The 60,948-nt window shown below is 36.9% G+C and overlaps 1 protein-coding gene across 1 annotated transcript; it reads right to left on the reverse strand.

Moving 5' to 3' along the window:
- Positions 1-13,134: 13,134 nt before the first annotated feature.
- LOC127424124 (leukemia inhibitory factor receptor-like) lies at positions 13,135-59,713 on the reverse strand. The gene is made up of 18 exons (XM_051669041.1): positions 59,406-59,713; positions 41,816-41,961; positions 40,042-40,184; positions 35,298-35,451; positions 32,038-32,310; positions 30,925-31,054; positions 30,537-30,670; positions 28,469-28,614; positions 28,065-28,218; positions 27,276-27,340; positions 23,774-23,993; positions 20,852-21,034; positions 20,483-20,584; positions 19,633-19,782; positions 16,596-16,733; positions 15,973-16,066; positions 15,350-15,416; positions 13,135-15,269 (listed from the first exon to the last, which is right to left on the reverse strand). Exons 2-18 carry the CDS (start codon positions 41,880-41,882, stop codon positions 14,691-14,693), a joined length of 2,799 nt encoding a protein of 932 aa, XP_051525001.1. The 5' UTR covers positions 41,883-41,961; positions 59,406-59,713; the 3' UTR covers positions 13,135-14,690.
- Between the last annotated feature and the right edge of the window lie 1,235 nt (positions 59,714-60,948).

The raw sequence follows: 60,948 nt of genomic DNA on the forward strand, positions 1-60,948 counted from the left end.
ATGTTGGTGACAAGGTTTTACTCTTTAATGCACGAAAAAAATGACGGAAGGGGGGTAGACTCCAGCCAGACTTTTCTGGGACCTACTCCATTTCCACTATCACAGGGAAGGCGGTTGTACTGAAAAATCAGGAAGGACTTATTTTGGAAACCACATAAAACGTAAACCTTCTAAAACCATACAAGGAAGGACACAAAAAAGGGGACACAAAAGAAACAACAGCTGAACACCGGCAAGCAGTGCAAGGCCAGCTTGAGTTGCATGTTGACCAGGTGAGACTGGATGAGAAGTACAGTGAATTGGAAAGGTATCAGTCACATTCAGTGAAAGGGAAAGTCGTAGAGTCGGAAGTTGACCAGGTGACACTAGAAGATAAGTCCAAAACAGTGGAATGGGAGGGAGGTCAACCTTTTAAGAAAGACGAAAATCTACCTCAGAAATGGAAAGAGAGAGGAAAGAAAAAGACAACAGGAATTCAGAAAGCAGGAAAGGAGACAACAGGAATTCAGAAAGCAGGAAAGGAGACAACAGAAAGCAAGAACCACATCAGTCCTTTGGATGGGAAAAAAGGAAGAGGAAAGAGAAGCAGCATTAAGACAATCAAAAGTGAAGCTATAGCTAAGAACCTTGAGGAGAGAGGTGAAACAAATGTAGTGGTTGAAGCAATTCAAAAGATATGAAAGAACTTCATATTTTGACTAATTATTTTGAATGTGTTTTCATTTGAAATAGTTTAGCACATCTGGTCAAAGAAGGCTGTTGGTAGAGTAGAAGCTGTAGTGGGTCCATACAAATTGTACGATTCTTCCTTGCAAACTTTGCAAGGGAGTAACTGGCTATCAGATGAGGTGGGAACAAAGGTTTAAACAAAGATCGTTTTGCACATTATTTTTTTTTTTTTTTTTTTTTTTTTGTGACAGTAATTCTCTGCTTTTTAAAACAGGTAATCGATAGTTACCTATATACACTTTAAAAGAAAATGAAGGTAACTATAAGGATAAATGTGTTTTAATACTTAATTTCTGTAATATAGTGCTTGGGAAATGTTTATGTAAAGAAATTGTGTATGTTTTACACAGGCCAAAGTGTTTCTTCTGTCCTCGGTGGTTTCTACTGCACTATTTCATGGTCGATTTTGAGTTGTATGAAAGCTTATAAATCCTGACATTGAGTACCTTTAAAATGTATCGGCCGACCCATTGCTCATTTACACAGAAAATGCAGCAAGTGGTTTAAATGTCTTATCTTTCTTAGATGGCCATCCCAAATGATGATGTCTGGTTGTGTCCATTCAACACCATTTTAAGAGTGCACCAAATAATTTCATGGTTGTTTTACTGGCCAGTGCAGTGAAAAAATTACTTAGCACACCTTTTAAGAAAACAAATCACTGTCACTAATGTAGTAATCATGGCTGACAGCGAATAGAGAAGTACTACAGTGACACTGGTAACCAACCCTTAAAATTATCTGTCTGCCAATCATAATACTAGTTAGGACCCAGTTTTTATGTGCTTATTCTCCAAATTAATGACCGCCCCATACCCAATACCTCACACATAAAACTCTGAATCCTCAACCAAAATTCTTGGATCTTAACACATCCTCAAAAGACATGGGTTGTGTCTCCATCTTCTGACTGACATCGCCAGCAGGTGGGTGTGTCTTTAAGACCAAGCCTATGCAATCTAGAGGGGGTCCAATAGACTCTATGTAAAATCTTGAATTACATAAAGCGCACCCTTGCATCTCTAGATATAGACTTGATGTTTTTTAGAATCTTAGCGCACACTCCCTCCTCCAATACCAAGTTCAGGTCTTTCTCCCATAATCTCTTAAGAGAAGTTGAAGTTCCTTCTCCCAGACTCTGAATTAGCAGGGAGTAATACACTGATGCCTCATGACCTTTTCCAAAAGCAGTAATCACCTCTTCCAGAGTATCTGCCGCTTTGAGGGGGGTGTAAACTACTCCCAAAAACAGTACGGAGCAGGTGGCACAACTGTAAATACTTATAGAACTGAGATCTGGGAATCCTAAAAAGTTTAACCAAATTTTGAAAGGATCTCAACACTCCACTCGCATATAGGTCACCGAGTGTAGTAACCCCCCTCACAATCCACTCTGACCAGCAAAAAGGGGACTTGTTGATACTTGTCGATACATAATTTGGGGTATCCAACTCAGAAAATTTCGTTTCCATCGCAATAATCGATCGACATATTACAGCAAGATCCTCTAAGTCAGCAACAACTTTCAGCAGCATCATAGACATGCTCGCCAGTTGCCACTGGATTTCTCCCACCACATTGTCCAAACCAAGTCCCTGGTCTGCCAGCCCATCCGAGACACCAGCTTCAGCACATAATTGTTTTTTTAATATCTCCAGAGCCTGAGGATTTCGAATTCTTTGCCATGTTGACTTCAAAAAACAGATATGTAGCAGGGTGTTTTGAATCTCAATGGTTTATGACATAAAAGTAATTAAAAACTAGCAAAGTGTGCAGAGCTCGCTGTTTACACGTCCAGCTACCACTGTCTCTCAAGCTAACAAGACGTGCTACCCCTGTTTTTACATCATTTATTAAGGCGGTAGTTCATTCTGATGGGTGTCTCAAGCTGACGGTACGTGCTACCCCTGTTTTTACATCATTTATTAAGGCAGTAGCTCATTCTGTTGGGTGTCTCAAGCTAACAGGACGTGCTACCCCTGTTTTTACATCATTTATTAAGGCGGTAGCTCATTCTGTTGGGTGTCTCATGCTGACAGGACGTGCTACCCCTGTTTTTACATCATTTATTAAGGTGGTTTTAATATAAATAGTAGCTCATTCTGAGAAAGAAGCACATTTTGTTAGTCAATATGACAGCTTGAACTACCGGTAGCACATCCTGAGGGGGTAGGACAGATTGTCAGAACACCGGCGACCCACACACCTAATGCAGCTGTTGCATATTTTCTCATATGTAGGCACATGTGCTTTCACACAATCTTTACCTGAAGTTCAACAGCAATATACCATGTAAAGGTAATGTTTGAGTAGGACAAGTCAGCATACAAATAGCACCAATCTGTTACCTTAAGATGCGTTTTTAAAAGTTCTCAAGTTATACCTAGTTTGTATTGCTTACTCCTTGGCTAGCAATACTGTCCATACACTAACAGTGCCAGCTGTAGCTACAAGATCATACTCTGCAAAAGCACGTTATCAAAAGGGCAGCCACGTTTTGCATGAATAGCATAAATGCAACATTTAAACATGGAATAATTAATCAAGTGCATGTGTCAATGACAGTTAATAAATATGCAAACTTTGAATTATTTGCCATTCTTCATTCAGATCCAGGACTGGTGAAAATGCTTTTGTGCTTTGGCTATGGGCTTTGACAGAGAATATGCTATATCATTTCTCATTTTTACTTCAGGGAGTTTAATCTTATGCATCATCGCATAACAAATCATTCCTAAATGACAGCAAAAACCATATCTGTGATTTCTATTTACAGTTAGCCTGTTATTACTAACAATATCTCAACAGATTAGCCTACTTTTATTTTATTTTTAAAGCAAGACACATGTCAACATACAAAGCAAATTTAATTTAACAATTATAAACTCTGACAATAGTTTATTAAATTCCACTAACTACGTTTTTTTTTTACTCCGAGAATACCAAATACAGAAACTGACGGCGGGAAATGTGTGGCGTTAGATACACTGGTTTGCGAGTCGACTCCAAAAGAGTCGATTCTTTGACTCTAAATAGTGTTGGAGTCGACTCTAGTACATCAGTTCCGTTTCTGTGTGTGTCCGAAATCGCTCACTCATTCATTCATACTTATATAGTGCATGGATTTTGAGTGCATTATTACGGAGGCTCTGAACCGCACGGTGGAAAAAAAATAAAAAAATAAATAAGAGTGAAAGAAAATAAAAATAAAAGTGTCTCAGTTCCTTCCTGAGCCTAAGTCTTAATTTTTTTTCTCTCTTCCTAAATTTTTTTTTCTCTCTCTTGCAAATTTTTTTTTCTCTCTTCCAAATTTATTTATTTTATTCTCTCTTCAAAATATTTTTTTTTCTCTCTTCAAAAAAAAAAAAAAAAAAAAAAAACAATGCATGCGGTACCAACCTTGGCCACCAGGTGCCACTATCAGTAAACATGTAATCTTATGCTTTTAGTGCTTTCTCTGTTGCTATATAGCTGAATAATACATTTATTATTTATTTAAGGGTTTGCAAACCTTAAGACAAAATCAGGTTACATATGTTTGATATGGCATTCGTTTTGAAGTGTTAATATTGTTGTAAGTAATTTAATTTCTAAACGAAAAGATCATTTATAAATTAAATCCTCGCGACTGAACGGGGATGTCATGTGCAGACTTTCATGGTGGAATTTAATTATAATTATAACAAATTAGAATTACTTACAACAATATTAACATTACCAGATGTACCCCTAACACTTCAAAAGGACAGACATAATAATAATCTCCCCATGTTTCCCGTTTTCCTCAATACATTCCTTTGCTTCCACCATGAAACACTGAGCAAACGGCGAAGATGGTTTAGAAAGACCAACAATTTCAAACAAAAAAATAACTCCAGTTGTTACACGACAACGAATGCCATATCAAACATATGTAACCTGATTTTGTCTTAAGGTTTGCAAACCCTTAAATTAATAAATGTATTATTCAGCTATATAGCAACAGAGAAAGCATTAAAAGCAAAAGATTACATGTTTACTTATAGTGGCACCTGGTGGCCAAGGTTGGTACCGCATGCATTTCTTTGAAGAGAGAGAAACTTTTTTTTTTTTTTTTTTTTTTTGGAGAGAAAAAAAACATTTTTGAAGAGAGAAAAAAAAATTTTTGAAGAGAGAAAAAATTTTTTTTTTTTTGAAGAGAGCAAACTGACACTGAGACGCTTTTTTTTATTTAATTTTTTTTTTTCACCGTGCGGTTCAGAGCCTCCGTACATTATATCAGCAAGGAGTTAATGAAATAAAGTGCGAAATTCGGACGCTGACGTTCGCCGATGGTGAAACGTAGATTTGCGAAGAAACGAAGGTTTCCTCTCAACTGCATCGTAAGGGTTCATACATTACTCGAAGCTTTTCAACATTGTGTACGCTGCGGCCATCTGGTGGTCAAAGGGATGAATAACACCTAAGAAACTGCTGTGTCTATTTACAGATGCTGGTTTCACATCTGGTTCTGCAACTGATTCTTATTTTAAATAACTAAAAGTCATTTGTTTAAGTGATTAAGTCGTTTGGCTGTATTGGAACTAATATAAGTCAAATTAATAAAACAAATTCATAAAAAGAAAATCTGCGATCCGTCTATTTAACCATGCCTCAGTCCTTCTCCTTCATCTGTTATTTCATAGACTCATATAGGCTTCATATATGAATTATAATATTAAACAAAACATTATAATGGATTAGAGTAAGGAAGACCACCCTGGGGTTGCTTGAACCAGATACTGAAGCAGTCACGTGGTTTTCAGGCGTCGGATGTTGGAGATCATGCTTATGGTAAAGAAAAATGAATAAAGAAAAATGTTTTTTTCTTTTTTTCTTTTTTGTTTTTTTTTGTGATCAATATAACAATTTAAGAAAAGTGGAGGGCATATAATTAGTGGATATTAGGTTTTCTATTAGCCAATTTCTGCTTATGAATGTGATATTTCCCATAATCATAAAGATATTATGATTGTAGTATTATGGTCAGCGTTTGAACCGACAGGTGAACGTGAAGTGACGTCACACTGGCAGCTGCGCTTCCAGACAAACAATTTTTAATGAGAAAAAAATTGAGCTGCATTAACAAAACCATCGCACAATTGTTTCTGGCTGGATTTGGTCATTATAACATTATGTTGAGGTGGCCAAAAATATTGGCACCCTTGGTAAATATGAGCAAAGAAGGCTGTGAAAAAAAAAAACAACTGCATTGTTTATCCTATTGATCTTTCATTAAAAAAAATTCACAAAAATCTAACCTTTAATTGAAGTAAAACAATTGAAAGAGGAAATATCTCATTATTAAATAAATGTTTTTCTCCAAAACACGTTGGCCACAACGTTGGCACCCCTAGAAATTCTTATGAGTAAAATAAATCTGAAGTATATTCCCATACATATTTTACATTTTTAGTGCACCTGGGTGACTAGGAACATGAAATTGTTCAGCTATGACTTCCTGTTTCACAGGGGTATAAATATGAGGTAACACAAAAGCCAAATTCCCTTAGTCATCCATCACAATGGGTAAGACCAAAGAATAAAATTATGATGTGTGGCTATAAGAAAATAGCCAAAGCATTGAAAATGCCCCTATCCACCAGCAGGGCAATAATTAACAAGTTCCAATCAATTGGAGATCTTAAGAATCATCCTGGAAAAGGACACATGTCTATATTGTTTCCATGCACAGTGAGGAGGATGGTTCAAGTGGATCACAGCTGGAGAATTGCAGAAATAAGTTACATTTTACATTTGGCAGACACTTTTATCCAAAGCGACTTACAGTGCCCTTATTACAGGGACAATCCCCCTGGTGCAACCTGGAGTTAGGTGTCTTGCTCAAGGACACAATGGTGGTGGCTGTGGGGATTGAACCAACAACCTTTTGCTTACTAGGTCAGTGCTTTAGTCCACTACGTCACCACCACTCCACTAGTTGGGTCTTGGGGTCAGAAAGTCTAAACATTTTTTAGCAGACATCACCTACATCACCACAAGTTGTTTGGGAGGGTTTCAAGTAAAAAAGCCTCTGTTCTCATCCAACAACAAACTCAAGCGTCTACAGTTTGCAAGACACTACTGGAACTTCAAATGCGACCGAGTTCTCTGGTCAGATGAAACAAAAATAGAGCTTTTTGGCAGCAAACACTAGAGATGGGTTTGGCGCACACACAGACAAAGAAGTACCCAATGACCATGGTTATTTGTGGTGCTGGATCTTTAATGTTGTGGCAGAAACCTTACAATGGGCCCTGGTTGGATCTTCCAGCAGGACAATGATCCAAAACAAACATCAAAATCAACACAAAAATGGTTCACTGACCACAAAATCAAGGTACTGCCATGGCCATCCCTGTTCCCTGACCTGAACCCCATAGAAAACCTGTGGGGTGAACTGAAGAGGTGAGTCCACCAACATGGACCTCTGAATTTGAAGGATCTGTAGAGATTCTGTATGGAAGAATGGTCTCAGATCCCTTGCCATGTGTTCTCCAACCTCATTAGGCATTATAAGAGCAGACTCAGAGCTGTTATCTCGTGAAAGGGAGGTTGCACAAAGTGTTGAATAAAAGCGTGCCAATAATTTTGGCCAATGCGTTTGAGAAAAATATTTATTTAATAATGAGATATTTCCCGTTTCAATTGTTTTGCTTCAATTAAAGGTTAGATTTTTGTGATTTGTTTGAATGAAAGATCAAAATGATAAACAATGCAGATTTTTTTTTTCACAGCCTTCTTTGCTCATATTTACTAAGGGTGCCAATATTTTTGGCCACAACTGTATGATAGCTGTGGGTGAGAAACGGATCAAAATGTATGTCCTTTTTTACTATAAATTCTCCCTGCCCACTAGGTGGCGATATACGATAAGAATTTGAATCGCAAAAAACAAAAGAACTCTTAAGGCAGTCACCAGACGAGAAGTGCCACGCCCCGGCTAGGACACGACACAGGTATCAACCACAGGGCAGGTCGATGCAGTTCAGGTGGCAGACAGTACACACAAAAGTTAAGGCATAATATATGTCCATTGATAACAACTTGAGTTGCGAGTTGCACTCCGTGGCGAGCAGAAATTTGAGCAGTCTCCATAGTCATAGGTGGCTGCCGCCTACAGACGCCGAGCAGTGGTGTGCGTACATTCATAGAAAACAATTGTTTCCAATTTTAGAATGCGCAAAATCGTCCACCAGACGCGTCCGGTGTGTGACCCCCTTTACGAGAGAAGAGCGCTTAAGAGGACTGTTTGAAAGTAGAGATTTATAGTAAAAAAAATAAAATAAAAAAAAAAGGACATAAGTGATCTGTTTCTCACCCACACTAATCATATTACTTCTGAAGATATGTACTTAACAATTTAAGTCGCATGGATTACTTTTATGCTGCCTTAATGTGCTTTTTGAGCTTCAAAGTTTTGGACCTGTTGACTCGCACTGTATGCACCTAAAAATATATTCTTCTAAAAGTCTTTGTGTTCAGCAGAAGAAAGAAAGTCACACACATCTGAGATGGCATGAGGGTGAGTAAATGATGAGAGAATTTTCATTTTTGGGTGAACTATCCCTTTAAGCTCAATCAACAGAAACTTGTGACAATGTTGATCACCACCAAAAATTTCGATTTAAAGGCAGAAATGTGAAGCTTATAATTAATTCTTCTGTTAAAACTCATGTATTATTTGAGCTGTAAAGTTGTTTAAAACTTAGGGTTTTACAGTTGTTTTAGAGTTTACGGCATTGTCTTCATGGCAACGCAGTTGTAAAATTGGATATAACTTTACACAATAAAAGGTTATTAAATGATTTTACCACACTATGCTTTTGAAACAGTAGTTTAATAAAATTAACAGGTTGGTCCCATTCACTCCATTGGAAATACTTTACTGTATCCAAGATTTTGCTTTTCTTTTTTATAAAGAAAAAGAGGGATGAGTCAAAATAAATTTGAGTGGTAATCAACATTATGCCACGAATGCTGCCGACTGAGCCTAACTTGTATTAAACCCTTATACCTTTAATGTCCCCTTACAATTCCTAAATTTTCATTGTGACGATGTTTTGTTGTCAATATCCAGTTGCGTGGGTAATAAACTCTTCAAAAGACCTCAAAAAGAAGAGACATTTTACAGTCAGAACTGAAAACCCATGTCCCTAAAGCATAAGAATAGAGGCTGCAGTGAAACAATTGAAGATTGAAAGTTGTGGTGGGTTTATAGAGATGAAGTAGAGGACAACAGACCTACATTAGATGCTCCATTGAATGTCCGCCCACTTTTGAAGAGCACTGTTGCCTTCCTGTCTGGACAAAGCATAAGAAATCTCTCCGCAAATAATTAAAATCAGGCCCATTTTCAATATGTTTTTTTTTCAAAGGCTGATTCTCAAAATAAAACCTTAAATCGCCCCACTATATTGCATATTTGCTATTCTTTGAAATAAGTACAGGAAAACACATAACTTTATTTATTTGCTTTATTTTCTATAATACTACAGACGGTATAATTCTGTAAGTGTATTAGCATAGTATTAAGAGTCCAGATGCCTGGATACAACTTTATAATTTCCTACACATGTGTTTACACACACTCGTCAAGTGTTTCTACTGTGATTATGCCTTATTCTTTTACATAGCTCATTTCATTCCCCTCTAAACACTGAAAACAATGTGGAATCTGCCATGCATATAAAAGCGATAACATTAATGTAATATTAATCAATATCAACTTGGATGCAATATTCACATCTGATGATATTCATGCACAAGAGAAAAGCTTATTTACAATAGTGTTAACTCAATATTTACACTAACTCCTCATACTTTGTAGTGTATTATCCCATGTGATCTAGATCACATATGGAAGTCACTCAAATCTGAACAGTTCTCTTTTTGTGTTCACACTGCTCAGAAACATTTTAAACAATCAAATTACCACTCTGTAGTGAGAAAGTAGCCTTTTGAGATGATCGACACTTACACCCTTCAACCAGAGTGTAAATTATACAAAAATAAGCTATTTATCCATTTTCGTCACTACTAAAAGACTAATCTGGGCTATGAAATCTAGATAATGCTGAACTAAGTATACTGAACTTGACCGTAAAGCTTCGCTTTAAAAATCAAACACTTTAAAAACAAAAACATAACATAAATATATTCATGCATTTTACATTCGTACAAAAAATAAGAAAATAAACATTAGCAGGTGTCCTTAAAACAAAAAGTATGACTGCACAAGTAACAAATTAGTAACTATTATTCAAAATAAAGTGTTTCACAGTAGTGTTTAAAGCTTAAGCAACATATGCTTGTAGATGCCGACCTATCCCATAATATCACCAAAACTCTGTTCTAATAATGTTCATCTAATGCCCTTTCAATCAAATGCCAAACAGACACGTTATCAGTTTAATGACTGCTGTGTAACAGTCTTTAAAGTCTCGAAAGTCAAAACTGACCCCAAGTAAACTGGGCCCATTTTGATTTCATGTTGATGTCAACCACTCAGGATCAGTGTTGCTTGCACGAACACAGACACTATATTGTCCTGATGTGACGTATATATTATTCTTACCGTTCTCACTGTGACAGCAGAAAGTGACAGGAGATACACACAGTGTTCAGGTAAAGGCCTTCACAGTAGTCACACACATAACTCTCAAATACTTGGATGTTAGATTAAGTTCTGGGAAAAGCAGGTTGTTGCTAGATGATGTCGCTAAGGCTAGTTAAACAAATAGGGCACCCAAAAATGGAAATTCTGTCATTATTTACTCAAACTCAAGTCTTTCAAAACCCCTATGACTTTCTTCCGCAAAAGGATTTATTTATAACAATGTCTAAGCAGGTCATTTCCATACAATGAATGGTGACCACGGTTGTTAAACTAGCTTTTCAATGCACAATCTTACATTGATTATGCTTACCAAGCCTACAACAGGCGTTCTTACTGGCTTACGCAATGTGCACAAGTGTTATAACCCGAGAGAAAAAGCAGAAAATCACTCAATGATTTCAAATCTCATGAAATGTGTTTTTACTGCATAGTCTGATTTTTTGAGTAAGTTGATTTTTGGAAGCTATTTTGCATGTAAACGTGCTTATTATTACAGGATAATGTATTTTCAGCTTACATACAAAGCTATCGTATGGCTTCAGAAAACATGGAATATAGCGGAGATGAGCGCATATAGTGATATGAACTACATTTATGGTGCCCCATCTACTTTCATTGTATGGAAGAGAGCAACTTGAACATTCTGCCTAACATCTCCTTTGGTGTTCAAGAGAAAAAAGCCAGTCATTTTGGAATAACATGAGGGTGAGTAAATGATCACAGAATTTAACAATTTCTTTTGGTTGAACTATTCTTTTAAAGTAATTTACCCTGTGGTCCTCGTGGTTCCCACAATCCAAAGCACTAGCGGAGATACTGCTATGGTAAAAGGTGCTGTTCTTTGGATAATACATAAATTTAAGCTCCTGAGGCACTGTGGTCATTTTAAAGTCTTTGACAATTTCCTGAAACAAGCAGAGAAGCACACTCTGAAATCCTAGACTAATATTTCTACAATCAGCAAATATATACCCCACATAATGACCCATTGACATGTGGCTAAGTATACTGGTGCACATGGTTGCCAATGTCATATCCAGGTAAATGCTAGATTTATGCAAGTATGAAATGCAAAGATGACGAGACTGATGAGATGCTTTACAGGTTGTATGGATAACGCCACTTTCGTTAAATATTACTGACCTTTGAAAAAATAAAAAGAATGATTTTTCTTCTGAAATTTTTTTTATCATGAAGTAACACTGAGTGCATTTACATGCACAATCTTTCAACGGAATGAAATTTTTCAACTCTTCCCTCGATTATAAAAAAAAAAAAAAAAAAAAAAAAAAATCGGATGTTAGAAGTGAATGGCGCCAGTCTATAAATGTTAAAGTGTCCATGACATGCCTTCTTTTATTATTTACTGTACATATGTTCCTTCAGGTTTACTTATAATATTAGTAAAGTTTTTGCTGCACAAAAAAAAACAGACATATATTTGTAAAACATGATCATTTTGATCATTCAGAAATGCTCGGTTTGGTGCTGCTTCTCCTTTTAAGACTTGACAGAAACGGCCACTGTTATGATTGGCTCTCTGCTCTCTCTACTTGCCATCTCACTGCTCACCGCAACTAGCACGGTTACAGAAGTGTAAAGTAGGCGTTGATGTGTTGTGGAGGCAGTCAGATGCAAAAGTGTACCACAGTGTGACATCACAACGGAGGAAGTAGAGAACGAGTCGTTTTGGCAGCTTGGATTCAACAAATGCTCTTTTTGCAGTGAGGAAGTTTTGAATTCTGAAACTTACAGCATGATTTATAGTACAATGACCTCTTATGTCAAAAGATCAAGAAAAATGATATTCCTCATGTCATAACCCCTTTAAAAAAGTGCATTGTTTTAAAACTACAGCCACAAGATGTAAACATTTTATATCTCAACATGATTTTAGTTTAATGAAACGCTTACTAACTTTATCTGTGTAAAGTTATATCCAATATTACAACTTTGTTACAATGATGATGCAATGTGGTAAACCATGCAAGCAATTTTATCACTCTAAAATTGTGTAGAACAGAGATTTTATCAAACTAAAATCATGTTTATACATATAATGTTTGTCTTGTGGATATACTGTTGAAATAGAGCACCATTCACTTTCATTGCAAGTTTCTTACAGTAACCGCAGTTTTTGCTTTTTTGAAAACTTTCATTCCACAACCAACATTTTTTTATTTTTTTTATAAATGAGGGACAAGTCGAAATTACTTTTTTGTGGTAATCAAAATTATGCCACAAATGCTGTCGATTGAACTTAAAAGATTAGTTCACCCAAAAAATGTCATTGTTTACTCACTCCTGTGTTGTTATAACCCTATATGACTTTCTCTTTCTTACCACAAAGGGAGAAGTGGTTAAACATTTTGTGCTCAGTGATGTCATACAATGGCAATTTATGGTGACTATCTCTCCAAGCTTCAAAAGAATGCAAAAGTATAATTCAGAAGTCTTATAAATTATTCCATGATTGTTATGAAAGCATACGATAAGGTTTGTTGAGAAACAAACCGAAATTTCATGTATTATTTAGTGAAAATGTTCACTGACCGTTGATCTCCTGTGCACGTGTGTTCATGATAGGGCACGAGAGCAGCAGTTCACTCAGCCCTCTCGCAAATTGAGGCATTCAAGCGAAAACTCTTTGTTTATCTAAAAACAGGTCCGCAACAGTGACAACACAACACAACACAGCTGCACACAAAACCAGAGAACAGAACTTACTAAACATATCTGAAGAGTTTGTAGTTGAAGAATTGATGCATTCCTATGCCCAGCCTTTTTTTTTTTTTTTTTTTTTTTACGGAATACTTGGAAATCAAACAGAAATGTAGAGGAGGCTACAGGCAGCCATAGTCACACTGTGTCCTAACCTGATGGCAAATGACACACGATAAAAGTATCTTTTCTATGTTGATCAGAGTTTTTGTACTAACCAGTTGTGACGAGCTTGTTTTCAGTTTTCGGCATTACGCGGGTAACTCCATCCGCTGTGAACTAGCACCGATCCAAAAACTCTCATAACAGTGTATTTAAGCCAGCATCTCATGAGCAGCTTAAAAAAAAAATCACTACTTGATTTTGGCCCAGAATGTTACACCTACCAAATGTTTTTGTGGAGGTTTCACTCTCTTCAGGTCTGTCACAAATACTCACCGGTTCACAATGGAGAAGAGGTGACAGACATTCCCGCCTACTCCATCTCTCTCTTTGATTGAGAACTCCGGTTGAAAAAAATAAGGCTGGGCATAGAAATGCATCTATTCTTCGACTACAAACTCTTCAGACATTTTTAGTAAGTTCTGTTCTCTGGTTTTTGCACAGCAGTGTTGTGCTCTGTTGTCACTATTGCTGTGGTGGGCCTGTTTTTAGATAAACTGAGTTTTTGCTTGTGCGTCCCATGTCACGAGGGAAGTCATATAGGGTTATAACAACACAGGGGTGAGTAAACAATGACTGAATGTTAATTTTTGGGTGAACTATCCATTTAACTTGTTTTGAGCCAGGAACATTTCTTAAACAAGCAAGTTGACAACATAAAAGGTCACGTAAACACCTTAAGCAATGTTCTTATATCGGGGAAATGTCATAAACAATTGAAGCGAAACCCTTTTGACGGCTTATTTAATGTGCGCATGTCTGTTTACATTTTTATGTCTGATAATCTGAAAAATCTGATAATTTCATAATCTCATGTAAACGCTGTATGCCTGACTGTCCGGTTTTTATAATGAACTGATTTTTTTATAGTTATCAGCATTTCGTTACATGTAAAACACGGTGATTAACAGTGAGATTATAGCTTTAGGCTGCGTAAGGACTTTCAAATATGAATGCAAAAAGTAGTCGAGAACAAACCATCAATGCATTGGTTTTGATCAAACAAGACATTTTCACAAGACTTTGACCGCCAAATTTAGCGAATCCATCCATTTTGTCCACTTTTTGAGCTCTCATGTTTGAGTGCTACAACAAGAAAAGAACGCTGAAATGCCGCAAGAATGTAGATTTTCTGGGACCACACCAATAAAACTGGAAAAGTCTAAAGCTACTGTTGCTAAAAGACAGGAACCCTGTAGTATGAACGGATGCCCCCTAGAGGTAAACATCAAACTGTTCTGAGCAAGCATCAGAAGATACAACTACCTCCAGCTCTTCAGTAGTACTTCACCTCTCTGGTCAGTAACACAAGTCCCAAACAGTAGTGATGTTTGATTACATAAATTGTGAGTGATTTCCAGTAAGGGACCAAACTGAAAAACAACCTCAAAGGTGAAGAGCACGAATTGAAGTGGAAAAGAAATGCTGAAGTAGTGCGTTTTCAGGATTTTCCAGAGAGAAGATTGTGGAACCAGGTGTTGGAAGGCTGCGGTTTCTCCTCTGAAGATTCTGGAAGAAGGAACTGGGATGATGTGACAGATGTAGGGCTGCCAAGTGAACCGCTAATGTTTCCCACGTCAGGAGAGTCAAACTGCCTGGAACACTGGGGTTTATAACCCATATTCAAGCTCTCCTCTTGGAAGTCTGGAACAAATTCGAGTTGTGGCTCAGCTGGACCTGCAGCAGACTGCATCTGTGGTTTGTAACCTCCACCACCGTAAGCCCCCTGTGAGGAGGTCGGGCTCTGGAGGCCAGTGTAGGTGATTTCAGTCTGCGTGGAGCCCACAGAGGCGGCTGAAGAACCAGATGAGTCTGAAATATGGTTACTGTGCGAACTGTCACCAACCACCTGGTTGTAGTATCTCAGGAAGGTGGGTTCGTCGGTGTCTGCCTCAATATTTTCATTCTCAGACTCCTCTTCCTCTGGCACCGGAACCAGAACCTTCTTTCTGAATTCCCACTCTGGAGTCTCTTCGATGTGGACCAGACTGTGAGGAGAGGGCTTCACATCCAGGGGACCCTAAACGCAAACAACAATCACGTTAGAGGACATGTGAGGAAGAGGGAGAGGAGGAAGAAATGAAATAAAACAAATTATACCTGAGGGGAGGACCAGTCTCCAGATACTTTAGGTCCAGGAATTTTAGGATAAAATGCTTTGTTTACCCTATAATTAAATAAATACAAAAACCATCAGGTCAACAGGTTAATTGGGTGATTCTCGCAATAAACTGTTCGGGTTATAGTTCACCCCTAAATCAAATGAAAATATCAAAATGATATTTTACCATAAAGAGGCCTATTTTTAGGACCATTAAGACCTCCCTAAATTCTCATTACTGTAATGCGAAAAAAAAAAAACAAACATCCTAATAACTGTAATACAGTAATGAAAATAATCCTGTCAGGGTCTTAAGATTTTTTTAATAAAATCAGCATAAATTAATGGCAAAACAACAAATACTACAACGATGTATACTTAATTGTATTTTACAATTTAATGTATCTTTTATTCGCAAAACATACAATGCAGTGGAGATTTTTGGCATTGCAGTAATGAGAATTATATGACCCGTGCATTGCTCGAGTCTTTTTGAGTATGATAGGTTCGCTCAAATGGAAAGAATAAAGTTTGTTTTAGCAGAAATATTATAAGCCATCTGGATATTACAGAATATATATCTTGATGGAAATGTCAATAAACCACCATAATACAGTCGTACCACTCTCTCTTCTTGTAGCAGAAAATGCTGATGAGGATCAGACAGCAGAACATGGCGCCTAACGACACCACAATACCAACAACCAACATGTCAGCTGTAGGTAAGAACAGAAGTAAGAGAATATTATAACTATATTTTTAATAGTATATTCATTTGTTATCTATGATATTAAGGTAATCTGAAGAACTACTAAGTAGCTAGTTGTGCCATTTAAACAATTCTAAAAATGAAAACATGCTTTGACTTTAATCATAAATATGAAATACTCTAAAAATATATATACATTACAATATATATATATATATATATATATATATATATATATATACATACATATATATATTGCAAAGAACTCTCTTATTATAAAGAAACATTTTTCACTGTAGTTGCTATATGGTTCATAGGCAATTAAGAAAAGTTCCTAATGTTTCATAATAGGTTGTTCAGATCAGTTATTTTGTTTTCTGTGTTCCTTAAAGCAGCAGTACATAGATGGCTTTCTGAAGAACTGAACTAGAGAATAAAAATTATTTGTGGAACTTAAAAATGCCCTCTTTTTGGCAAATATATGAATTTCACATACTGTGCAGAATTTAATCTGAAAGAGTAATATAATGACTTACTGTCCATCTCCAGTTTAATGGCTACAGTAGATCCGGTGTCCTCTCCAGCTGATGTGTAAGCCTTTACAATAAACTTGTATGACCCCAGAGACAAACTCCTCACCCTGTATAACCTCACTTTAGGATCGGACATATTACCTTGGAACACAACAATTAGAGACATTTATTAACAGATATAATGAATAAAAATACTTAAGTATTAAATATGTATTTTTAAATGCTTATTTTTATACATATTTTATATTTACTGATATATTATACTTTTATTTCTTTATTTTTTATTTAAATATTTTATTTTTTATTTGAATTATTAATATTTATTTTCCTTTATAAACATACACTGATCAGCCACAACATTAAAACCACCTGCCTAATATTGTGTAGGTCCCCCTCGTGCCGCCAAAACAGCTCCAACCCGCATCTCAGAACAACATTCAGAGATGATATTCTTCTCACCACAATTGTACAGAGTGGTTATCTGAGTTACCGTAGACTTTGTAAGTTCAAATCAGTCTGGCCATTCTCTGATGACCTCTCTCATCAACAAGGCATTTCCATCCACAGAACTGCCCCTCACGGGATGTTTTTTGTTTTTGGCACCATTCGGAGTAAATTCTAGAGACTGTTGTGTGTGAAAATCCCAGGAGATCAGCAGTTACAGAAATACTCAAACCAGCCCCTCTGGCACCAACAATCATCCATGTGATTATCTAATCAGCCAATCATGTAGCAGCAGTGCATACAATCATGCAGATACAGGTCAGGAGCTACAGTTAATTTTCATACCAATAATCAGAATGGGGAAACATTTTTATCTCAGTGATTTGGACTGTGGCATGATTGCTGGTGCCAGATGGGCTGGTTTGAGTATTTCTGTTTTTGAGTATTTGGCGCTGTTTTGGCGGCACAAGGGGGACCTACACAATATTAGGCAGGTGGTTTTAATGTTGTGGCTGATCGGTGTATATATTTTTAAATTATTTTTATTAATAGGCATTTTTACTTATGTTTACATAAGTAAAAATATTACAATTCATGCTAAATTTCTATTTTAACTATAAAGACATAAATTTGTGGAAGTTATGACAATACATCTGCATATGACCTCTTCAGCAAGACATCAACACCTATTTTTCCGTCATTGCACCCTTGGCCCGCCCACTGGTGCTCAGTCAGTCACACAGGCGAAGAGGTGAGAGATGGGGCCTGTCATGGGAGATTCATCCAAAGTAAACTTACACAGGACACCTTCATGTGCCTATCTGGATTTAAATGTTTTTCTACATAAATGTGCACTAGACGAAGGCTTTGACCATTTTCATATATCTCGCACCACTTTTAAAAGATGCAATGTCAAGTTATAACTCCAACCAGGATCCCCCATTGTGTTTCATTCAGCTGTGATGTCTTGCTGTTTTGTTTTGAAGGCGTCCTGGACTGTTTTTGCACCCATCTGTGCTATTTTTAATTGTTGGTCTTTGGTATACATGCACTTGATGGACGTCTGTGATGAGGAGGAGGGCGTGGCCACATGCGTCTCTCGCTTTCTTGAACCGGCGTCTCCAGCCGCCCCTTATCTCTCTCTCCCGCCGATCAGCTGGTTCAGCGTCGGCCGTGCTCCATCATGGCCCGGCCACGCCCTTCTCCTCGTCACAACGTCTTTGATCGATTTGATGCATTTGAATAACATTTGCAGAATATATTCACAATATGATTCAAGGTTATTGAAAGATGGGGCAGTTTAAATTGGACTATTGGACAAAAAAACCGTAAGTAACAAATTTTATTCACGAATGTTTTTTAAATGTCATGACTGTTTTATCGTTTACGTTGTGCTTGAGTGAACCGTTTGGTACATTCAGATGAAATATGTTGGTTGTACATTATGTACTAGCCCTGAAATGTAGTTTTACAATGTTGTGTGGAGTTCGTTCAACCCACCCACTTTTTCAGCTGTCTGGGTTCCGGAAGTATTTTCCCCATTAATTTCTGCCATAGACTTTTAATAAAATCCTTCATAAAATAGTTGTGAGCCATGAACCAAACCAACCAGCTCACAAGGAAAATCACAAACTTTGTTTTGAGGCAAAACATTTTTGAAAATCAGACATAAAGACAAAGGTACAAGGATTTTTACTTACAGTCTTTCATGAGCGCACAGACTACAATCCCATAAACCATTGTGAACGATATCATTGAATAAAAAAACTATAGGAATATATAAAACTATTGATTTTAGGTTGTTGATTATAAGTATAGAAACAATATATTTTGCGTTTATTGCAAAATATTCCGATATGTACAAATATATAAGTAGTTTAAGGGTGAAGGGAGACCGACTCGATTACATCATTCACAGTGGATCACGGGAGTGGGCGGTCGTTCCAATGCACGTATTCGCCGGTTTTGTTGGGAGGGGTTCTCTCATTGGTGGATCTTTCTCTGCTGTACCATGGGTAATGTAGTTGTTTATAATGAATTCTGAACGGATGGCTTCAATGGAAGCATATACGATCAATGAACAACCTCGTAGCTCACAGTAGGACTGTCTTTTAAGATTTATAAGTTATTGTTGAAAATCAATTAGTCTATGGGATATATGAATGGGATTTTTACTTCCAGAACCAGACTGCTGCGCTCTATTGGAAGAGCTGCATGATGTTAGCCAATCACAACAGATACGTTGAATTTTTAAAGGGCCAAAGGACAGCGTTTAGACGCTTTAGACAGAGGGCCAGAGGCAGGGTGGAAAATTATTATATATGACTAAATTGTGACTGTTTGGTGCAAAAAAAAAAAAAAAAAAAAAAAACTTTACTAACATTATAAGTGGACCTCAGTGAAGATAATAAAATTATATATATATATATATATATATATATATATATATATATATATATAAATAAATAAATAAATAATAAAAAAAAAGAGTACGTCATGAACCCTTTAATAAGAAATGTATAAATAATGCAGTTCTATTTGTATAAGCAGATGTTTGTTTCTACTAACACGTGTCTGAATGTGCTGCGAAACCTACCAATGAGTTCCAGACGTGTTGCGTTTGCCAGGTAGATGGTGTATCCACGTATAAAGCCTCGTTGCTGTTCCATCGCAATGGCTTTCCATGACAAAAGCACATCAGGGCCAACCTGATTGGCTGACAGTTCACCCACTGACTGTGAAGGAACTAGAGAAGAAAAAGCAAAAGAAACCGATTCAGATACAAACAGTGACCAATAATCATAAAACATAAACATATATGGATTATAGGCCATGCTCTAGAAAAATCTAGAGAGCTGACAACGAAAACTAAAACTGCATAGCTAAACTATAAGACTTTAGGCGGTTGCACACCGGACGACAAGCGCCACGCCGCAGCGCATTGCGGCCAGGACACGGCACAGGTATCAAACACAGAGCACGTTGATGCGGTTCAGGTGGTAGACAGTACACACAAAAGTTATCAAGGTTTTTCTCTTCTTCAATAATGAACAAGGCTAGAGTAAATAATCTATGTCCTTTGATAATGATTTGGGTGCGAGTTGCGTACATTCATAGAAAACAACTGTTTCGAATTTTAGAACGTGCCATGTTGTCTGCCAGACGCGTCCAGTGTGCTAACCCCTTAAATATATAACTATATACATTTTCACACAATTTGATACATTTTTCCAATAAAGGTATCTCATCTTTTATTCATAAAAGCAACAGATTTTGTGTTACATAATACTACCATTCACACACAACCACAAAACAGTTATGCTGGTTTGCCAGCATTTCATCAACAGGTTCTTTTTAAAAATTCTTTGAATTTTTTCCCAAATGTGCAGCCAAAGTAATATGTGTGAAAGCGTCTTATTACTGGTGATCAGCAATGGTCCTCTTACTCATTTCCTGTGTGTATCCATGCCATCGTTGCAGCAGTACAGGAGCTCCAGCAGAGAGAACATACACAGATATTGTGTACCGTACTCCCGCCTCCAGGGAAACTATAAATCAACAGGGAGGAATAAATCAACGAGGTGCACAAATGAAAACGTGCAGTCATGAAGTAAACAAGACATGAAAAACATTGAAATTCCATCAAGTTTTCCAATGACAAAAATAAATAAATCTAGTGCATAGTGGCTGCTAAAAGTATTTGAATACTTAAGCCACGCTTAAAATGTCTGAATGTCATTGCATTAGATAACAAAATATCAAACCAAGTGGCATTTATTAGAAAGAAAATTAGCAAAAGACTCTTCAATGCTCACCTGACTGCACCTTGATGCTGCTGTTTGATTCGGGAACTTTCTCCCAGTGAACAGGGCAAAGATCACTGCAGCCAGAGGGGACCCACTCCACCACGTACCCTCTGCTTGCATTGGCATAAGGCTGCCAGGACAGGTTGAATCCTCCATCTGTGCCCAACAGCTCAGAAACAGACACCTGAGAATCTACAGGAAGATCAAACATGTAGTTCTTGAATTAGTTGCCTTTTTGCTTCATTTTTTAAGGCCTGTCTACTGATTATCATAATTAATGAATAATATAATATAATATAATATAACCCTGGATGGGCCCATGAGAATTTTATTTTTATTTTTATAAAAATATGAATAACTACAGTCTTGACCAACACAAAATAGGTAGATTACGTTATTGGAAATGCTGTAGCATCATGGAATGCTAAGCCAATTGGTTTGGGTTCAGATTGCTCCAACCAGTGGTGATAGTCCTCCATATTTGGGCAGAGAGTCATGTGATCAATCACACTAATTACATATGGCCACCAGGAGATGCGCCAAGCACATGACAGACTCAATGATGCCTCAAATGACACAGAATGAAACTCATTCTGTAGAATCTCATTACATAAATCATGTCTGCATGCTATAAAAACCTTTAGTCATTATTGTGTTTGCATGTGTAATTAGTTCTTATGTACAATTATTATGCTTTATTTGTATGGAGATGCTTTTAGACACACTGATAAATAATATTTGTAATGCTATAACTTTTAATTGCTTTGTTGCATCAACACATAATTTTACTCAATTACTGAAGACATGATTGGGAACAAAGCAAAAGTAGTTTTTCAGAGCCACCTTATTTACACCCAGAGGTACAGTTGTGCTCAAAAGTTTGCACACCCTTGGAAAATTAGTAATATATGTACCATTTTTAAAGAAAACATGAGTGAGCAGGCAAAACACATTTCTTTTATTTCTTATGGGATTCATATTCAACTGTAGGTTATAACAGAATGGCACTATCATAAAACAAAACATGGCAACAAAGAAAAAATGAAATGACCCCTGTTCAAAAGTCTGCATACCCTTAGTTCTTAATACTGTGTATTACCCACTTTAGCATCAATGACAGCGTGCAGTCGTATAGCTGCCCATTTGTCTTGGCAAAATGCCTCCAGGTCATGCAAAGTCTTTGGTCATCTTGCATGAACCGCACTTTTGAGATCTCCCCAGAGTGGCTCAATGATATTAAGGTCAGGAGACTGTGATGGCCACTCCAGAACCTTCACCTTTTTCTGCTGTAACCATTGGAGGGTCAACTTGGCCTTGTGCTTAGGGTCATTGTCGTGCTGAAAAGTCCAAGAGCGTCCCATGCGCAGCTTTTGTGCAGAAGAATGCAAATTGTATGCCAGTATTTTCTGATAACATGCTGCATTCATCTTGCCATCAATTTTCACAAGATTCCCTGTGCCTTTAGAGCTCACACACCCCCAACACATCAGTGAGCCACCACCATGCTTCACAGTGGGGATGGTATTCTTTTCACTATAGGCCTTGTTGACCCCTCTCCAAACATAGTGCTTATGGTTGTGACCATAAAGCTCTATTTTGGTCTCGTCACTCCAAATTACAGTGTGCCAGAAGCTGTGAGGCATATCAAGGTGTTGTCATTTGTGGCATTGGTGCAGTAAAGGCTTCTTTCTGGCAACTCGATCATGCAGCTCATTTTTGTTCAAGTATCGTCGTATTGTGCTCCTTGAAACAACCACACTGTCTTTTTCCAGAGCAGCCTGTATTTCTCCTGAGGTTACTTGTGGGTTTTTCTTTGTATCCCGAACAACTGCCATTTAAACCTGTGTGTGTCACCTTGTGTGTCTGTAACAAGCGAGCCAAACAACTATGTGATGATAAATGGCTTCATATGATCACTATCCTTAAATAAAAGACAGTTTTTTTTGCATGATCAGTCATATTTTCAAAATCAATGGCAAAATTTCACAATTTCTGCCAGGGTATGCAAACTTTTGAGCACAACTGTATCTAATGTCAAATCAGAAAAATAAGAAAAGCAGTTTCAGCAGTTTCTTAGGCCTAGTCTCTCAAAATTGATTATAATCAATATCAGTAAAACATTTGAAAAGTTTTCTTTTTTTTTTTTTTTTTTTTTGGTCGAGTTATAAGACTTTAATTTTGGGTATGCCACTGAAACAGGAAATCTTTAAAAACACCCTCAGAACTTAAATGGATAATATAATACAATATTATAAAAGAACACAAAGACATACTCAAAGAGCTATCAAAAAAAAAGACTACTTTCAGGATTTTCTGACGATAACATAATTAATCACAAATTATGCCTCTAGATTTATATATATTTCCTTTCAACATATAGTGCATAATGTTTTAATGTGTTCAGTTGATCTTTTCATGAAAGAAAAAACCATAACATGAAACTAATATTTTTACCACTAGTTCACAGCAGTCCAGTCTTCTCATTGTGTCTCACATGGAGTGTAGGTAGTATTTGTTATTTTTAATATGTTATGTAATATTTTACAAAATACAAAAGAGTGCAAATAATTGCTAAAAAGTCCCATCTGGATTTCAATTATAAATAAATCAGCCGTTAAAAAGGGCTTTCGCAAAGGAAATTTCTCAATCATTTATTGATTAAAGATAGTTCGGCTATGACATTGTTTCATGAGTTGGATCTACATTGAAATTGCTAAAATTGTGACTATTCCAGAATAGAATGAAGCAGTTTCATGTCAAATTAGATGAATGCGTTTCATATGGAATTAAACTTTTTCCTCTTCTTTACATCTTTAATCTCCAAAGTAATGTGTTAACTTTGGCAACCCTAGTTTTTTATATGAATAGGTTCTTTACTTAAATTAATATGCCATTTAAAAAGCAAATATGGCCCACAAAAACACTGTGTACCTGCTCTGTACACGGGTGCCGTCATAGTGGAAAGCTGGGAAAGACCAGCTGGGTTCCGTGCTGCCACGGCAATGGTGATGTTACTGCTGTTGTTAAGGGTGATGGGATAGCTAAAGTCATCTCGAGGGAGAGACACTGTTGTCCACCTGTCTTCCTCTGCTGTGCTGTGAGAAACCTCATACCCATCTAACGCACCGTGACTTTCCATCACAGACAGAGGCTAGAAGAAAAGACATAGACATGCTTTTCATGCAGACACCATGATTACTTGTGTTATACATATTTATTATGATAACACTGCAAAATTAATTTTCTTACTCAGTATTTTTGTCTTTTTGTCTATTTTCCAGTAAGAATATCTAGACGTCCTTAAAAATAGGACAAAACTTGAGAAACAAAATGACATATTAAGTCTTGTTTTCAGATAAATTTAACAAAGTTTATGCTTATTTGCCAATGTGGATAGGAAACGATCAAAATTGAAGTCCTTTTTTAAGTCACTTTACTATAAATCTCCACTTTCACTTTCACATTCTTCTTCTTTTGGCGATTCGCATTCTTTTTGCATATTGCCACCTACTGGACAGGGAGGAGAATTTACAGTGCATTCAGAAAGTATTCAGACCCCTTCATTTTTTTCACATTTTGTTATGTTGCAGCCTTATGCTATTATTTTTTTCACATCAATTTACACTAAATATACCATAATGACAAAGCAAAAAACTGATTTTTGATAAAGTTGTAAATTTATTAAAAAGAAAAAACTGAAATATCACATTGACATAAGTATTCAGACCAGAGTATGTGAGCGGAGCGGAGTGGAAGCGGAGCGAGGAGTGGAGTGTCATGATTTTGCCTGGAGCGAGGAGCAGGTTTTTAAAAAAATCGGAGCATCATTGTTTTCTCTTGCTTCAAGAGCACTCCACTAATGCTCGATCACGGGCACAACACCTGTTAACGGCCCTTAATGCAATAATTCACCATGTGTTAAGCAGTGTTAAACACTATTGGCATGAACGAAAGATGGAATTTCTGATATTATTATATATATATATATATATATATATATATATATATATATATATATAATATATATATAAAGTGTAGAACATTCTGAAAATGTAATTTTTTTCATTCACAAAATTATAGGGCAAGGTTAATTAAAAGAAGTGCAACAATAGAAAATAACAGACAATAATTAGGCAATAATAAATAAAGTTTATGCCTAATAATGTTTTTTTCATCTAGTAATTTATTTAATTTATTAAATCCAGAGAATGTTGCAGACATGTTTCAAAAGTAAGCTATAAAAATAATTTCATGTTAGTGTTCCAATAAAGCACATTGTAGCTTTTCTCCTAGTATTGTGTATTTATTTTCATTTAATACATCTTCTGCATGGAGGTTTGTGATATTTAAAAGCATACTGAAATAACTTTATGGTGGAGAGGTAGTTAGGCGCTAATTTTGCCATGGAGCGAATACGGAGCGGGGTGTCTCAATCTAGGATCGTGGAGCGAGCGAGGAGCAGGAAGTGGACAACCTGGAGTGGAGCAGGAGTGATTAAAGAATACTTTGAGCGCGGAGGGGAAATTGTTGCTGCTCCACTCCACTCAGATACTCTGATTCAGACCTTTAACTCAGTACTTAGTTGAAGCACCTCTGGCAGCGATTACAGCCTCAAGTCTTTTTGGGTATGATGCGACAAGCTTTGCACACCTGGATTTGGGGATTTTCTGCCATTCTTCTCTGCATATCCTCTCAAGTTCTGTCAGGTTGGATGGGGAACATCGGTGGACAGCCATTTTCAGGTCTCTTCAGAGATGTTCAATTGGGTTCAAGTGCAGAATCTGGCTGGACCACTCAAGGACATTCACAGAGTTGTCCCTAAGCCACACTTGCTTTGTCTTGGCTGTGTGCGTAGTGTCACTGTCCTGTTGGAAGGTGAACCTTTGGCCCAGTCTGAGTTCCTGAGCACTCTGGACAAGGTTTTCATTAAGGATATCTCTGTATTTTGCTGTGTTCAGCTTTCCTTCAACCCTGACCAGTCCCCAAGTCCCTGCTGCTGAAAAACACCCCCACAGCATGATGCTACCACCACCGTGCTTCACCGTTGGGATTGTATTGTGCAGGTGATGAGCGGTGCCTGGTTTCCTCCAGACATGATGCTTGGAATTGAGGCCAAACAGTTCAATCTTCGTTTCATCAGACCAGAGAATCTTGTTTCTCACAGTCTGAGAGTCCTTTAGGTGCTTTTTGTATGTGTCTTGCACTCAGGAGAGGCTTCCGTTTGGTCACTCTGCCATAAAGCCCAGATCGGTGAAGTTTTGCAGTGATGGTTGTCCTTCTGCAAGTTTCTCCCATCTCTACACATGATCTCTGGAGCTCAACAAGAGTGACCATCAGGTTCTTGGTCCACCCCTCTTACCAAGGCCCTTCTCCCCCGATTGCTCAGTTTGGCCGGGTGGCCAGCTCTAGGAAGAGTCCTGGTTGTTCCAAACTTCTTCCATTTAAGAATTATGGAGGCCACTGTGCTCTTGGGAACCTTCAATGCAGCCGAAATGTTTCTGTAGCATTCCCCAGATCTATGCCTTATCTGGGCTTAGTTTTTGCTCTGATATGCATTTTCAGCTGTGAGACCTTATATAGACAGGTGTGTGCCTTTCCAAATCATGTCCAATCAGTTGAATTTGTCACAGGTGGACTCCAATCAGTGTAGAAACATCTCAAAGATGATCCAGAGAAATGGGATGCACCTGAGCTAAATTTCAAGTGTCATAGCAAAGGGTCTGAACACATATGTCAGTGTCATATTTCATTTTTTTCTTTTTAATAAATTTGCAAAGTTATCAAAAATCTGTTTTTTGCTTTGTCATTACGGGGTATGTAGTGTAGATTGATGTGGGGGGAAAAAATAATAATTTTAAAGCATTTTAGCATAAGGCTGCAACATAACACAATGTGAAAAAATGAAGGGATATGAATACTTTCTGAATGCCCTGTATAGTAAAATAGGACTTAAATATTTATCTGTTTCTCACCCACACCTATCATATAACTTCTGAAGACATGGAATTAACCACTGGAGCCGTATGGATTACTTCTATGCTGCCTTTGTGCTTTTTTGAGCTTCAAAGATTTTGTACCCTTTCACTTGCATTGCTCTGATATGCATTTTCAGCGGTCCATTTTAGTGTGGATTGACCTACAGAGCTGAGATATTCTTCTAAAAATCTTTGTTTTCAGCAGAACAAAGAAAGTCATATACATCTGGGATGGCATGAGGGTGAGTAAATGATGAGAGAATTTAATTTTTTTGGTGAACTATCCCTTTAATATCAAATGTAATTTTGCTTCTCAAGTAAATATCTCTTGTTTTAAAGATGTTCAGATTCGGGGGGTTTTCCTCTTGAAAACAAGACAAAATCACGGAATAAAGAAATTATTTTTTTTCAGTCTATCCCTCAGGATGGTCAATGTAAAATTGTTTATGTGTTCATACTTTCCACAAAACATGTCCTGTGTTTTCACCGTCCATCCAGATCCATATATCGGGAGAGTCGGGACCTTAAAATACATAAACTGTGTTATATATTTATACATTACCAAACAAAATGAAAACTATGAAATAACACAAATTATATGGTGACAAAAAAAAAATAAAAAAAATAGATAAATAAATAAAAATCTAATATTTTAGCTTCTCCAAAGTTGCCACCCTTCGTCTAGATTACAGCTCTGGGCTTTCTCTCAACTTTTTAAACTGGGATGCTTTTAAAAAGGATTGAAGGAGTTCACATTTCCTTCACTAATCCAAATTCTGGTTAAACCCATTAATTTAAAGAAAAGGTAAATTAAAAATTTTACTGTAAAGAAATTAATAAATAGGCATAATTTTTCTACAAAAATAGCATTTAAGCTTAAGTCTTTAGATCGAAAGGTTTTAAACATCATAAGAAACAAATTTAGTCCAATGTATCCAAACTTTTAACAGGCATTATATAAACTTCATATTTCTGGCCTTTTCTTACTTTGCATTAAAAGACATATTAGGAATAATGGAAATGAAGTGGAAAAGACAGGAAAATGATACAAGCCGCCCTCGAACTTATATAGCCAATCACACCACATCTCACTGTGCACTAACCACTGGACCACTGCTTTAAATAACCTTCATATAATATTGCTAATACTGGTGGTGACTACATAAAAGACAAAGCTTAGATCTATGTTTTTTTACTTCTCTTCTGCAGTCACAGACTTATTTTGTTTAAGAATAAGATCCACTCACGGTCCATTTTAGTGTGGATCCTGTAGGGGCCGTTCTCATCTCCCCATTTCCAGAAACTGTGCAGAGAACCACAGCACACAGACACTGTGTAGTCGACATCTGGCCACAAACCCTCTAGCACCACAGACGATAAACCCATGCTGCTGTAGTTGTGCTAAAGAAAGAGAGACATAAACATTATATATAAAGATATCGGATCATCTTAGAAATTAGTAGCAATATTAAAACAATTCATAATAATTTCAAAATAGATTAACTGACTTAAAATGACAGTTAAAGGGACAGTTCACCCAACAAAGAAAATGAAAACAAAATTTATCTGACTTTTTGTCAACTCCAAAAATCACATTAAAAAGCACACTGTGCCAAGTTTCTGAAAGGTGAAAGTGGAGCACTAAACTTACTGTGATGAACTGTTCATGGCCGGTGAGCCGCAGCTGGCAAATCATGTCCAGTTTTTTATACGCCGCTACAGACCAGCTCCACTGCAGTGTGGCGTTCCATGCCTTCACATCTACTGCAGTCACATTCACCGGAGCCAACAGATGTACTGCAAAAAAAACACAACCTTTAAAACCTTTTCTAGTATACACACCTTCAATCTGACTCGTACGAATATTATGACAAACTCTATCTGGTTGCATTTATGTAGATACAGTAGCATCAAAAATAATTTGGACTCTTAAGTCACATATAAAATGTTTAAATGTAATTGCATTAGATATAAAATGTCAATCCAAGGGGCATCGATCTGCAAACAAATGATGTTAGATCTTTTCTCAGAATTAACTTCATTTTTCCTGAGCCATTTTCAAACCGACTGGTACTGAGGAAGGGTTGTCCTACATCATTTGCCCAATGAATTTCCCTGACTGTTCCAGTAGTTAATGATTACTGAATAAGAATTTAAAACCACATCATTTTATAGAGATTGCATTCACAAATCACAACTTTTAGCTGATGAATTAGGTTAGTATATATAACTACAAAAATATTTACTATAGAAACGTCCATGACTTTTTAGAATTGTATTCATTTCCATTACTTTTCCATAATTTTTATTTAGAATCTTATTACATTTCCATGATTTTTCCATGACTTTAGAACTATATAATTTCCATGCCTTTTTATAATTGTAATTTCCATGACTTTTTAGAATTGTACTAATTTCCATTACTTTGCTGTAACTTTTTAGAATTGTATTAATTTCCATATCTTTTTAGAATGTTTTTAATTTCCATGTCTTTTTATAATTCTAATTTCTGACTTTTTTGGAATGTACTAATTTCCATTACATTTTAGAATTTTATTAATTTCCATTACTTTTCTATAATCTTTTAGAATTGTATTCATTTCCATGATTTCTACATGACTTATTAGAATTTTATTCAGTTCCATGACTTTTTAAAATGTTATTAATTTCCATGAATATTTAAAAAAAAAAATTAAATTTCCATTACTTCTCTCTCTCTCATATATATATTCATTTCCATGACTTTTTAAGAATTGTATTAATTTCCATGTCATTTTAAAATTTCCATTAATTTTCCATAACCTTTTTTATTTTATTTTAATTTCCATGACTTTTTAGAACTGTGCTAATTTCTATTATTTCCAATACCTTTTTATAATTTTAATTTCCATGACTTTTTTGGTATGTACTAATTTCCATTACATTTTAGGATTGTATTAATTTTCATAATTTTTCCATGATTTTTCCATGACTTTTTAAAATGTTATTAATTTCCATGACTTTTTTTTCCATAAGTTTTTTTAAATTTCCATGATTTTTCCATTGCTTTAGAATTTGATAATTTCCATGCCTTTTTATAATTGTTATTTCCATGAATATTTAGAATTGCACTAATTTCCATTACTTTTCATAACTTTTTTATAATTTCCATGACTTATATATACATATTATTATTAATTTCCATGATTTATCCACGACTTGTTTTTAATTTCCATGTCTTTTTATAATTTTAATTTCCATGACTTTTTCTGAAATGTTCTAATTTCCATTACATTTTAGAATTGTATTTGATTAATTTCCATGATTTTTCCATGACTTTTAAAAATTGTACAAATTTCCATTACTTTTCCATTACTTTTCAGGCCTGGAAATCACAATAAATAAAAAAAAATCCCTGATATTTTCAGGTTTTCCATGACCGTGGGAACCCTGCATGGTCATTTGTGAATGTATAGAGTCATTAATGACATTAACTGCAGACAAAAAATTATCCAAATAGATTTCACCTTCATTTTAAACAGTATATTTTTTGTTTGAAAAGTTTGCTTGTGCTATCTTTCTTTAAAATAAATGCTACTTGGTTTGATATTTTGTTATCTAATGCAATGACATTCATACATTTTAAAGCGTGGCTTCAGTGTTCAAATACTTTTAAGGGCCACTTAATATTTTTGGGAATAAAATAAATATTTTGAAAATGTAGCTGCTGGTGCTGGTACCGCGATCAGTAAGACGGGCGGAGTCAGTGAGCTGAACGGTTCCAAGAGGATTTCGAGCCACTAGAGTCCAGTTCCCATCCCAGACGGTCCAGTTACACCGGAAGATCTTCCCTTCATTAGCCTCCAAACAATCCCTGCAGACCAAAATATGGCTTATACAGTCCAGATTTTCATTTACTTTCAGGCAAGAAATGGCCTTCTAATAACATTAGAACATTAATGGAATTCTTGGATGAGCAACAAAATATAAATTACATAAGTACCCTTTCCATCTCATTTAATGTGGTTTGCTGTTTAGTGATCTCTTATGTACAAATGACATTACAGTTCAGAATGCCAATCGGGATGGTGTGTGTGGTTAATGGTTCTTGTGTTGTCTATTTCTTGCCTTCCATTAAGGGTGTAGTTAGTGCGGCTGAGCTTTTTTCTCAAGTGAGTGTCCCGTCCTTTTTTCCAAGAGCATTCTGCGGATGTCAGGTCCCGAGTCTCACAAACCAAACTCTCATCGCCCGGTGGATCTACAGCAATTACAAACAACAAGCCGCATCTACGGTTTTTCTTTCTAACAGAGCATAAAAATCATCTAGTGGTGGTTATTACACTTAAATATTCCTGTTTTTGGAAATTTAACTTTGCAACTTTCAAAAAAGACACGCAATATAATCAAGTTATACTTGTTAGGTTAGGCAGAGTGCTAGTCACCATTCACTTTCATTGTACAGAAAAAAGATGCAGTAAATGTGAATGGTGACTGAGGCTAACATGCCTTTTGTTCCATGGAAGAAAGAAAGTCATGTGTTTCTTCAACTTCTTATATAAAAGAGTGAAATAAACAAACCATTTCAATATTTATATACTGAAAATTATTTCTAGCAATGTTTCAAAAATTACGTCTGTCCCACAGTTTGCGTCATTTCCACCTCACCCAAAAATTTTGCCCCTAATAAAGTTTTTTCAAAAGTTAGTGTACTTGTTAACCAAGTCGACAAAAGTGTTAGTGAAGAGCATACTTGAGATGAAATATGAGACAAATGATGTTTGAAGAAAACAAAAGGAAATCAAGATAAATATCACTTGATAGGAGAGTATTTGTATTAGGTGTCATTTTTTATCAAACTGTAATTTTGCCAAATTATTCAAAAAGTGTATAAATATATCTAAATGTGTGTATTTAGGATACGTAATTTAGGATACATAAAATGTAAGCAATGAAATTAGCCTTAAAAATTTCCATCAGCGCCATTTTCACCACTGAATTCTATTAAAACACAATACAGAATTTGAGATGTGCTGGAAATGACAGTGTTGGGAATAAAAAATAAAAATTACGAAAAATGACATCATTCTTCTGCGATGCTAAAAGTGCCTGTTGAAGTTGAAGAAACACCCTCATTTTGGTTTGGAACAACATGAGTGTGAGTAAATCACAGAATTTAAATTTTGGGGTAAACTATCCCTTTAAATGATAAAGCACAATGCAGAAGATTTGAATTCTACTTACAGCCAACAAACACCACAGCTCCAGTAAGGATTCCTCTTTGGGAGCTGCAGACCACATTGGTGCTTGTGTTGCCAGACGGTGGTTGATTGGTTACTGAGATAGCATAAGTTCTTCTGCTCAAGCGCGTGGCGCTCATCTCCTGTCCCTTGTACAAAATTCTGTCAAAGTCTTTATTCTCACCAACAATACAGCAGAAGGTCATGTTGCTGCCCACAGCTACCATCTTATCCTGAGGAAACATCTGAGATCCAGCCTTCTCAGGAATATCAGACCCTAAAGACAAACAGATGTACAGAATGGGCTTCAGTAAATTGTTTAAATATAAATACAGTGGCAAGAAAAAGTATGTGAACCCTTTGGAATTAACTGCTTTTCTGCATTAATTGGTCATAAAATGTGATCTCATCTTCATCAAAGTCACACGTATAGACAAACACAGTGTGCTTAAGCCAACAACACAAAAACAATAATAATCTTTCATGTCTTTATTGAACACATCCCATTAAACATTCACAGTACTGTGGAAAAAGTAAGTGAACCCTTGGATTTAATAACTGGTCGATCCTCCTTTGGCAGCAATAACCTTAACCAAGCACTTCCAGTAGCTGCAGATTAGACCTGCGCAACATTCAGAAGGAATTTTAGACCATTCTTCCTTACAGAACTACTACAGCTCAGCCATATTCTTAGGATGTCTGGTGTGAACGGCTCTCTTGAGGTCATTCCACAGCATCTCTATTGGGTTAAGGTCTGGGCTCTGACTGGGCCACTCCAAAAGGTGGATTTTCTTTTTTTGAAGCCATTCTGTAGTGGATTTACTTCGATGTTTAGGGTCATTGTCCTGCTGCATCACTCAACTTCTAGTGAGCTTCAGCTGGCGCACTGCCACCCATTACATTATCCTGTAGGATATCTTGTTAAACTTGGGAATTCATTATGGCATTCAGTCCAGGTCCCGAAGCAGCAAAGCAGCCCCAAATCATGATGCTCCCTCCAACGTACTCACCATTGGGATGATGTTTTCATGTTGGTATGCAGTGCCCTTTTAATGCCATACGCAGTGACTTGTGTTCTTCCAAAACAATTCAACATTAGTTTCATCAGTCCACAAAACATTTTCCCAGTAGCCTTATGGAGTGTCAAGATGGTCTTTGGCATACTTCAGGTGCACAGAAATGTTTTTGTTGGACATCAGTGGCTTCCTTCATGGTGTCCTGCATGGATACCATGCCTGCTTAATGTTTTCTGTATAGTAGACATATGAACAGAGGTGTTAACCAGTTCCAATGATTCCTTCAATCATTAGCTGTCACTCAAGGGTTCTTTTTTACCTCATTGAGCATTCTGTGGTGTGCCCTTTGAGTCATCTTGGCTGGACGGCCTCTTCTAGGGAGAGAAGCCACAGTACTAAATCATCTCTATTTATAGACAATTTGTTTAACTGTGGATAGATGAATATCTAAGCTCTTCAAGATAACTTTGTAACCCTTTCCAGCTTTATACAACACAACAATTCTTGATCGAAGGTCTTCTGAAATCTCTTTATTTGTAAGGCATGGTCCACATCAGTACATGCTTCTTGTGAATAGCAAACTCAAAATATTTGAGTGTTTTTTATAAGTCAAAGTAGTTATAACCCACACCTCCAATCTCGTTTCATTAACTGAATGCCAGGTTTGCCAACTCCTTCTGTTGATGTTACTCTTCCAGGGGTTCACATACTTTTTCAAATTTACACCATGAAGGTTTGAATGATGTATTCAGTATGTACAAGAACAATACAATAATTTGTGTAGTTAAAACAGATTGTGTTTGTTCATTATTGTAACCTTGATGAAGATCAAACCAGATTTTAAGACAATTTTACACATAAATGCAGGTAATTCCAAAGGGTTCACATACTTTTTCTTGCCATTGTAACAGATAAAAAAAAAAAATAAAAAAAAAACTTTAATTGTGTAACTGTTTTACCAGAATTCTGGGCTCTCTCTCCACATCTGTGGTTGAAACACAAAATTGCAAGTTCCTTGCAGAGGAACATTATTTTGTTGTATACGTCAGTTGTGCTTCAGCACTGCTCTTGTGCGCGGATGAATCCGATAGTTTGAGGTTTACTCGTGGTTGTCTTTGATCACCATCAGAATGGATCTGACTAGTTACACCAAGAGTCACTGAGAGTAAGAAGACAGTCCTACAAGAGGTATAGCCAAAAAATATGTCATCTGAGCAAGTAAGTAGCATTTCTGCCACCAGACCTTATTTTATTTGTTTAAGGGCATGGCGTAAACACGCAAGGACAAATGCTGGAATAGAAGCCTGAAATCTCCTGCCAAATCGAACCCGACAGATGTTGTTCCAGCGAGCCCAGCAGTTCATCATCACTGTTCCGTTCAACTAGACTCATCAACACCATCCAGGACTGCCAGAAATCTTGGGGATGTGTTTGACGTCAGTTGGACACAAACCAAATCGCAAGAAAAACCCAATCATGCAGATTTGCTCTAAATAACAATAGGAAGATCAGACCCTTCCTTTCCAAGCATGCACCACAACTCCTTGTCCAGGCTCTTGTTATATCTATACTGGACTACTGCAATACTCTTCTGGCAGGATCTTTAGGTTCAGTGTTAAAAATGCCAGTGTGAACGCTAAGCGAACCAGAACTAAATGTATCATTTCTTTTTTGGTCCGGACCAAGAGAACAAGAGATCCAAACTACAAGTGTGACCACACCCTATGAAACATTTAAAAACGCATCTCTTTCGCAAGCACTTAACCCAATCATACTAATACAATAACGGTCTAATTTCTTCTTCTTAAAAAATAAATACAAATTCTCAATCCATTCTTTTACCCGGTCTCTCACTTTCCTCTGTAATTGTGCTTCTCTGAGCAATTTGCAACTTCACATTACAGAACTTCTTCTATTACTGCCTCCTTAGGCTGAATCGCTTCTGTTGTACTCCTCATTTGTAAGTCACTTTGGATGAAAGTGTCTGCTAAATTAAGATGTGTAAATTAATGTAAAATTATTATTGTAGGATTACAGTATCTAATTCTGGGTGAGGCAAGGACACGGTTTTGAACAGATTTTTTTTATACTGGCTCCATAATAGTATTTTGTTCATTTATAGCAAAAAATTAAGTAAAAGTGATATGACAAATAATCTGAAACTATAACAAATCTGGGCCCCGTTTCCCAAAAGCATCGTAAGCCTAAATAGATCGTAGAATCCACCTTTCGATTCATCTTACAGTACCTGGAATGGTCTGAAAGGGGCTCCACTGGCTGACTGTTTGTTGATTTCGTGCTCTAATGTGCACAGAGTGAGAGGTGCACTCCAATGGTAATGGGGAGTGCCAACTCCAACCATGTTGTCCTGTTGAAGGATTTGCTTGAACTGCCACTGTCTCCTACAAATAAAAAGTGAGCACATAAATCCATCTTGAATAAACAGATTTTTAAAACAAAAGACTGAAAATGCAATTTTGACTCTTTCCATTTTGAAGTCAACATGAAACGGCATTCACGACCCATTTTACATCTGTAATGTGAAGCATTTCTGTGTGAAAATGAATGCTCAGCAAGAACAAAAAAATTTTTTCTTCAATGGAACACAAAAAGTCCATACAATGAAAGTGAATGGTGACTGTAGCATTCTGTGTAACATCTCCTTTTGTGTTCCACAGAAGAAAGCAAGTCATTCAGGTTTGGAACGACATTGTTGAGTAAATGGCAGAATTTTCATTTTTGAGTGAACTATCCCTTTAAGATCTATCGACAGAGTCTGTGGCATGCTATCGATTACCACAGGAAGTCATGTAGACTCATCTCTCAGTTGAAAAGCAACAAAAAACATGTTTACAGTAATGCAATTACAATGAAAGCCTAACAGATATAATTTTCTGTTGTATTTGACAGTATGCCACAGATTCTGTTGATAGAGCTTAAGCAGCATTTAACCCAGAATATTCCTATATATAAGCTGTATGAATTACTTTTATGGTGCTTTTTGTTACTGTTGGAGGTTGACAAAACCTGGGGCCAGATTCATTAAGAAAACTCTTCTAAACTTCCATGTTCTTCTTAATTTCTAACTTAAGAAAAAAAGAAGAATTCAAATTTAGGAGAAAAAACTCTTAGAAATTGTAATACATAACATCTTTAAGTTAGGATAACCTTACAGTTGTCTTAAATCCCAAAAGGTAAGATGTTTAATGAAGTTGTTGATTTATATATGATGCGTTCTAACATGTTGAGGCGGAAGACGCAATGGGCTGTTTAAGTAGTAATGTGATTTTAGACCAAAAAGCATTTTTGACTGTTTTGTGTTTTATGTTATTTTTATTCTTAGCTTTCTAACCATGTAAATGCTATCATGAAATACAAACAATACATGTTTTTTTTTTAAGCTTCCTAATGTGGTGACCAATTATGCTAATCAAATCAAACGGATGCACTGCATAGCGCTCTCTCACCCCAATCTTTAGAGTCCATAGAAACATAAATTACGTAGATCATTAGAAGGCTTAGACTTTTTTTCCACCTCCCCCACATCCCTAACGGAGCTGGCCACAGCGGAGACAGCCTCCGCCACCCTTTCCCATACCCGCCTCTTACTTTCCGATATGATATAATTATCAAGCTTCCCAAGAACTTTTTTCCTTGCAGTAATTTCCTCAGTGAAAAGCCCCAGCTCTTATCTACTGAAGTTTCCTTTCTTTTCCTTCATGTCATATTAAACGCTGTCAAATTGCAAGTAAATTCTCCTAATGTTGTAAACTAACACATCTTATGCACTTTCCATAAAAATACAAATAAAAATATTGCGAGGTGCTTGCTACTTAAAGGTATAGTATAAAAAAATTTTTTTTACTCAACCTCATGCCATCCCAGATGTATATGACTTTTTTATTTCAGCAGAACACAAACCTAGCTCAGTAGGTTCTTAAAATGCAAGTGGATGGTGATCCGACCTTTGAAGCTCTAAAAAGAACAGACAGTCAGCATAAACGTCATTCATACAACTCCACTGGTTAAATTAATGTCTTCTAAAGAGAAACGATTGCTGTTGGTGTGAAAAAAAAGAACAATATTTAAGTACTTTTTAACTATAAATCATCGCTTCCGGTCAGCAGCAGTATACGCATTCACAAGAGGGTGAGGTTCACAAGGTGTCTTGTGTGACGTTTTCGCGTTGGCATGTTTCGAACGTAATTTCACGTTTTTCTCTCGGTTAAGACATCCCAGGATGAGCACAGAAACGCACCATTGTGAGTAAACACACAGATACAAATACAGATCTAAACAAAAACCAACAAAGCTTCTGTACAGCATTCCTCCTACTGTTGTAAACAGGGCACAGTCACCATGGTTAAGTTTTCCCAAACAACAACAGTAGCTACCGTCTGCAGCAAAGAGTACTTCTTCGCTCTATAACAACAATAAAAAACCCACAAAATTATCAGACACAACAAAACGAGTGCTCTACTTGCAATATGGTATTTACGGAGATCTGAGATAAACTAGAGAGAGATCGCAAAGGATAAAATATTCAAAGAGAGCGAAGATACAGCACGAAATGATGCACGCCGCCTTCAATCGGACAATTGACCAAATTATAAACAAATTAAAAAACATTTAAGGGAGTGTAGGGACCGTAAGAAGGACCTAAACAAAAGCGACAATGGACGGAGCAACGATGATTTGGACTCAGACACCGACCAGCCTGCAAACTAACCGGGGCATTGAATTCAGCCAGTAATGATCATGATAAACAGTGAATCGCCGGTGTCCTCTGCAGCTGATCTCAGCAAGTTGTTATATTTTCCAGCTTTTCTTACACTGTTGTCATCTTAATTTGTGCATTGTTCTGTTCTGTAAGGGGATTTTTGACCAGCTACAAACTAAGTTTGGAAGTTCGCGGCTATCTGTTAAGTAAAACGGTAGGATTCTCAATCAATAATATTATATGGCAAAAATCCAAACACAACCATCTGCTACACTAATGTTAATAATGATTCCACTGTAACAGTTTACGTTTGCAAGCCATAGTTCATACAAAATAATGTCATTATCGGTCGTCTTTAGCATAGATGTTGTCTCTTGCAATCTTGTTGAGCAATGTAATAACGGTGGATTTCATTAATCCGTATGTTTAAACGTCCTCAAAAACAAGAGTAAAAGCTATACAAACTCACTATGACGTGCCATGTTTGTTTATGTCTGAGGTAGTCACGTTAAACTAGCACGTAGACAGTAACTCGTTACGTCACCGTTCGGCTCTCAGGTCAGTGGAAATGCACGGCGGGTTTACGATAGGCTCCAGTTTGCCCCAGCAGTGAACCAGCGGAGCACAGGCTCGGCACTAGCACCAATCGCAATTTCGGTGGAAAAGGGCTATGGAAGTATATCGGAACCTTTGCAGTCTGTTCAAAAGGTTGGATCACCATCCACTTGCATTTTAAGGACCTACTGAGCTGAGATATTCTTCTATTTTTCTTCAAATGTGTTCTGTTAAAGAAAGAAAGGCATACACATTTGGGATGGCATGAGGATGAGTAAACGATGAGAGAATTTTCATTTTTGGGTGAACTAACCCTTTAAAAAAAGGTTAATAGATAGATAAAATTGTCTTTCTGATTGACCAGTGTTGACATATCGAATTTGTTGTATTAGACAAGGCAACCTCATGAGTAGGCTAGTATAATCAGACAATATCATTTTATTCTGAAGAAAATACTTCAGAACGTACATTTTTTTTAACGAATTGCATTTAGGAACATTCTTACGGACATCTTTTTTTTTCTTAAAGGTGCTATATGTAATATTTTTACTGTACTAACTCATATTGTGTCATTAGAGAATTAGGAAACATGCCAAGTTGAACTACTGGCTTCTCTGATAACAATGCTACAGCCAGTTTATTCTACATTGAAGTTTCCATTCCGGGCCAGGACTTTTGTTTATGTTTTGGCCTGTGTGATCCCACCCACTGCCCACTGACCAATAGTATTTAGACACCGCCGAGTTGCCAGATTTGAACAAGTTTGCAAGCAAACCACACTGCGTGCTGCAGCCATGGAAGCCAGCAAACAAACTGGATCAGAGATAATAGATTCCACCTGACCTAAAAAGCGTCGCCATCCATCAAAATACCACCATGACCTGAGGCGTAGTAAAACAAGGATAAATATTGGAGGTGCCTTTGGAAAATGGAGACAGCTTAAAGCCAAGAAATCCTTTAAAACAGATGCTGAGTTGGCTAATTCTGGCAACCCGCATGAGCTTCGAGTCTGGAACGGGGCAGACAACTCTCCAATATTTTGAAATTGGACTGCAGTACCCATTTCAAACACTTGTCAATCTTACATATAGCACCTTTAAGAACATTTTTGTGAATCTGGCCAATGGTCACTATTCATTTTCATTGTATGGAAAACAGCAGCATGAACATTCTGCCAAGCAGCTCCTTTTGTGTTCTATGGAAAATAAAATCTTACGGGTTTGGAATGGCATGAGGGTGAATAAATTATCACAGCATTTCATTTTTTTATGTGAACCATCCCTTTAAGGGTTTAACCATTATAATCTCTGCTGATAAGAAAAGAAACTTCACAATATGGAAAAACTAACCACTGACATACAAATTCAAAAACAAGTTTGACACTTGAATGTAATCATTGATATCAAAACATATACTCTAAGCTCTTTAAGTCACAATCAGTGACTCATATGAGACTAAAAAAACAGTGTGCTGATAAACCAGTCTGAGAGTATTTGCATTTAATTCCGTTACTATACCGTGGGTGGAACCGTATTGTCCTGAACAGACCTGGAGTTGGCTCATAAAACATGATGTTTTCATGTTGCAAGAATGAGCCTCATTGTTTATCTGGTCTTTTATGGAACGTATCCAAAGCCACATTTCAACCCCAACCAACAGGCAATAAGAGATTAATGGTCAAACTGTCAGCCAAAAGCAGAGATTTAAGAGCTCTTACATTTAGCACCACATTCATGAGTTCAGTGTGGAAAATCTCAACGTCGAAATGCGATGAGTCACTCGCCCATGTCAGAAAAAGAGTCTGTTCAGGTAGATTCGACTGTAGCGTTAAACCACGGGGCACAGGAAGTTCACCAAGATCTGTGACATTACAGACAAAGAGAGAAAGAATTCAATGCATTAAGCCAAATGTACACTGGATGATTTCTGCTGTGCTTTACAATTGTAACATGTAATATGATAAGATATTTCCATAAATATCTAATAAATAAGTGGCAATACCATCTCAGACTATGTGATACATAAAATGCAAAACCTGTGTCCAAACCTCAACTTCGCAACGTCAGGCAATAAAATAAAGCATCAAGCACTAAGAGCAATCACTATTGTCCCAACCAGCCATGACAAGTGACAAGCAACAGGAAATTTTTCCTGTTGCTTGGTTTCTATTTCTGTAGTGGTTAAATCCATGTCTTCAGAAGCGACAGGATAAGTGAGAAACAGATGAATATCTGTGAGAAACAGATGAATATTTAAGTCTTTTCTACTATAAATCTGCACTGTCACTTTCAAATCCTTTCACATTTTGAAAGAAAAAGTAAAAGTGGAGATTTATGGTAAAAAAAAAAAAAAAAAAAAGGACTTGATCCGTTTCTCACCCACACCTATCATATCACTTCTGAAGACATGGATTTAACCACTGGAGTCATATTGATTACTTTTATGCTGCCTTTATGTTCTTTTAAGACCTTCAAAGTTCTGGCCACCATCCACTTGCATTGTATGGACCAACAGAGCTGAGATATTCTTCTAAAAACCTTTGTTTGTGTTCTACAGAAGAAAGAAAGTCATACACATCTGGGATGGCATGAGGGTGAGTAAATGAGGGGTGAACTATCCCTTAAAGTGTGGACCGACAAATTATTTGCTGCTTCATGCCTGGTTAAGAAACGCTGTAAGGAGCTGTTCATACGGAACGCATTTTTCAGTTAAGGTCACATCCACACGTATACGTTTTTGTTTGAAAATGCATTCATTTGGGGGTCTGGGTAGCTCAGCGAGTAAAGACGCTGACTACCACCCCTAGAGTCACGAGGTCGAATTCAGGGCATGCTGAGTGACTCCAGCCAGGTCTCCTAAGCAACCAGATTGGCCCGGTTGCTAGGGAGGGTTGAGTCACATGGGGTAACCTCCTCGTGGTCGCTATAATGTGGTTCTCGCTCTCGGTGGGGTGCGTAGTGAGATGTGCGTGGATGCCGCGGAGAATAGCATGATGCCTCCACATGTGCTGTGACTCCGTGGTAATGTGCTCAACAAGCCACATGATAAGATGTGTGGATTGACGGTCTCAGACGCGGAGGCAACTGAGATTCGTCCTCCACCACCCAGATTGAGGCGAGTCACTACGCCACCATGAGGACTTAGAGCACATTGGGAATTGGGCATTCCAAATTGGGGAGAAAATGATTTTTTTTTAAAAACAAAATAAAAATAATCATTAATTTAGTTAATACATCCAGATAAAACGGAGCATTTCGAAAACACTCCATTACCGCATAATTTGGAAAATGATGACAAAGCAGCAAGATGCATCAGAACGGTCAAAGATGTCTGTCTAGTGCATGTTAACATTCGTGTGAACAGCGCAAATGGAAGCAAAAATGCATCCTGTGTGAACGGGACTTAAGACTTCGGTCTTGATTGACTGCTGTTAGAGCAGTGTCCCAAAAATTCCCCAAAAATATTAAAGTTTTCAATAAAAACAGACTCACCGTTCTGTCCGAGAGAGTGTGTGACCCCCAAGCTCAGCAATAGAGCCAGAGGCAACCAGACTTGCATACTGACAAAACCAGCACTCCGCTGTAGTGCTTACTGAGAGATCAAAACACAACCAAGACCTGGTGATCAGCAATAACACCTACAATAAAACACAGAGACATAAGATTAAAGGAGAGTTTTACAGGATCTAAAACAGATCTTTATAAATTCTCATTTGTGAAAATTCTATTTGAAAGAGAGGTGGAACATTAACGTCTCGCAATCATGATACTGAATCAATACACTTATGCAAGACATCTACTTTTCCTTCTTTTTCTCATTGTCATCACACTTTTGGTACTGCACAAACTTTAGGGTGAAACTCAGAAAATGAAATTCTGTTTGAGGACCAATAAGATTTTTTTGCATTGTGGCATTATTTTCATTACAATTAAGCACTGCCGGTTTTACAATAAAAATATTACAATTATTTTGATTTATTTGTATATATATATATATATATATATATATATATATATATATATATATATATATATATATATATATATTAGAGGTAATTAAAGACAGTTGAACAAATTATACTATGATATTCAAATACTTAACTATTTAAATATATATTTTTAAATGACATCAATAAGAATTTTGGGGGGGGGGGGGATATGCTTAAAGGAATATTCTGAGTCAGAACATCTATACACCTCCAATATTTTGTGGCATAATGTTGATTACCACAAAACATAATCTCCTATTCTTTAAAGAGGTTACAGTGAGGCACTTACAATGGAAGTCAATAGGGCCAATTTTTGAAGGGTTTAAGGGCAGAAATGTGAAGCTTATCATTTTCTAAAAGTACTTACAATAATTCTTCTGTTAAAACTTGTGGATATACTTTTGAAAAAGTGAGTATTTTAATGTTTACAGATTGGCCACATTCACTTTCATTGTAAGTGCCTCACTGGAACTCAGATTTTTGCTTTATTTAAAGAAAAGGAGGGGCAAGTCAAAATCAATTTTTGTGGCAATCAATATTATGCCACAAAATATTGGAGGTGTATAGATGTTCTGACTCAGAATATTCCTTTAAGCATATCCCTCCCCCCCCCCCCCCAAAATTCTTATTGATGTCATTTAAAAATATATATTTAAATAGTTAAGTATTTGAATATCATAGTATAATTTGTTCAACTGTCTTTAATTACCTCTAATATATATATATTATAGAGCTTAACTTGTATTGAACCCAGAATATTCCTTTAATTGTTACTGTATAAATAATGTCAAAAGGCTTCATTCTTTTCTTTTAAACAGAATATAGCCTAATTTTATTTATTAATTTATAATTTTTAAATGTATTTGTATTGCAGAATCCCTATTGATTACTTCCCATTAGCTGGTTTATTTGAGAAAATCCTCAATTTCCAATCCTGATCTGCTTTTATCATCCAACCATAACCATTAAAAATCTGAATTAAAACACTTATATTAGAATGTTTATGACCTGATAATACAAGCCCTCTTGTGTGGATACAATACTTTCAGTTGTTTTTAATGGTATTGGTATGACCTTCATACTTGATCTGATAACAGTCTGAATGACACTAAAGAAAACTGAAGCAAAAACAATGTGCCAAAACAATATTTGGTTTCTTATCAGTTCTGGACATACCAAACATGGAAGTGAATTCATGAAGGCGCAAATATGGAAAACTAACACTGCATTCCTAAGAAAGCTTAAATTAGCACACTGCTACAGCTCCTACAGGCTGAAGAATTCATTTACATCACTTGATAAATAAAGCAACTTCTGTATAAAGGCTGTAAAAAAGAAAACACATAGTAACAATAACTGAGTGGCACTGGCCCATGCAAAACTTAATTCCACGATGCTTGGGTGGTTGCCAGAACGTTGCTATCCAGTTGGTAAGGTCTTCTAAGCGATACTGCAATGTTTCTGCAAGGTGGCTTCTTTGCATACTGGCCCAAGTCAAAAGAGTCTCTAGATATTCAGGTTTGAGTCTATAGGATTGTAAGTGCAATTGATTAGAAAAGTACAAGCACACCAACCCCAAAACAAGCTGCATTATTTGAGGTTTAATCTAATCTTAAATTGTACAGTATTTAACTCTGAATATTCTTTCAAAGTCTACTTGAAATCAAAATGGACCCCACAAAAGACAGCAAGCCACAGAGTGGGGTTAGCTGCATATACAATGCCAAAAGCAAGTTTAAACAGGCCTCGAAATGCAGTCCCTCCTGTAAGTAAATCTCCAGACACCACCTCATATTGAAACTGAAGCTATTTCACTCTTCCTGTAAACCAGTCTGAGACGCACTACACTTGGGGGAAAAAAAAATGTATGTAGAAAAGAAACTGTTTTGAGGCCAAGCAGAAAGAAAAACTGAAAGCAAATATTTTGATGAAAAACAAAATTGGCAATGTCAAAAAAAAAAAAAAAAAAAAAACACTGTTGTTGCTAATAGAATAAATGATAATCATGACTAGCAAGTACAACCCCCCCACCCCTGCTTCACAATACAACCCCTTCAATGTTCAAATCAAATCTACACCCTTAGTTGACAAGACATTTATGAATCTGAATTTTCAGCTTGCGATAAAATGGGTGAAAGAAATCCCTTAGACTTACGTACAAAAACGTTCCGGGTTCAATACAAGTTAAGCTCATTTGACAGCATTTGTGGCATAATTACCACAAAGAAATTCATTTAGACTTGTCTGTTCTTCTAAAAAAAGAAAGAAGCAAAAAACAACTTTGTTACAGTGAAGCACTTACAATGGAAGTTAATGGGGTTTAAAAGTATCGTTACAAGACCTAAACAATATGTGTTACCGTGACTTTAGTGTTATAAAATCGCTTACTAACCTTTTCTGTGTAAAGTTATACCAATTTTACAACTAATATCCTATATAAAACCAATTTTGACCACAAAAACAATTTAAACAACTTTACAGCTCAAATAATACATGAATTTTTCTGCTGAAACTTGTGTTAGTGCTTTTATAAAATTGTAAGCTTAGCATTTCTGCCATTAAACACTCCAACAAATTCAACAAATTCCCATTCACTTCCATTGTAAGTGCCTCGCTGTAACCTCGATTTTTGCTCTCGCTTTGAGGAAGGGACGAGTTGTATTTTATTTTTTTTATTTTTTTGTGGTAATCAACATTATGCCACAAATACAATCGATTGAGCTCAACTTGTATTGACCTGTTTCAGTGACGTCACATTTTCCCCGCAGCTGCCATATTTGTGACCAGCAGCGGGAGGAAACAATGTCGGTGAATGGAAAAACACCCATAAAACAATATCAAGAAAAACCTCAAAAAATACTTTTGATCCATGCCAAGTCCCAGGAAAGGTGTATACAGGTCTGAGGTCAGTGCAAATATAGAGCACTACCGAGTAATGATTTCATGTGCGAGCTGCGAGGCGATCGTCTCAGTTCGGCAACTGCTATCGGGTCCTTGAAAAACGTATAGTCGTGATGGAGTTTTTGGTGCCCCACTAAGGAGTTGGAGCCCTACACAGACTGTGTAATACGTGTAAAGGAAGCATCGGTCCTGACCTTTGTAACAACAAAGCAGCACTCCGAACCATTCAGAACACCTTAGGAACCATTAAGAAATGCCCTGGCAAACAAGAAATACAGTTTAACATAATGATGTGAGTTTTGCATTGGCAAAAGACTAGTTTTAATATACTACAGGAGAAAAGCACATGTAGCTAGTTTTTATCACCAAATAGCAAATAACCTTGGCGAACAGGATCAGATTGACATCAGATCAGGTCACAAGACAAAGTGCTGCAGGGTAAAAAGAAAATGAAATGTCCAATCATGTACTGTGTTACATGTGTTTGCAGACCTTGTTTGCTGTTTTGGTTGAAAGCATAACGTTGTCACACAAACAGATCGTATTAATATTGCAAAGGGCTGTGAACTGCCAGGGGGCAAAGAGCTGTAAAGCATAGAAAAGACAGAAAAACATCCTTTCTTTCCTGAAACAAGGTCTTGTAAAAAACAATACCTTTTAACCAACAAAACATCGGCTCACTGCCTACAAGAGTTTCCTTGCATCACCTACATGAAGTTACCTTATTCAAGGCTGCATGAAATAACAGGTGGTTTTTATGGTTGCTGAGAGGTTACCACATTGTTCATAAATTCCTCATATGACTCCGATCACCAAAACATAACAGCCCACGCATGCCCAAATATTAGCAGTTTACTGGAATCAAGTGTTTGTGATGGTAGCCTGTATGGTGGGTAATATGTAAAACTCCTGGAAACAATATATCCAGTGTTTGAGGAGCTACTTTGAAACTTAGTAGTTTGCAAAGCTACAAGTTAAACTACAGCTAAAAGCTACCCATTTGAACAAGTTATCTACACATTGCATGTTACTAACAAAATGTAGCTAAACGAAATCAAAGGAATGTTTTGGGTTACCTAAAACTTAAGCTCAATTAACAGCATTTGTGACATCATTTTGATTACCACAAAAAATATTTCGACTTTCGACTATTTCGATTCCTTGTTTATTATAAAAGAAGGCAAAAATCTTTGGATATCATATTGGTATTGGATATAACTTTACACAGACAAAGTTAGGAAGCGATTTTATCACTCTAAAATCATGTTAACATTTTAGAAAGTGTATATTTATTATATATTGTTTATGGACTAGCCTCATTCACTTCCATTGTAAGTGTAAATTCGATATTTGCTTTTTTTTCCGCTTTGCGGAAAACACGGACAGAAATGCGGAATCCAGTCATAAAAATGGAATTAACTATAAAATCCAGAAAGTCATGGAAATTGGCATAGGCTATTTGGGATAATATGTATGTATAAATGAACAATTAATCTAATCAAAATCATGATATGCCCTAGTGTGATGAATCTTTAAGCACAAAAGGCTGAGATTTAATTAAATAGATATACAGTCTGCATGTGCACAATGTGTAGGGTTGTCACGATTATGACATTTGGCTGCCGATTAATTGTCAAACAAATAATTGCGATTATTTTAGGGCTATGACGATTAATTTTCTCAAATCATAAAATAGGGATATATTATTTCCCTATAGGGATTTAAAAACTTATTTCTAAATACTTAAAATATGTCTCTTTTTGGTCAATTACTCATTTACACTGTTGTTTTTGGAACTCAAAAACATTTAATTTTTTTTATAAAAAAATATATAAAATATATATTTTTATCATATCCTACAATTTTATATTATAATACACTATATTATATTATACAATACAAAATATTTGTCCTAATTTCTTTCACGTCATTTTAATGCTCTTTGATTAAACCCACGAGCCATTAGTTCTCATTAAGCAAAACCTTTGAGATTTTGTTTCATCATTTTATCACTCCACAGAAATAGAGTAAGCGTGCATCTCATCTTTGTCACTGCGTGTCATTAACACTGCGTATGAACCCGCTTTGACCAGGAACATTTGCCATTACACGATTGTTAAATTAAAGTGAAGCCTGAGCGCTTTACACTTACCATCAAAGTTTATATTTTATAGTTTGGTGCAAGCCTCTGTTTTCGGAGCGCACATTAGAGCGCTTAAGAAGCACTTCACGAGACTCTTCCGGACAGGAACTGCTCTGGCTGACGTACAAGGTGTGGCACAGTGACGCTCTGAGTTCAACTGAATTACAAACAAATGGTATGGTGTTGATGGCATTTATATTTTCCCTTAAAATTCCCTTATTTGGGCATTAAGATGTGATTGGAATTTGTAGTGCACAATAATCGGTTAGATCAAATAACCGCAATCAGATGATTATTTATTAACAGGGTTGGGAGGGTTACTTTTTAAATGTATTCCACTACAAATATAATTTGTAATGTATTCTGTTAGATTACTCAAGGTCAGTAACGTATTCTAAATACTTTGGATTACGTCTTCAGCACTGGTCGATTTTTTCACTTGTTTTGACTATAAAAACTCTGCCTGTACAGTAAGACAAAATACACGTTAAAAATACATTCTCTGAAAAACCGAAATATCTTATGCAGTGTTGTTTCTAAAACAAGATAAATCAAACTGATCTTGTTTTAAAGATTTTTACAGGAAAACAATACAAAAATTATTATCAAGAATACGATTTTTGCCCTAATATCAAAGATCTTACTAGAAAAAATAAATTATGATCCAACATGAATTTTCTTGATAAAAAAATATGATCGTGCCTGGTAACATGTGCATGTAAAATGGCTAGAGATAGCATTTTAGCTTAACGTAAAGCTGACAGTTTACACAAGGTTTATTTCTATTTCTTCTGCTCCAAACTTACTTCAAACGTACTTCTCTGTCTGCTCGTATGAATGTAACACATCATAAGAAAGTGTTTCACCGCTGTTCAAATGCACTTTGGATCACATCATTTGTATGTATAAATGTTTTCCATCTGAAAGGACTAAATATTAAATGAAACAAATGACAATAAAATGCAAAGTAATCTCTTCAGTAATCAAAATACTTTTTGAATGTAACTGTATTCTAATTACCAATGATTTAAATTGTAACTGTAGTGGAATACAGTTACTAATATTTTGTATTTTAAATACGTATTCCCGTTACATGTATTTCGTTACTCCCCAACCCTGTTCATTAATCATGACAGGGACCAAGCTGCGCACTTCAAAGCAATTTTGTGTAGCCAGTTCATTCGCTGCTGAAAACATCTCATTATGATCATGTGCGTCACTGAGGTGTGTGTGTGTGTGTGTGTGTGTGTGTGTGTGTGTGTGTGTGTGTGTAGTTGACAGAGAGCAGAGTGCTTATTAACCTTGAAGCATGCAGCACATGCAGACTATATATGATTTAGCTAATTAAATCGCAACATTTTGCGTTTTTTTAAGCAAATTATATAGCAAACTGCTTATCTGGTGGTGTGAAGCTGTTGTCAAAAACATAAAAACTGAAAGTGCCTCATCCAGTTTCCCACCAAAATAAAAGCTCAATTTAAGTAGATGTGTGATATTAAAGAAATTGCTACAGAAATACATTACCTCTGTAAAGTAAAATGTCAAATTCAATGTAGTAATAAATAATATATCAATAATAATTACATTATATTTAAGCAATACTGAATTGTTTTTGTTTTTTTATCAATGATTTCATTTATACTGTGATGCCCTACTGTGCAGAAATGTATATGGCAAAAATAAATAAATAATAATAACTCCAGTGTGCTGTATAAGCATTTCATTTGATAAAAATAATGCAATGGCATGTTGAAATATAATTGTTCTGTTTCATTTTGCCTGATTTAAGTTCCATGAATTCATTTGATTAGACAGGTTTTTTGATGATAAAATTTTAACCTTTAAAAACAGAGAACTCAGAAAAAATTAAACACAGAGGCCATTTCCCAGTCCCTACCAGCACTCCCAGCCATGGAGGCCTTTCCCCAATCGCTGTCTGTACAGTTCCCTGAGGCCATTGACGAGCCTGTCCAGTTCCCTTTAATCATTCAGTCTGTCCAGTTCCCTAAGACTGTCGACGAGATTGTCCTGTTCCCTGTGGCCGTTGATGAGTCAGTCCAGTTCCCAGTGGCTGTTGACAAGTCTGTCCAGTCCCCTGTGACCATTGACGATCCCGTCCAGCCCCCAGTGACCTGCGACAAGCCCGTTCAGTCCCCTGTGACCGTTGACTATCCTGTCCAGTACCTAGCTGCCGTCGACCAGCCCTTTGCTCAGTCAGACAGTCGTCAGGCACCAGCCACCAGTCTGTTGCTCAACCCAGTAACCAGCACCTGTCAGACAACAGCTACCAGTCTGTTGCTCAGTCTGTTTAGTCCCCAGTGGGTGCCACTCACTCAGTCCTGTCCCCAGCGGTCGTCGACCTGTCTGACACAGTCCTGTCCTGTCCCCTACCGACAATTACTGACGAGTCTGCCCAGTCCCCTCCGGCTGTCAACGCCTGGTCTGTCCAGTCCTCTGGGGCCCCTACCCAGTCTGTCCAGCCCTTCAGGGTCCAGCTTTGTCTGACCTGTCCTGTGCCACCTCTTACCTCACCCGCAGCCTCCCCTAATCAGTCTGACCTCTGCCCAGTAGCCACCACCGACCCCATCTGTCCAGTGGCCTAGGATTTTCCGGTGCTGAACTCAGCTGCTCGGTCCTGGCCTCCCCGTCCATCCAGGTCTCTGGGTTATCCCCCGGCTCTGTCCTGGCCTCCCCGGTCCATCCAGGTCTCTGGGTCCTTTTCCGGTTCTGCTATGGCCTTCTGGTCAACCTACAACCTGGCCCAGACCATCCCCCTTGTCTCCCCAACCCACCCTCCCTTGTCTGTCATCTGTCCCTCGGCCTGGCCCATTCCTTTCCTCGGGTCTTCTCCACCCACCCCCTCCTCGATCTGCTTTCTGCCCTCCTGGTCCAATCCATCAGTCCTGTTGGGTGAGGACGGCAAAAGCATCTGTTGGGGGGGGTGTACTGTCATGATCCATCTCTGTCTGCCCTTGTCTTTGTCAGAGTTTATGTATGAGCACATGGTCTAGGCTAATGTTTACGTTTGCCATGTACTCTACCAACTCCGCCCCTCGTTCCCTCTGGCCTCACCCCTAGTTTAGTCCTCATTATGTTGACTGTCTTCACCTGTTACCTCTTGTGCCTTGTCTGTATATATTGTCCTCCCTTTCCTCTTGTGTTTGTCAGATCGTTTCATTCCCATGTCTGTTGACCTGCGTTTGTATGTTTCGTCTGGTTTGTTATCTTGTTTATCATGTTTAGTTCTTTTTTTTTCTTACCAGTTTTCTCCCTCATGAGAGTTTTATGTTTCCTGTTTGTTTTTCGTTTAATAAAATCATTTATTTTGACTCATTCCTGCATTTGGGTCCTCCTCCCTACTTGCGTACCGTGACACAAAATGATTGACAGGCAAAAACTTTAAAACCATCGCCCGTGGACAAAATTTTTGTGTAATTTTACATAGTATAGCGCTGTCACAAGAGACAGTTGAGATATCTCACGACACTTATTTCAGTGATATCTTTCAGGGAGTAGGACAAATTTCTGCATACCATTCCATAAATAAACCGCTTACAGCACAACAACTTATATTAAACACTCCTTTAAGGGAACAACATCTTTTACACAATAATCAAACTAGATCATTTTCAAAAACAGGTGTGTTTTCAGCCACAAAAACAATGAGGACCTGAATTTTAGGGTGACAGAAACAACCTTGAAAAATGTACACTAAATAAGCTACAACAAATAAAACTAAAAACAGTTAATTGAAAACTGAAAAAAGCAGTATTCAACTAAATATTTACTTTGGACTTTTTTGAGTTCACTGTTGATTGATGACACATATTATTTTAAACATTCACTGAAATTAAAAATCACAAACCAAATCAAACAAATGACAAAACAAAAAAACCCAAAAAAGTCTAACTGTAAAGAATCCTCCTTCTTTAATGTTTACTAATGGAAAAGTATAACAATTGCATCTAAACATTTCTCCAGGAAGAACAACTACTCAACTGTGAACTAAATGTCTAAATATGGGTCTCTGCTTTAAAGATTATGTTCTATATATTAGACATGTACATATGAATTTAGTATTTTACAGAAACTGCAGCATCTGGGCTCATTTCCGTAGTGCAGAATATTCCTTTGATCTCCATGAAAACTCAGATGGTATTCTGACAAGACATCATTTTTGTTTATTTTTCTGAGCCATGAATAGACAGAGATTCATTTACACATGCTGAGAACAATGGCAACCTGTATATACCAGCGGGGGCGGTGGGGCTCCTTCCTCTTACTTCACACAAAACGCTCTCTTCAAATGAGAGTCACAGATTCAAAAGACTCATACACCTCTAAGCAAGTGGGAAAACACAATACTAACTAAATGGTAAATAAGGGCTATACGCTGTCTTACAGCAAATTTTAAGGGTTGCCAAACACAACATGAAGTAAATAACAAATATTATCAGTATGCTAAAAATATCCTCTGAATAATTTGAGAGACGGTGACAACATATAATTGTAACTATCTATGGCATAGTTATCAAACAGTCCTTTATAAATAATTATGAAAAAGACTGTCGGTTCTGTTTACTTATAGTTCATAGGACACTGTGTACACATTTATAATTAATCATTTACTCACTGACTCACGCAGTTGACACAATGAATTGTGCAAGCCAAGGTATATCATCAGTGGAAACTGTCCTTTTATTGTTTGCTCAAAAGTAGTGGTTTATCGAGGGATTTTTTTATTTTTTTTTTTCTCAAAAGACGATATCTAATACTAATTTTAAGCCTAAATATTATCTACAGTGGCAAGAAGTAGTATGTGAACCCTTTGGAATTGCTGGTTTTCTGCAGTAATTGGTCATAAAATGTGATCTCATCTTCATCAAAGTCACAAGTATAGACAAACACAATGTGCTTAAACTAACAACACCCAAACAATTATAATCTTTCATGTCTTAATTAAAAACATTCCATTAAACATTCACAGTGCTGTGGAAAAAGTAAGTGAACCCATAGGCTAAAGACATCAACAAAAGCTAGAGTCAGGAGTTGGCAAACCTGGCAACCAATTAATTAAATGGGATTGGAGGTGTGGGTTAGAGCTACTTTGACTTATAAAAAGCACTCAAACATTTTGAATTTGCTCAAAGAAGCATCTGCTGATGTCGACCATGCCTCACAAAAAAAAAGAGATCTCAGAAGACCTATGATCAAGAATTGTTGTTTGAATAAAACTGGAAAGGGTTACAAAGTGAAGAGAGCTTAGATATTCATCTGTCCACAGTTAGACAAGATACTCTACCTAGAAGTGGCCATTCAGCCAAGATGACTCAAAGGGCACACAGCAAAATGCTCAATAAGGTAAAAAAAAAATAACTACCTTAAAGTGACAGCTAAAGACTTGAAGGAATCATCAGAACTGGTTAACATCTCTGTTCATGAGTCTATTATATGGAAAACATTAAACAGTCATGGTGTCCATGGTAGGACACCATTAAGGAAGCCGCTGCTTTCCAATAAAAACATTGTCACACACCTTAAGTTTGCCAAAGACCACCTTGACTGATAAAACTAAGGTTGAAATGTTTGGGAAGAACACGCAGCACTATGTATGGCATAAAAAGGGCACCGCATAACAACATGAAAACATCATCCCAGCAGTGAAATATGGTGGAGGAAGCATCATGATTTGGGGCTGCTTTGCTGCTTTTGGGGCCTGGACTGCTTGCCATCATTGAGGGAAATATGAACCCCAAGATTATCAAGATATCCTACAGGATTTTGTCAGGGTTGCTGTGTGCCAGCTGAAGCTCAGTAGAAGTTGGGTGATGTAGCAGGACAATGACCCCAAACATCGAAGTAAATCCACTACAGAATGGCTTCAAAAAAAAGAAAATACACCATTTGGAGTGGCCCATTCAGAGCCCAGACCTTAACCCAATAGAGATGCTGTGGAATGACCTCAAGAGAGCCGTTCACACCAGACATTCTAAGAATATGGCTGCGCTGAAGCAGTTCTTTTAGGAAGAATGGTCCAATAATTCATTCTGAACGTTGTGCAGGTCTAATCTGCAGCTACTGGAAACACCTGGTTGCGGTTAGGGGTGTAACGGTGTGACATTTTCACGATATGATAACTGTCACAAAAATTACCACAGTATCACGGTTTTGAGGTGCATTGATAATATTATTAGCAGTTGAATATTTGGTTATGAAATATGATCTTAAACAGATAAAGAAAAAAAAATTTGCAACATGTACAGTAGTCAGATGATTAGAACAAAAAAATATTGTTGTTATTGTTATTTTATGATTTATGAAATTGAATTGTAATAATAAAAAAATGATTATTGCCCAGGTTAACACTTCAGATAAGCATTTGTATGCATTCAGTAATATGTTGCATTTGTGATTTAGTTTAATTCAAAACAATATGTACTAAATATATATTATTCATTTGCAGTTTATTTATTGCCATTTTTTCCAATACTGTCTATTTTCTGCCACAGTTTCATTGTCAATTTCCTGCACACCAAAAGCCATGCATTTTGTAAACCCTATTTAGTACTATGTTTTACAATTAAAACATATATATTATTAGTAGTATCAAACACATTGTTGGCCTACTGTTGCGCTGCACTTAGGCAAATGAACAAACAAATGGCGCATTGTAATGTTGAATGAGTGCTTAAAACCGTTTGCTGCATTTGTGAATGTGACAGAAAGCATAAACATAACTTTAGCCTACCTAGTCATTTCAAATGGTGTAAAACTACATTAAATCCGGTGTTTTTATGAAACAGGTGCTATAATTTACTGTCCTGTATACTGTATTTCCACTTACATTCATCTCCGCAAATTCCACGGGATGGTGCTCATGGAAATGGTGCTTAAGGTTTAAGGTGTTTCCCGCCTGAGCCGATACTTTTTTTAGGGGTGCACTGATCGATCAGCCACTGACTGAAATTATCCGATATTCATCTTAAATCCGTGATCAGCGATCAACCGATCGTGCCTATAATCAGGGCCGACCTTTTTAGCAGCACGCATGGAATCACACATACACCGTAACTCTGATGAATGAGCGCTTGCTCAGCACTGGAAGCATGACAGAGTGGCCTTTGGAGGGTGAGTTGTTTGGCAATTCTAAGCATTCAGGAATTTAAACTTTCAGACATGATGTAATTCACATGAATATACCATTTTTTTTATCCCCTTTTCTCCCCAATTTGGCATGCCCAATTCCCACCACTTACTTGGTCCTCGTGGTGGCACGGTTACTCACCTCAATCCGGGTGGCGGGGGACAAGTCTCAGCTGCCTCTGCTACTGAGACAGTCAATTTGTGCATCTTATCATGTGGCTCGCTGTGCATGACACCGCGGAGACTCACAGCATGTGGAGGCTCATGCTACTCTCCGCGATCCACGCACAACATACCAAGCGACCCATTGAGAGCGAGAACCACTAAATCGCGACCACGAGGAGGTTACCCCATATGACTCTACCCTCCCTAGCAACTGGGCCAATTTGGTTGCTTAGGAGACCTAGCTGGAGTCACTCAGCACACCCTGGATTCGAACTCGCGACTCCAGGGGTGGTAGTCAACATCAATACTCGCTGAGCTACCCAGGCCCTGCCATTTTGTTTTTAAAATTGTGTAAGAATTACACGTGTATGAATATTAAGTTGCCTATTTTCTAGAGTCATTACGATAGTAATTCTGACTCGCTGCACAGTGAGCAGGAAGAGGATAAAGAGGCTGCAAATGGTTATAAAAACTAATTAAACAACAAATAAGCATGCAAATACAAATCTGAGTACACGTGACAATCAGATGTTGTGTTGAGCGATATAGACTGTTTGAGCGATCATGAGCGCTTTTAGCTTTACTCTCTTTAACATGAGCGCTCTCTGTGTCAATCAAACAAAAGTGTGGCAAAGGGCACTTTAAGAAAAAAAAAAAAACGGTATTGGCCGATCCTAGTGTTTAAAAAAAAATAAAAAAACCGGAGATCGGTATCGGCCTCAAATTTCCTGATCGGTGCACCACTACTTTTTTTGTGACAAACTTTACAGACTGGGTAACCATCAACATTGATGGTGCCTCGTGGGTCTTTAACATACCTAAAGTAATCCCAGACAGTGGACTTCAACCGCTTTGGTGGCGGAAATAAAGGTTCAGGCTCGGACATGTCTCTATGATGCGCTTGTGCTGCACTCATGCTGCGTCCGCATGTGCTGCACTTCTGATGTGCTCATGATGCGCTGCGCTTGTATCACCTTTAAAATTGAGTGACAGTCGAACATGAGGAAGGCGCAGTTTTATTTTATCTCGCTAAGTTTATGATGCTGATTCTGTCTTAATTAAACTGATTTAGGTTTTAGAAAAGTTCTGAAAAAATCTGTCTTTATATTCATGCTATACCGTCAATGAGAAGATTTCAACGGTAAGATAACCGTCCGCATTAATACCGAGGTGTACTGTGAAACCTTGAAACTGTTGCATCTCTAGTTGAGGTTACTGCTGCCAAAGGAGGATCGACCAGTTATTAAATCCAAGGGTTCACTTACTTTGTCCACAGCACTGTGAATGTTTAATGGGATGTTCAATGAGGACATGAAAGATTATAATTGTTTGTGTGTTGTCAGCTTAAGCACATTGTGTTTGTCTATATTTGTAACTTTGATGAAGATGAGATCACATCTTGTGACCAATTATTACAGAAAACCAGCTAATTCTAAAGGGTTTATATTGATATTTATGCATTTAACAGATGCCAAAGTGACTTACAGTGCACTTATTACAGGGACAATCCCCCTGGAGCAACCTGGAATTAAGTGCCTTGCTCAAGGACACAATGGTGGTGGCTGTGGGGATTGAACCAACAACCTTTTGCTTACCAGTTCAGTGCTTTAGTCCACTACACCACCACTCCTCACATAGGTTCACATAGTTTTTCTTGCCACTGTATATACTTAAACTGTTATACTTTATACATACTGTATTTATGTTACCATATTATATATGACATACTCAATGTATGAAATTAATGAACATTTCATTTTACACACTATTTATGCACTATTCACTAAAAGAAAAGTATCTGAAAACAAGAAGTTTGCAGGAAGTTTAGACATTCATTAATCGGTCAAGATGGTACTGTTATCGTCCGATGCTAATAATCTCAATTTATCAAAGCAAATTACAATTGCCAATACACACTAACTTCAATACATGGTAGACTTACACTTTGCAGTGTTTTTGAATCTGAGGTATATCCTGTCAGATTTAGTTTAATGTTAACCAAAACATAATTCAGTGCATCTGTTCTGATCATATATGCTTTATGAGAAATGTGATTTAAATTGAGAAATTTTTTTTCTGTAGCAGACAGAGTACTGACCTGATTTCTTTAAAAATACTGAGTTGCTCTACATTAACAGCTCATTTTCTGTTTTCTTGGTAGGGTGCAGTGTACATGTTTCTTTTCCTTAGATATAATAACAGCTACAACAGTACTCATAATATTACTCAAACATGTTTTGTTTGCATTCATGGCATAATTTAAAGTTTTAGAGATCATATTGATTTGATCTTGACTTTATTTACATATGTGCTAAGGATGGGCACAAGTACTCGAGTACTCAGACGTGGGAGCAATTATCAGTCATGATGTGACTTTTCACTTAATTCGAAATTCAGTGACAATTACCTGATAACTAAACACACACGTCAAAGAGGGAGCTTATTTTTAATTTTGAGATTACGTTGTGATTTTGAGGGGTACATTGATTATCAGAGACATCTCATAGCAACTAAACTGATATACGACCTGCAGTGCTATCGTTATGATAACCAAAAGAGAGTGTAATTAACCAAGTTTTGAACACCTGTCTCTGCAAAACATTTGCTAAACATGTTTTTATGATCATTTAATGTAAGAACTTCGACTCCTTAATGGACATTATTTAATAAAAGTGAATGTTTGTCACTGACTGTAAACCCCCCTGCCCTAAAGTGACGTGACACACACCTGCATCTTGTCAAAATGGGAGTTGAAGATTTCCACAGGAGTTTCCAACTTAGAAGTCCGACATAATGTGTAATTCTGTTGCACTTTCCCCAGTCGAAAGGTGGAAATTCAGACTCTCCGAGTTGAATGTAACGCTTCATGAATCATCACAGCAACAACAATACGGAGCATTGTGGCTTTCCCCACAGGAGCGAACACTTGGGCACACACACACACGGCGTACGGCAGCGGACTGAACGCATATACAGCAGGCAAGTGTTTCAAACACTTTGACAGAGCGCAGCTAAATGGAACAGAATGCAGCGTCTTCAAAACCGAACTTCAACTTAACAAGAATATTAAAAACGTGACCGTTATGGCATCTCCTGTTAATCCAACCATGATTTGAAAATAGACGGTTCAGACAGTCACTAAAAAAAACTGGTGCATGTTAACTAAGATTACTACGATAACCTGAAGGAAGAACAGACAGACGCGCGAGAACTGGGCAGCGAATCTTCACATAATGACAAAATATGATGCATTATATAACAGATTATTTTATAGCAGCCTTTAATAAAGAATAGACGATACACTGGAACAACAAGACGCAATGCAGCAGCCAAAGACGTATGTTAGACATGTTATTATATACACAGTTATGTGCATGTCATTGCCCCTCGAGTACTCGACGAGTAATTAGTCTGAGTACTCGAGTAGACAAAATGACCAAAATGCCCATCCCTAATATGTGCCCTTGTGGTAATCCAAAAGTAATCAGTGTTGGGTGTAATGCATTACTAAGTAATTAATTACTGTGATTAAATTACTTTTTCATAAAAAAGTAAAGGGATTACTCTTTAATTTTTCAGTAATTTACCGTTACTGATATAATTGCATTAAATACTGTATAGATTATATTACAATTCTATATAAAACAATAGTGAATTTAAAATTTAACGTCTAATGTTAAAATATATGTTTTCTAATTTAACGCTGCCCCTTTAAATTCTTTGGCCAGTTCATAAATAATTTATTTGATTTTATATGATTTATTTGAAAGAATTAAAAGAACAGATTCATGTCTATCCTTGTGTTTTTCATCTGGTCGAGGTTGATCAGGGTTTTAGAAAGTAATTAGACAAAGGAGTAATTAGTACAGTAATCTAATTACACTATAGAAGATGTAATTAGTAGTTAGTAATTAATTTATTTTTTAGAGTAACTCATCCAAAACTGAAAGTAACGAAAAGTGATCTGATTACATTACTTTCATATTTCTGTAATTGGGTCACTTTACTGATTACATTTTTTGTTAAGTAATCAGTGATAAGTAACGGATTACATTTAAAAAAGTAACCCTCCCAACACCAACGCTATTGCTTTACCATGGTAGCACCACATACCATGATTGATGTAGTGATTATTTGGTGGAGCTGCTTATTTAAACACTTTATTATTGTTTTACTAGTACCAAGTAATATATGTCACACAGTAATATAAAGTATTCCTTAAAAAAAAAATTTAACTCATCAAAACACTGACTACAACTCAGCAAAACAGCCCAGGAACAAAATTAGACAGACTAGACTTTTTTCTGTGAACACAACACACCGACATCATATTAAATCAGCTTATAAATAATAAATAGAGAGAGATAAAACTTTAAAATAAGTCCATGTACGTGCTGAGAATAACACTGACGAAACATAACGGAGGGCCCAACGACAAAACAGCAAATGTGAACTAATAAACTGTCATAACATGATAAATTTCTGTTAAAACATTAGTTAGCAAATGACTTCCAATTGTGTCAAATTATAATATTGGCATTGTCTAATATTGACACCGGAGTTTGTTGTTTGTAATTTAATTAACCTCGTAAATAAAGTTAATTGTTATGGATTCCACAGCCAAACGTTCACATTTCATATTCAGCATTTAACATTATATATACATGTAAAAAAAAGACACAAAATAGTCAGGGAGCATTTCTAACGACCAAAAAAATCACACACGGTCCCAAACTATTACCTTGATATTTTGTTAATATCCAAATGTCTTCGAGATCACTCAGTTATATCCTTTAAAGGCTGGACACACTGAAGGAGTGTGGTTTAATGGCCGTCTGGACGGCGTGTCGAAACTGAGGGAACCGGACGAGATTCCCAGAATCGCTGTTGTATCCTCCGGACTGTGCTGTTTTTTGTGTGCACTGCGCTCGGATCAACAGCCAGGCGGCCAACGTGTGAAAAACACCAGGATGAAAACGTTACCAACTTGTAGCTTCTGCAACTGTTTTTAACGAGACTGGGGGCGCATAGTGGCTCAGACAGCCGATTCTTCCGTTGAGACGCATTCATATATCAGCACGTTTTTTGTTTTGTTGGAGACATGTGTCTTTAAAAGTACACTAGAAATGTAAATCGTTTAAATCTAATAATCACCCTACATAAAAATTGAAATATTATCTTTCAAGCTCTGTAAAGTAATTAAATAACACGGCGAATCAAGTCATCACAAACGTAAGTGATTGGTTCATCCTGACCAGCGATGAGAAAAGTAACAAGTACCACGTGACAAAATTGTCTATGCGTTGCTTAAGAAACCGCTTGGACAATAATTTACATTTGAATAATGACACAGAAAACATTTAACGGCCATTTAGTTATAAATACACAGTGAAGAGTCGTTCCTGACCAATTAGAGACACCATTCGGGCCAGTAAGTTCCGCCCATTTATTTAAGGCCTTATCGCGATTGCCATTCTACCCGTTTTGTTCTATTTCTATGGATCAACAACAAGGTAAACATGGACGGAGTGAGGAATGGAGATAAAATGGGTCTCGGTGGGAGGGTGGGCGGCCTCGTGACGTGGGCGAAGAACCACTGAGCCATTTGACACCAAAATGATGTCAACCATGGAGTTCAAAGTGACTACAATATAAGAGGTTCAACTTGAAAATGTATGGGTTTACTTATAATTTGCCCCAATTATGCCAGATTCCAAAAGTTTGGAATAATGTACAAATCTTATGGAAAGAAATTGGTACTTTTATTTACCAAAGTGGCATTCAGCTGATCACAATGTATAGTCAGGACATTAATAATGTGAAAAATTACTATTAAAATAAAAAAAAATTAAACTACTTCAAAGAGTTCTCATCAAAAAATCCTCCACGTGCAGCAATGACAGCTTTGCAGATCCTTGGCATTCTAGCTGTCAGTTTGTCCAGATGCTCAGGTGACATTTCACCCCACACTTCCTGTAGCACTTGCCATAGATGTGGCTGACTTGTCGGGCACTTCTCACGCACCTTACAGTCTAGCTGATCCCACAAAAGCTCAATGGGGTTAAGCTCCATAACACTCTTTTCCAATTATCTGTTGTCCAATGTCTGTGTTTCTTTGGCCACTCTAACCTTTTCTTTTTGTTTTTCTGTTTCAAAAGTGGCTTTTTCTTTGCAATTCTTCCCATAAGGCCTGCATCCCTGAGTCTTCTCTTTACTGTTGTACATGAAACTGGTGTTGAGCGGATAGAATTCAATGAAGCTGTCAGCTGAGGACATGTGAGGTG

This window comes from Myxocyprinus asiaticus, chromosome 3 (assembly GCF_019703515.2).
Source record: "Myxocyprinus asiaticus isolate MX2 ecotype Aquarium Trade chromosome 3, UBuf_Myxa_2, whole genome shotgun sequence".
Taxonomy (NCBI): Eukaryota; Metazoa; Chordata; class Actinopteri; order Cypriniformes; family Catostomidae; genus Myxocyprinus; species Myxocyprinus asiaticus.

Excerpts from the sequence above, each read along its gene's own strand:
- LOC127424124 (XM_051669041.1), bottom strand. The coding sequence starts at position 41,882 with ATGCAAGTCTGGTTGCCTCTGGCTCTATTGCTGAGCTTGGGGGTCACA. Across the intron at positions 40,185-41,815 it reads ACACTCTCTCGGACAGAACG|ATCTTGGTGAACTTCCTGTG; the intron begins GTGAGTCTGTTT and ends GTAATGTCACAG. Across the intron at positions 27,341-28,064 it reads GATCCACACTAAAATGGACC|GTCCCGACTCTCCCGATATA; the intron begins GTGAGTGGATCT and ends ATGTATTTTAAG.